Here is a 68990-nt window from a genome sequence, read left to right on the forward strand (position 1 = left end):
CTTTTCTAAAGTGGCTCCTGCTTGCATTTTGGTTCCAGAGTCCACCACATCTTCCTTGTTCAACCGTCAGGTAGACCCAGAGCCTAAGCCTCAGAATGTGTGAAACCTGGGGTAAAAGCACAAAGGATAAGTCGCTGCTTACCCTTCAAGGAGAAAGAAATGGCAGCTGAGTTCTGATGGCTGCATTTCAAGCCAGTTCCTCACGGCCTTCTTCTTCCGGAGTACACAGCGCTGAAGAATCACAGCTAGAGTTTAAAGGAGCAGAACTAAATGCCACACTAAAACAGATGGACAGCAGGTCTGTAAAATTCAGAATTACAGTATATCACCACTTGACAAACAAAATATGAAGGACCAGCTTCTCTCCCATCCTGAGATTGTACTGGTCCCTCTTTTAAAGTTATGTTTCTCGAAAACCATACTACGCTTCTTCATGTCAGAGGTTTCTGAGGCCCACTATGAAGAGATCTACTTTCTTTTCCTTCCAAAGAAGGCGATACTGATCTAGGAAGTTAAGAGATGGCACGGGTGCTCACTAGAGAAGCAGAAAGTGGACCACCCTCACAGTCAGGCAAAATGAAAGAAAAGGAAACGAAACTGTTTCATTCCGGCCACAAAGCTGCAGCCCGTTCAGAAGATCCTTCGTGGAGCTGAATAGGAGCAGCCCAGTGTAGGCTTCCACCGTGTGAGAAGCAGGCAGCCCCACAAAACAAAGACAGCCAAGCTGACCCAACTTTCCTCGTGGCAGGCCACGCTCAAGGGTTCATCAAGGCCCTTGGTAAGAAGTGGCCACATATTACAATCTGGCTAGAAATACCAGAGAGCTGCCAGAGCGCCACCACACACCTGCACATCAGACACTGGCCCATGAACCTCAGGCCCTGTCCCCAGCTCAGGCCAGCCAACAGGTAGGGCAGACGGGGGGGGGGGGGGGAGGGAAGAGAAGACGACTTGCCCACCTCACCAGCAGCAGATAAACCACACCAAGGTAGGAAGGCAAACAAGCTCTATGTAACCACCTCACAATAGTAATGCTTGGCCCAAGGGCAAAGAGCAGCCCCCCACTTTGGCTGTGGATGGCAACCTCTGGCTGCTGACCAGGCAAAACCAGCCCCTTGCCCCCCCACCCAGCACAATCTGCAGCATGTTTTGGCCTTCCCAGGTGTGGGCACGGCAGGTGCCGCTTCACCAGCTCTTGGGAAGAAATCTTGGCAACCTGGCCACCCCCCCTCGCCCAGCCATGCAGTACAAGATGCTCCAACAAGCTGTTCCCAGCCACCCTGGGGGGCACAGCCTACCCTCATGTCCCCCCCCCACCCCACCGGGCCGTTCCTTCCAGCAGATCTAGAACCCTCTGTGACAAGAGGGGGGGGCCCTGCCTCCGGGGAGCCCGGAACCTGCAGCGGCCCCTTTCCAATCCACACTGACCAATCCCAGCTCACCTGCCCGACTCAAAGCAGGCCCACCAAACTCAAGTGGGCGTGCCCCCCCAAGGCTGCAGCCTCCACCCCGGCGGAGCCGAGGACCCCAAGGCGCCCTTGCCCTGCGCAGCCCCCTCCCCGCGCTCCCGGCAGGTGCCAGCCCCCTTCCCGGCATGGCGGCCCGCCGCTTCTTGTTGTGAAACAAGATCCCCCCCTCCCGTCCACTCCCCTCCCCGCGCACACGCGTGCTCGGCCCTCCCCACGGAAACAAAAAGAGGGAGAAGCCCCCCCCCCGCTCAGCACACTCGCAGAGAGAGAGAGAGAGAGAGAGAGAGAGAGAGAACCGGTGGGGGGGGGCGCGCCTCCCGGTCCGGCCTCCGCCAGGCAGCGCATCCCTCGCTGCGGGAGGGGGAGCCGCCGAGGGCCCCCCCCTGCCTGCCTGCCGTCCCCCTCCCCCCCCCGCCCCAGTCCGTGCGGCGGGCGGGCTGCCCGGGCAAGGAAGGATACTGCTGGGGCGGCTGCGGCGGGAGGGCCCGCAGGCCCGGGTGAGGCGGCGCGGGCGGCGGCGGCGCCGTGGCTGCTGCTGCTGCTGCTGCTGCTGCTGCGGCCGTCGGGGGCGGCGGGGCGGGCGGCGGGGGCGGCCCGGCCGGCGGGGGCGCGGCGGCGGCGGCGGGGCCGGCGGGGGGCTGCTGCTGCGGCGGCGACGCTGCTGCTGCTGCTGCCGCTGCTGCCCCCGCGCCGCCGCCGCCGCCCGCGGGCCCTGCCCCCGCCCCGCCCGCCCCGGAGGGAGCCGCCCCCCCCGCCGCCGCCGCCGCCGCCCCCCCCGCCGCCGCGCCCCCGGGCTTGAGGGCCGCCGCCTTGTGCGGGAGGCTCATGGCCAAGCGGAGCCACCACCAGGCCGGCGGCGGGGCGGCGGCGGGCGGCGGGGAGCGGCGCGGCGGCGGCGGGGGCAGCCCGGCGGGCCAGCACCCCCGGCCGGTCTCCGTGACAACGCGGCCGGCCTCCGCTCCGCCGCCCTCCTGCGCTGCGGGCCGGCGGGGGCCGCTCAGGCCGCGCCGCCGCTCATCAGGCCGCCGGCGGCGGCGGCTCTCGGCGCCCCTGAGCCGGGCGAGGCGCCTCGCGGGCGAGTGGCGGCGGCCGGGCGGGCGATGCCGGCGGATTCTCCTCACGGACGGAGCGGAGCATCCAACATGGCGCTGGCGGCCGTCTCTAGCCGTCCGGCAGGACGACGGACGCTCGGGCGTTCGGCCACTCGGCTCTTCGGAGCCGCTCGGAACGCTCCGGAAGCGCTCGCTCCCCTCCCCCCCCCCGCCCGCGACGCGGTGACGCGCAAACGCCGCGCTCCTTCCCTTCGGTGCCCGCTCGGGCCTCTCCCCCCGCCCCCGCCCCTTCGGGCCCTTTCGCCTCGGTTCGGCTCTACTCGGAGGGCGGCGTCGGAATCACCCGAGCGGCTTCGTGCCAAACGAAGGGGAGGGGACCTCGACTCTGGCCCGCTCTTCGGAAGTCCCCGAGGTCTTTCGCGTACATTCAGCCCTTTCCCTGGGAACGAGAGGCTGCGCGTTCGAGACCAGCGGGATCTCAGCCGCCCCGACAATGAGTGGTAAGGGAGAGGGGGGCGAGAAAATACGGCTGCCTCTGAACATGGGCAGAGCGCATTCCCTTCCTCTCACCCACAGGGCGCAATAATACTACAACTAATGTAACAGCTACGGCAATTTTCCAGCGAGGTCCACCCCTGAGCTCAGCGCCCGGAGCCTTTACAAGGAGAGCAAGCTCCGCCAGCTGGAATGCTGGAAGCACTTCTATAGGCCCAGCCGCCTCGACTTATCCCCCCCACCCCCTGAGGTGCAAGAGGTTGCCCAGAGCGGACGGCGCTTGCTTGCTTGGCATCGGTGGCTCCCGGGTACAGGCCACTGCGATCCCTCCCTGCCCTTCCTCATCGGCCGCAGGCTGGCCCTGGCCCTGGCCGTCTGCATCGGGACCAGTAAGCGTGGGCATCTGCAGCATCCCTTTGCACTTTTTGCACCAGAATGGAATCAAGCCCCAGCCCGCCCGGGTAGGGACCCTGACAGCTTTCCCGCGTGGGTGTTAAGCAGGGTTGCCAACCTCCAGGTGCTAGCTGGAGATCTCCTGCTATTACAACTGATCTCCAGTCGATAGAGATCAGTTCCCATGGAGAAAATGGCTGCTTTGGCCATTGGATTCTATGGCATTGAAGCCCCTCCCCTCTCCAAACCTCCTCAGGCTCCGCCCAAAAAACCTCCCGCCGGTGGCTAAGAGGGACCTGGCAACCTTAGCATTAAGGCTGGCCTTCCTTTGCAACAGATCCTGGGAAGGATTCTGACCCGTGTTGAAGGCAGCTTCTGACGGTGGGGAGGGCAGCGATTCTAGGTGAAGCGTAGAAGGTGGGGCCGGATCCTGTTTGCACGGCCTCCGGTGAGGAGTCACAAAAGGCCCCACTGGGCTCCCGGGGGCCTACAAGCCGGCTCTGGCAGGAGGCAGCCTGGCCCACCCCAACCTCCAGAGGCTGGCCGAGAGAATCCTCTGCAAGGAGCCACAGTCCCCCCTCCCCACCACCGCCGCAGGCAACAAGCAGGCATGTGCTGGAGGCCAGAGGCCTACGCCACAGCAAACCTCAGCATGGCCAGGAGAGAGCAGGCGGGCAGCACTAAGCAGCACCCCCTTCCCAGCTCTCCTGGGAACCGGCTCCTTCGGTGGCTGCCCCATCCACGGGCAAGGCCGTCAGGCAGGAGTGGCCCAGCCACTGTGGTTAGCAGGGCAGCACTGCAGCCACATACACAAAGCTTGCCAATAATAAGGACCGCCGAGGCAAAGCATACTGAGGAGGGCACACGTTGCTGCAGGATGCACAGGGACCCATGGCCTAGAGGGGGGGCTGGGGACTCCGAATCCAGGCCCCACACCTGCTCCCTGTCCCAAACCCCCACTCAGGTAGGGGGGGGTAGAAGAGCTAGACTGGCAATAGATCTGTCAGGAGGTGGGGCAGGTGTCAGGAGAAAGGGCTGAGAGGCATTTGTGAATGTGCGCACACTCCCCTTGGCCCCGCACTCAAGGGGTGTTCCGTTGGGGGCACCAGTTCAGAACCCGCCGCCGGAGCCCCTCCCCTCTGGAGAAGTTCTGAAGAGGCAGGGGCGAGAGAGAGAGAGACTGAAAAGGGCAGAAGGCCAGAGGGCAGCCCCTCCCTCACTACAGCCACGACTCACAAAACATATGGACCAATTCTTTCACTATATATATATATATATATTATATATATAAAAAAACCACTTTAATAGATTTTCCCTGAAAGTTCCAGTGTTCCACAAAAAAATTTTTTTAAAAAAAAAACCAGTTTCTAAAAAGTACATCTTACAACAGGTTTTCGGTGTGAGTTTATCCATCCGCGTATGTTTTTGTGTTGTTTGAAATGGGAGCGGTTCAATTCACTGCCTTAAAAAATAAAAAAGCAACTCTCCCTTTATAAAATGGCTGGACAAATGGCGTTCACAGCACGTACTGCACAGCGCCTGTTTCCCTGCATTACGACAGCGTGTACGGCCGGCACCTGCGCATGGTGCTCCGGGAGGCGGGCCGGAAAGCCGTTCCTCTCTGCCCACGAAGTGCGGGATCCGCTTTGCCTCCTGGAAGTCGCAAGGCCGAGCTGGCGCTGGTGCAGATTCTCCTCCGCCAGGCGCTCTGCCTCCCTGGACACGGAAGTCACCAGACTTCGCACTTCCGTCGGGGGTTCATGGGGGAGCCCACAGGGCAGCCGAAGTGCTCAGAGAACGCCCTCGAGTTGGAGACGGTGCCGATGACTCGGAAGCGGGAGGGGCTGTGAGGATCGGTGACGAGCCCTTCGTGGGCGCTCTCGGGGGTCCGCACAGAACACCAGACCTGGGGGAGGGGGGAGAGAGGCATAAGAAGAACCATCTCAAGCTGTGGGCTGGTATCTTCAAGCAGGTGGGTTTCTTGGTCCTACCCCCACCCCTCGCCTACCAACTGGTTCTCTGACCTCCCAGCAGCACAGGAACTGCAGCTCCGCAGGGGGGCACAGGCTGCCTCCGATTCAACTGCCGGCATCCTTGTGGGGCAGCGACAGTTGCCAGTGACCCCCAACTCCTGAGTCCAGGACAGCCTTCCCGGTCAGAGCCCGCAAGAGTCCCGGTCTGAGGCTGCTTAAGTCCGCTTCCGCTCCCCCAGGTGAGATGAAGAGGCAGAAGCCACCTACCTGGGCAAAGCCCACGAAGAACAGCTGGGGGCTGGTGAGGCCGAGGGCCGGCAGAGTCGCCTCCTCCCCATTCTTTTTCACCCAGTTTTGATAGGCCTGGAGGGATGGAGAAGAAGCAGAAGAGTTGGTTTTTATACCCCACTTTTTCTCTACCTTTACAGAGTCTCAAAGCTACTCACAATCACCTTCCCTTCCACTCCCCACAACAGACACCCCTGCTGAGAGAGTTCTGAGAGAACTGTGACTAGCCCAAGGTCACCCAGCAGGCTTCATGTGTAGGAGTGGGGAATCAAACTGGGTTCTCCAGATTCGAGTCCGCCACACCATGCAACAGCAGGGAACCACTATACATCCTCCAGTATTTTGCAAGTGAAAATAGGGACATACGTTTGTGTGTACTTACAATATTCCTGGTTTTTTTTAATCGATAAGCTACATATACAGAGGGCAGAGACTGTAGCCACGGTTGGGCCAGGGCCACGGCTCAGTGGAAGAGCCTCTGCTTGGCACGTAGGAGGTCCCAGGCAGGAGGTGATGTGAAAAACGTCCCCCTGAGACGCTGGAGAGCAGCTGCCAGTCTGAGCAGACAATACTGATTTCAATGGACCAATGGTCTGAATCAATACAGAGCGGCTTCATGGGGTCGATTTTCCCCCAACACACACACTGGGAATGAGGGGAAGGGCTTCATGGCAGTCTTAGACCCTCAAGAGACATGGGGCTGCTTCTCTGCTAACAAGGGGATATGATAACCATCTTCAAGTACTTGAAGGGCTGTCCTACAGAGGATGGTGCCGAGTTGTTTTCTGTTGCCCCAGAAGGTCAGACCAGAACCAACAGGTTGAAATTAAAAGAGTTTCTGTCTAGAAATTAGGAAGAATTTTCTAACAGAGCGGTTCCTCAGTGGAACAGGCTTCCTCAGGAGGTGGTAAGCTCTCCTTCCCTGGAGGTTTTTAAGAAGAGGTTAGATGGCCATCTGTCAGCAATGCTGGTTCTATAACCTTAAGCAGATGATGAGAAAGAGGGCATCACCTAGGCATGGAGTAGGGGTCACGGGGTGTGGGGGGGGGAGGTAGTTGTGAATTTCCTGTGTTGTGCAGGGGGTTGGACTAGATGACCCTGGTGGTCCCTTCCAACTCTGATTCTAAGATCCGCAGTGGGGGGAGGATCTTGGTAGCGCCCCACCCGCTTATCTTGCAGCAGATACCAGCTCCTGAAAGAGAGCGCGACAGACAAATCCAGCAGATGCCCGGCCTCTCACCCGATAGGCAGCCTTGAGCCCCCCGTTGTCGGCGATGTTTTCCCCGAGAGTGTGCCTGCCGTTGACGGCCTCCTCGTTGATGGAGTAGTTGCCGTACTGGGCCACCATGCACGCCGTCTGCTGCTTGAAAGCCTCCACCGAGGAGTTCTTCCACCACGAGCGGAGGTTGCCGCCCTTATCGTACTCACGGCCTGGAAGGACCAAGGAGGGGAACAAGCAAGGCAGGTCAGCCACCCCCTGCCAGGGCTTTTTTGGCAACAGAAACGGTGCAAGTGGCAAGCGAACCGCCTAGGAGGAGAGAAGCAGCACCGTTGGCCCAAACCACGCAGGTGGAAGCACCACGCCCATGCCAGGAAGCCAGCACAGTGGCTTCACAATCCCACCTGGCTGCCTCACCCAGCATTCTCGGGGATACAAGGGGAGGAACCTCCCCCCCCCCAAAAAAAAGTCCAGCCAGGCCCAGGAACCAGCAGAGGCACCTGAAATGCCAGAGCTCCCAAAGAGAGAACCGAGTCAAGGCTCAGGGACTGCCACGGAGCCTTTCTACGCTATCCTGGCACAGGCAGCTGGCTGGCAGAGAGGCCTGGGCCCCCGAAAGCCGGGCTAGGGTAGCTTCAGCTCTCCCTTGCAAAAAAGGAAAGAAGGGGGGGAGAGCAGGAAAGAATGCCCACCTTGATCGTCAAAGGCATGAGTCAATTCATGGCCCACCACAACACCAATGCCACCAAAGTTGAGTGCCCTGCGAAAAGAAAGCAGGAACCCTCGGCCCTCTGCTCTGCTCCGGAGTTAAGAGATATAGAGGCCCATCCACTCCCCCTCCGCCCGCCCCCCGCAGGCTGCAGAATCCACCCCAGGAACAGTTGACTTCAGAAGGCAGAAGGAGCAGGGGCTGGGGGCCACTGCAGCAGCTCAAAGAACCGGCTGCGGGGAAATCCTCACCCGGGGGGGGGGGCGCCACCAGAAAGATGTCGCTGCAAGCTGTTCTCTGGGAGCTCAATCCGGCAAGGGCTTGGGGGCGGGGTGGTGGAGGGTCTCTTTGGGCCCCTGGCTCTTGGCTCCTCTGGCTGCTCCCCAACGCCAAGAGATGCCACAACAGGAGAGGCAGGAAGCTCTATCCCACCTCCCCTCTGCCCTGGCTCTGGAGGCGCTCACCCTCTGTGCCAAGGGCCTGCATGTCCCTACTCTCCACCCCTCCTCACCACAGAAGACCTGATGCCAGGGAAGGGGAAGAGGCATTCACGTACTTGGGGGAGCTGTGGGTGTAGAAGGGAGCCTGCAGGATTCCTGCTGGGAAGACAATCTCGTTCTTGGTAGGGGAGTAGTAGGCGTTGACGGTTGGGGGCGTCATGCTCCACCTGCAAGAAAGCCACCAGCATGAGAAGAGAAGCAATGCCACCCTCCCAGGGACTAGCCATACACACAGGCCTGCTGACACACCGCACGGACATCGGTGGCCTGGGCAGGGCTGCCGCTCTACCGTGGCAGAAGAGAGAGGCATGGGGAGGAAGGCAGCAGCGGACCGGAAGCGGGGAGACCCTACCTGAGTGTGGCACCTGGAAGAAATCCAAGGCCCACCCAAAAGACGTAATTTCAAAAAGGGGACAGCCAGCCTTCCTAGAAATGTGACGCTTTAAAAAACGGAATGTTCATATTTTTTAATTACCGAAAACATAAAACAGTAGCAATTTTTCATTGCAGCTGAGATCAAATCACCAAGAGGGGCCTGAAAGCCAGCGCAGCCCCATGGTGAAAAGAGCAGTGGACTCCAATCTGGAGAGCCGGGTTCGATTCCCTGCCATTCCTCCACACACAGCCTGCTGGGTGACCCTGGGCCAGTCACGGTTCTCTCAGAACTTTCTCAGCCCCACCAACCTCACAAGGTGCATTTAGGAGGGGGGGAGGCGATCGTACGCTGCTTTGAGACACCATACAGTAGAGAAAAGTGGAGTATAAAAACCAGCTCTTCTTCTTCCAATGGATCCCACCCCACACAGCCCCACTTCATAAGGCACAGTTTTCCTTAAGGGAGACACCATCGGCCAAATTCACTTCGTTCAACCTCCTCCCCCAAGAAACAAAAAACAAACCAACCCCCCATCAAGTCCTTTTGAGGGAAATCCATGTTTCCTGCTATGCTCAATTTCTGGGGCATCCTGGTCCAGATGGCCCTCAATAGCTCCTGGAGACAATCCTCCCACCCACAGGCCACCGTCCATTGCCTGGAACCCAGACCAGGTGTCTTCAGGGCATACCGCGGGCATCGCCCCCAGCCCTGCCCAGGTGCTTCTCCCCCCAACCTAACGGAGCTCTCCTGCTGGTCCTTGAAGTCCTGCACCAAGTCCGCTGTCCTCCAGGGGGTAGCAGAGAGCAGGAATGTCACGGGGGGGGGGGGGGGTTGCCTTTGCTATTGCCCCTGCCCCAGCTGGCTGTCCCTGGGGAGGGAAATCCTCACACAAGAGGGGCCTGGCCTGAAGGACCGGCCTTTTCTCCTCTATGAAGAAGAAGAAGAAGAGTTGGTTTTTATATGCCGACTTTTTCTACCACTCAAGGGAGACTCAAACCGGCTTCCCTTCCCCTCCCCACAACAGACACCGTGTGAGGTAGGTGGGGCTGAGAGAGTGTGACTAGCCCAAGGTCACCCAGCTGGCTTCATGTGTAGGAGTGGGGAAACCAACCCGGTTCACCAAATTAGCCTCTGCCACTCATGTGGAGGAGTGGGGAATCAAACCCAGTTCGCCAGATCAGAGTCCAGCGCTCCAAACCACCGCTCTTAACCATGACACCACGCTGGCTCTACACCACGAAGGGTCTCCCTTCACCACAAAAAGTATGGAGAAGGAAAAAAAACACTCAGAAAAGGGCAATCCCAAGGACCGTGGACTAAGGCCTCCCAGTTCAGAACAGGCAACAAAAGCCAAGGGTGGGGGGAGCGTGCGTGGAGAGAAAATCAGACAGGCCCCCCTGAAAGTACGAGTGGGGTGGGGGGAGTTTTCCCTTCCATCCCTCAATTTGTGGGATTGCCCCATGAAGGGGAAGGCTGGGAGATTCGGATCAGACAGAAACAAAACCTCTTTTTCACAGCACCACACAATCTAAGGAATTTACGGCCACGGGTTGCCACTGGTGGCTTCGGTGGTTTTAAAAAAGCTGGCGGGTTCATGGAGCTTTGGCCTCTCCACCGCTGTTAGCCATGAAAGCTCGATGGACCCTCCATCTCCAGAGGCAGTGTACCTCCCAGTAGCAGATGCAGGAGACACAGAGAAGGTGGCCAATGCCTTCAATCCTTGTTTGCGGGCACCTGGCCGTCTCTTAAAAGACCGGACACAGCCTTGATTTGATCAAGCACGGCTACTCTTCTTACGACTTACTGGTCACGATTCGGGGGCTTCCGGAGCTGGTCAGCTGCCACGCGAGCGGAGAAGTTGAAGAACTGCATGACATTCTCAAAGTAGAGGTCAGGCACAGCGTTGTACTGCCAAGAAGCAAACTGTATCAGGATACGGTGGACGAGGAGGGAGAAGCCGAAATAGCCCCCCCCCCCCCGTATGTCTTCCGATTGACACCCCACACCCATACTGGAAGGCCAACTCACATCTGCAAAGACTTTGTCCAGCTCTTTGGGGTCCAGGATGAACTTGGGGTAGCCAATCATGTCGTAGATGGCGTCCGCCTTCTCCTTGGCTGCTCTCCTGGTCTCTTCGTCCATCCACTGCAGGCTCAACAGGCTCTCCTCAAAGGCCGCCTTGATCTCTGTAATCATTTCCTGTGCCTGGGGGGAGGGAAAGCTGGCCGGGTCAGGAGGCAACCCCAGACCCCTGTGCCCGTTTGCAGCCACGGGTTCGGCCAGGGCATCCCTGCCAGGGAAGAGCTCCGCCTTGGCCACAGACAGCCAGGCTCCTCCAGAGGAAGGGATGCCGCTGCTGGCACATGGGTGGAGCTCAGCCCATCCCCGCCTGCGCCACTCACTTCCCCCTGCCCGGCTGTTAATGCACAGGAGGCACTGGGAAGTCCTGGCGGGGGCGAGAGGCCAGTCACCTGGAAGCAACACCCAAGCACCTGTGTGTTTTTGGATGGGGTGGGGGCCAGGGGTGGTCAAACAGCAGAGAGACTCAGCTTCCCAGGAAAGTGGTCCAAAGGAAGCCAAAGACCCCCTTGGGGCTGGGCCGGGAGGGGCTGCTGACCAGAACAGGCGAGGTCTTGAATGCCAGAGAGTTCTTCAGCAGGCCACGTGAAAACGCAGCAGATGTTTCAGGGTGCTGCAGTGAGGGACAGCCCCCCACACCCCAAAATGACCAAGATGTGGGGCTGGGGGGAGGAGGAGGAGGAGAAGAAACCTACTACAGCCTTGCTGTCCTCGGCAAAGGTGGCCTTCACAAACATGGCTCCCAGCGCGAAGCCCAGGTTGTTGTCCGTGTCGCTGATGCAGAACTTCCAGCGCGGCAGGCACACCTGCAGAGACGGGACAGCCCCCCCCCTCTGTGAGCCCCCACTGCCGCAGCAGCAGGGCCAGGGCACAGCAGCCCCAGGTCCGAGTCCCGGCTCAGCCACCTCGCTCCCTAGGTAGCCGTCTCTCCACTCCTCCGACCTCACTGGCCTCCCATGAGGATGTGAACGGGCAGCTTAAAGTGACCGCTGGCCTACACGAGACAGCTCTGGCCAATGGACCACCTACGGGGGGGTGCGCGGCATTTGGATTTATCGGAGCTGAAATCAAACCTGAAATCTGCCGTTCTGGGTCATCTCAGATGTCCCAAGTGACCCAGAACAAACCACTCTTGAAACGTGGGGAGTGTTTCAGATTTGGGGCGGCTCAGGCATGGGGAGGGATGGGGAGGGAGGCAGCTGGCCTGCCCAAGAGCGGCTCCTTGGCACCTCCATCCTCTGCACATTTCAAAGGGGTCAGAAGCCTGCCTTATCAGCTGATGCCAACCGCTGGGCAGACCGGGGGGGGGCCCTGCTGAGGCCCCTGGCCAGCGCCCCTCTGCCTCTACCCACCTTCTTGGTCCCATACACAGTCTCCATGAGCTTCTCCTCCGCGTCTTGGAAGCGCCGGTCCAGGAAGCTGCCCGTCTTCCTCGCCAGGTTCCAAATCATATAGTTGTGCAGGAGGCTGGAAGAGAAGCAGGGAGGGGAACAACCTGCTCACCAGATCCTGGGACCCGCTGAGAAGGCCCCGCCCTGCAGAAAACCCACCGCCTGCCAACCCCGCTTCCGTAGGGCCGGCAGCACCAGCAAACCCCACCCCCCACCCCTACCCCAGACTCGGCATACAAATAATTTATTTTTATTTATACCCCACTCTTCCCCAACTAAGCTGGACTTAGGGCAGCTTCCACCAGGTAATATATTATACAATTTGATATAAATCAAAACATAAAATTAAAACATTGAATTAAAACATTTTACAAATCAGTTAAAGACAGCAACTAATTACACTCCTACTACAAATACTAATTTTTTCCTGACGGTGTGGTGGGTTTATAACAGTTGTTAAGGCAGAGGACCAGCAGCGACCTACCTGGAGGCAGAGGACGGCACCCAGACGTCCCCTCCAGCCTCCCGTTCCAGCTCCCAACCAAAGCAGACGAAAGGTGCCGAGCTGGCATCGGCGTGATGCCCCCACCCACCCCATCTCTGCCCTGGCTCACCACTTATCCGTGGTGAGGATGAGGTGGGAGACTTGCTCGAGGTATTCTTTGGCGTAGACCACCACCGGCTCCGACTCGTTGATCTCCACCGGGTAGAAGACGCCATTGAGGAGGGGCAGCCAGTCGACAGCGGGAGCCAGACTCTGGGGGGGGGGGTGTCGTCAAGAGGCAGAGTCAGTGGCTATTCCCAGAACCGCACCAGCCAGCAGCGGGCAGAGCTGGCCCCCAGCGCTCTAAGCCTCGTGGAAAGCGTGCCCAGGGGCCGACTGGCACCCAAAGTGAGTGGAAGGATCCTGCCTGCCCCTAGCAAATGTACAGGCTGCTTCCACTTGTGTGCGTGCAACCCCCGCCCCCGGGCCGGCCATTTCGTTCCCACTTCACATTTCTCACCCTACAGCACACCCGCTTCTAAATACGGAATTGTATTTCTAAATTCTTTGAAGTGTGATCAACCAATAGAGGAGCAGGCGTGGCGCGCACATGTGGGAACGCCCACGGAGCAGGCAGCTAGACCCCCGGGGGGGGGCAAGAAAGAAGCTGGGGCAGAACTCCCAGGCCTGACCACCCTCCTGCCCCCAAAGGGGCTGGGTCTGAGGAAGGAAGGTCCCGGGGCGCCTCACCTTCAGGTCTCCAGCAGTCATTTTGTGGTAGATGGCCTCCTCGTCCCGACGCTTCTCCTGGGGGGTGGTGATGTTGGCCAAGGTGGTCTCAAAATCCAGGATCTGCTGCATCTGCTGCTGAACAGCGGCCTCATCCTGACCCCCCAGCAGCATGCCCAGCTGCACCATGAAGTTCAGGTAGCCAGCCAGCACCTGGATCACGGCCGGGCGGAGTGGGGGGGAGGAAGAAGAAGAAGAGTTGGTTTTTATTTTATTTTCTCTACCTTTAAGGAGTCTCAAGGCAGCTTACAATCCCCTTCCCTTCCTCTTCCCACAACAGACACCTTGTGCGGTAGGTGGGGCTGAGAGAGTTCGGAGAGAGAACCGTGACTAAGCCAAGGTCCCCCAGCTGGCTTTTTATGTGGAAGAGTGGGGAATCAAACCCGGTTCTCCAGATTAGAGTCCATGCTCTTAACCACTACACCATGCTTAACCACTACATCACGCGACACGGATGCCCGTTGGCCAACTAATCACACAAACGTTAGAACTGGGGCAGTGCTGGGGGAGAGGGAGCCGGAGGCAGGAGCTGCCAATGCCGGAGCTCTTGAGAACTCAGCCCCCCCCCCCACTTCCATTCTGGGCCACCCTGAGGCCAGCTGCAGAGTCCTTTGTGGCACAGAACTGTCGGTGGAAAGGAAGGCTGCAGAGTTCCACAGGGGCATTTGCCATCAAGTCCAGGCAAGGCAGGGGAGCTTCTCACGTATGCCACTCAATGTGCTGGCAAGGGAAGGTGTGAACCGCCCACTAGCCAGCACTGTGCCTTGGGCAAGGAGTGGCAGAGACCCATGTACAGATTCACACATCCTCCGCTCTCAAGGGGGCAGCCACTGATGAACGCACCCCCCCCACACACACACACACACATGCACCAGAGGCGACAGGCTTGCAGGGAGGACGGCACCTACCTTCTCATTCTGGGTTTTATTCAGATAGTAATCCCTGGAAGGCAAACCCAGGCCCGACTGGTCAACCTGGGGAGGAGAGGCACGGTGGTCACCCAGGAGGGACCCCGCAGGAAAAACCACAAAAGCTCCACAAGCCACAAAGCCAAACTCCCCTTCCCTCCATCTCTTCGGCCTTTCCTCGTAGGGAAGGTGCTGCCACCCCTGAATCCTCTGGGTTGCCCCTCTGCTGTACTCTTCCCAGCTCTGCGGTGTCCTTTTTGAGATACAGCAACCAAAACGCAGGATTCCCAGTGAGAATGGGCTACGTCTCTCTGCAGGGGCCGTACATTATTGGCTGATCTATGGTCAGTCCCTTTCCTGATCATCCCCAGCACGAAGTTTGCCTTTCTCGCCACTGCCCCATACTGGAAAAACAGGACACGCATCCTTAAAATACAAGCAACTCGACTGAGCAAGAGGGGCCGGCTTCGGATCCTTTAGCCTTGTTTAGCCCAGCCTTCAGAATCCCACTTCTGAACTCCGGCCTTTATACTGCCTGCATTCTGGTCTAGAGCCTCTTGGTTGAACACACGCGTGAGCCGGGCATAATTCCGCAGCCCACCCCCCACCGCAGCCTTGTGCCCCAAGAGGCCCAAGCCCCTTTTCCCCAGCTTGGGACCTGCCAGGGAGCCCCGTGGATCCTTGCAGAGAAAAGCCCCCCCCCCACCTGAATGATGTTGCTGCTGGAGTTCTTGGAGTCGGCGCTGACGTAGAGGGAGAAGAAGGGGGAGATGTGGTGGTGGGCGGCCAGCGACAGCAGGGTCTGGTTGAAGCTGTCCTCCTCCCAGGGGCCAGTGACGTTCCAGCCTCCCAGCTACAGAGGCGAGACAGCAAGACACACACACACATGCACCCAGTAAGCACAGAGAGCAGCCCCCTTTGCAGCTTACAGACAGACCAATAAGCTTAGCAACATGAGAGTATCAGCCCCCAACCCCAGCCATGTTTCCAAAAGCATCCCCCCCCCGCCCTCCAAGTTTTCATGCTCAACTGCCTCAGGAGGCAAACTCCCTTTTCTCCTGCTGAGGGAACTGTGTTCAAGTCCTCCCTCCCACCATGGCTAACAATCCAGGCCCCAAGGGGTTGCATGGGCACGCAACAAGTGCCCCCCCCCCCAGGCCAGCCAGTAGCCCCAACACAACAAGAGCTTTTTCCCTCCTGTAGACCAGAGTCATACCTTCCGGATCAGGTCCATCAGGGGTTCCGCCTTCAGCTCCTCGATCTTGGTCTCATTCATGCAGGACTGGTAGTAATGCTGCGCTTTGTGTTCTGCCCCGTCCAGCATGCTGCCCGTGGTGTTCTCTGCAGAGAAGCACAAAGTCAGGCGCCCAATCGCCCCCCCCATCAACAAATTAACACCTGCCCCCCCAGTCACCCACACACCCCACACACTTTATAGCACAGACCGAGGATGGGGAAACCACGGAGGAGACCCTTCCCGGCCCCCTTTCTGCCCACCTGAGGAACAGAGCTGCAGTTCTACCCTCTGGAAGCGCAGCTGAATCCCACCCCTTGCCCACACCGTCTGGGACTTCACGAGGGGCCCCCTCCCCGGCCGTCTGATTTCACCAAGTGACGTTGCAGACAGGAGGAGCCAGAAACCACCATTGCCGTACAAAAATGGAAGGGGCGGGCCTTCCCACAGAGGTGAGAAGGAGCAAGAGCAGGCCGGTCTGAAGGGATGCGCTCAGCCAAGGAGCCCCCTGCACTGAACCCTGGAAAAGGCCTGACAATCCCCAGAGAGCACCAGGTATTGCCCAGGCAGTGCCCATCAGAGGGGTGCCACGCAGCCATGCCAGCTGTGCTCGAGGAACGCCAAGAACAGGAAGGCATATCTACCATGAGGGGAGAGCAGCCAGAGGCACACCCAACACCCCTGCAAGGGGTGTCGCCTTACTCCCAGGACGAGGCCCAAAGCTCTCCAGAGGCAAAAATGGAAGGAGCCCGTTTTCTGCTCATGTGGGAGGCACATGTCGTGGCCCATGGGGGAGTGACCTTGGGGGAAGCCCCAGAGGCTGTGGGCACCCCCCCACACACACACACACTGCGGCTTTCTCTGGGGGACCAGTGTCCACAGGGTGAAAGGACTGTCCTGGGACGCTCCCAGCCCCACGGTCACATGCCCCCCTGCTCACCCAGAAGATGCTTCATGACCGCTTGGTTGTGCTCCCAGAGCTTATTGAAGGTGCCCCAGCGGGAGTGGCCATCAGGCAGTGGGTTGCTCTTGATCCAGCCGCCACAAGCGTAGCGGAAGAAGTCCTCACAAGGGTCCACCGTCTGGTCAAGAGAGCTCAGGATGGCGCTGGTCACCGAGATGCAGGACTCAGTCAGACACGGCCCTGGGAGGGGGAGGGCTCAGCTTAGGGGGGGCAAAGGGCCGAGGGCAGGGGTCGGGGGGGGGGCTGCGAGGACTCACGGCTTTGGTACTGGAACAGCAGGATGGAGATGCAGAGCAGGAGGCTTAGTGCCAGAGCCCCCGCCAGGGCCAGCAGGCACCTCTCCAGGCGAGTCCGCTCCACCCAGCAGCTCTTCCTGCCACCCGCACCATGGAAATTTACCTGGGGAGGGGAGAAGAGGGAAACTGAGGCCTCTCCAGTCCAGTCCAGGAGCCACTGAGGCAGGGTAACATCCTGGAGGAAGGGAACTCGGCGGACAGCTCAGTGGGCTGGCAAAGAGTTCCCCGGAGAAGGAATCTGAACGAGAGGGAAGGAGGAAGGGGCAGCAGAACGCGAGAAACAGAGGCAGGCAGGCAAGAGGGGCCGGAAGATGCCATGCAGCCAGACCTCCCCTGCAGTGGGCAGGGTCTGCAGAAAAGACAGGTCAACTCTTAGCAACGCTGCCCAGAACAGGTTGCCCACAGGCCTCCACTTCACCCAGGTGAGCCTGCCCTTTTGTGGCATTCACACCACCCGTGACAGACTTTGGAGTCCCTGGGGAGGGGGCGACAAGAGCCATGCTCTGCCCCACATGCACTTTAAGACAGCCACTGTGGGGGGGAGGCCATCCCCCGGATTCTCAGCCTGCACTCTGTGCTGCAGCTTGAAGAGAGAAGCCCCTCTGACTCCCCTCGTGCCAGGCAAGGGGCTTCAGCCAGCAAGCGCCGGAGTTGGGCCCGGCTCCAGAAGGGCCGGCTTCCCCTTGGCCAGCTTCGTTTTGGCCGTGCCCCATTTATTTCCTTTGCCTCTCGCCCACCTTTCCTGCTGAAACTTGAGACAGATTACACAATTAAACACGATGCACCAAGAACAGTATGTGATCAAACAGGATGACACAAGCAGAGAGCGGCAGGCTAAAGACCCCGCTGCCAGGCAGCCAAGCCAGGCCCGGCCCCTCAGGGGCAGAGAACAATGCCGGAAAGGCCGTACAATCGGCACACCGAGGGCACCAATGAGAACCGTCCGGAGCGGGCACACATTCAGCAGGGCCCCTCCCTTCTGGTTGGAAGGGAAGGACCAACTGCAGAGACTTCCAGTGGGGGAGGGTTGATATGAGAAGGGGGGCCCCGGCTGCTGACCCTGGCGGTGTGTCTGGCGCTCCCACCTCTCCGGGGCCCCCTAGCCCGTCCAAGATCACCCCAACACAGCCCTTTTGAGAAAGGGGAGCAGAGCATAGTGCTGCGTGGGTTCTGCTGGTGCGCGCACAGGGTGGCCTCCTTGCACACATCTTCAGGGGGTCCCAAGGGGAGGGGCAGAGGCGCAGAAAGGGGGCGCCGGCTGCAGCCTCCTGTGCCTGCCAAAATTCCGTGAACAACAGCCAGCCAGTGGGGCTGCCCCCTGAGTCACCCTGGCAGGAAGCAGGAGACAATCAGAGGAAGCAGAGCAGGAGTCAGGGCCGGAAGAGCCCCCCCCCCGGCACTCACCCCCACCCTGGTCAACTAGATTCCAGGCATCAAATTCCAGGCTCCCCCCCACACACACACACACCAGACTGGCCATGCCTCTGCTGCTGCCGCCCTCCAAAGGGGGTACCCTGCCACCTCTCAACAAAGGGGCAGCCCAACTCCCAGTCCCTGAAGGCCCCCTCCCCGGTGAAGCTGTGGAAAGGCAGCAGCAGCAAGGGATGGGCCAGGCAGACGGCAGGCAGCTTTGGGGCAGGGGCCCGCCCGGAGATGGGAGCAACCTACCCCGGGGGCACACCTGCCGGGTTCCTGTCCAGGTCTGTCAGTCTGGGCCTATTGCAAGAGAAAGCCCTGCAGCAGGCATTCCCCTGGGGAGGCACTCCCACACCCCGCCAGCATACACCCCCCCAAGACACCTGCTGTGGCGGATCTGGACCACAAAACACCCCGTTCTGAGCTGCAACTGATGCTGCCAGGGGGCGGAGGCAGAGGGGAGGACGGTGCGCGTGTGCACACGCACACACCCTGCTCTTGCCCTCACCTTGACCAGAGAAGGCGGGGTGGGGGCCAGGCAGTGGCTCTGTCACCAAGCCCAACAGGAGCAGCAGGGTGGGGAAGGAGGTCTGTGTCCCTTATGGATTAAGAGGGAGACAGGAGGAGGCGAGCCAAAGGCTTGAAAGGAAACTTAATCACTGTGCTTACACAACTCAGGAAAAGGCACACACAAAAACCCTCCACAGCTTAGGAACAATTGTAATAAAAACTGGTGGCTAAGTCACAGAATGTTCAGCAACATCTGGACTCCTCAAGGGGGAAGGGGTCAGTCACAGAACACCGAAGAGTCCCCCTGCAGCACCGACGCGGGAAGCAAAAGCTGCCAGGTGACCCCGAAGTGGGAGAAGCCCATGCTGTTGGCAGGGGAAGAAGGGCAGGTTGCAGACCAGTCCGAGGAGAAGCCGAGGCCCAGGAGGAGGCCAACAGGCAGGACACTCTGGGTCGGTGGCATGTCACCCCTTCACCGGCAGAAGGGCCCCTGGGTCAGTCCCCAGCAACTCTGCTTAAAGCCCCCAGCAGCTCTGCTTTCTTGGCTCTTATATAACGGGTCAATTTTGCCCATAATGTGCCCAGCCATGCCCAACTGGACCAGAATGTCCCCTATCTCCACTCTCTGCCTGATGTAACCCTGGAGAAGACCAGCTCTCGGTCTTTGGGACCTTTTCTGCCCTTAGAATGAGTCCACAGGCTCAACAAGGGCCTGGCCTGAGTTCATCACCCAGGATTTCCCCCATCCATCTCTGTCGGTGACCACAAAATCTCTGGGCCCAAAGAAGGAAACGTCTCCTCAGCTGATCAGAGCCGGCCTCGCCGTCCCTAATATAGGCTGGGCACACCTGACCGAGAGTAACAGTGGGATTGCACCTTCGATTAATATCTCTTAAACTTGATACTAACACTAGGGTCTGGGTGTAACAACGCGTATTTCTGACAAACAATCTGCTGCTTAACTGAAAGCTTATTAGTACTGATAACAAGCGGATGTTCCACGTTTCGTTATTAATATTGTTCTACTGGTCATATTTATCTTTCAGACTTGGATGTAATGTAACAAGATGATTACTAATATTTGATTTTTAGACTTTCAACATTTATTAACTTAGGACTTTGAAAGGTTTGTTCTTCGAAAAACAAGCAGCAAGTTGATGTTCTGTCTTTTCAGTGCAGGTATTGTTCTAATTATAGTTTCTGCCCGGTGAGAGGCGGGGGGGGGGGAGCTGAAAATATGCCCCCCACCTTATAAGGAAGGCACAAGGGGCCAGGCGGCATAAGAGAGCAGCCGTTGGCACCTCTGGGCGTATCTGCAATTTTGCCGTTCTGGAGAGGCAAATCACCCCCATAAATCCTCCCAGCTTCATGCTGACCCCCTAAGTCATCTGATAGGAAAGGGGCCTTTGGTGTCCCCCGCCCCTAGAGCAATTATTCCCAGGCAGCATAACAAGACTGCATCTGTTGTTCCAAAGGGGGGGGGAGATTTATCATCCTGTTCCCACGCGATGAGCGGGGAGGCTGTGTTCGCCCAGATCCGGCCTGCCTGCACGCATGGCTGCCTTGGACTCGGGGGGGGGGCAGGTCCCCCCTTGGGCCAGCTGCCAGCCTCTTTCTTCTTGCAGAGCCAGGTGGGGCAACTGACCTCAAAAGTTGGCTCCCCCCCCCGCCCTCTGCCCAGCTGCTGTGCCCCTCTGCAAGGCCACGGGCGACCCGGAGCCAGCAGACAGTGAGCAGCCAAGGCCCTCCCCCCTGCCAATGTGCTGCCCAAGGGCTTGCTGGGGGCCCACAGAACCGAGAAGAGCAGGGCTGGACTGCAAGGCAGGCTTACCTGGATCCCGTTGGGGTAGCCCCCCGCCCCCGCCGCCTCCTCGTCCTCCTCGAGGGTGTCCACCAGCCCCTCCTCGTCCAGCGTCGCTCGCTTGTAGGTCGACATCTGCAAGGCCAAGTGCCGGAGGGACGCCCTGAGCACCTCCATGCCGCCCACAGGGGCATCGCCCACCGCCAGCCGTCAGCGGGGCCCGCCGCTCCCTCCTGCCCGCTGCAGCGCCGCAGCCCGGCCCGGCCCGGCCCGGCCCACCTGCGGGAGAGGAATGCCCGCCGCCCCCCACCCCGTCTCCGCCCCGGGGCGGGCGGGCAGGGCATCCGCTCCCGGCCAGGCGGCCCCTTCCTCCCCCAGACCCCCCTCCCCGGAGGGCTGGCCTGGGCCGCAGTGGGCGAACGGGCGGGGGTGGGGGAGCAGCAGCCCCGGGAGGCCAGGTCTTCTCCCCCCTCCCGGCACCTACCCCCCAGCTCCTGGAGGCTCCCCCAGGCGGGCAGAAGCGCCTCGCCGGGCGTCGCTCGCCGGGCGCCCCGCTTCCGACGCCGCCGGGCGGGGCCGGCCCTGGACGGGGGTGGGGGGTAGGGGGTGGGGGCGCGTCCGGCCAGCACAGCCCCAGACCGGCAGGCGAGCCGCGCTGCTGGCCGCCTCGACGGCAGGGCCCCGCGCAAGGCCTGCAGGTGCGCCGCGCCGTCCGCCAGACCCGCCGCCCCGGGAAAAGGAGGGAGCGCGGCGAGACGACGGCGAGAGGAGGGCCGGAGCCCCCCTGCTGAACCACCCGGAAGAGCCCCCCCCCATGCATCCCGGCAGCAGGGAGCACCCCTTCGGCCCTCCCCCCCGCAGGGTCCTCAGGGCCCACCCCACAGCAGCACTCTTCTGCAACAACCCCCAAAAGCACAGAGGCTGCCCACCGCGGGTGCCTCAGGAAGGGGGTCCGCACCAGAAGCCCCCTTCCCTTCTCCTCTACCCGCCAGCACCACCAAGGCAGGACATTCACAACTACCCCAGTGCCCCCTACTCCATGCCCAGAAGATGGGGGGAAACCCTCCAGGACCAGTCTGGCCTGGAGGAAAACTGCTTCCTGACCCCAAAGTGGCGATTGGCATTACCTTGTGCATGTAAGATAGGGCCAGGAGAGCCACACACCGACACAACCCTCCCTCTCGTGATCTGCCTAAGGTCACAGAGTCAGCATTGCTGACAGATGGCCATCTAGCCTCTGCTTAAATGCCTCCAGGGAAGGAGAGCCCACCACCTCCGGAGGACCGCTCTGTCAGGAAGTTCTTCCTAACGTTTAGCAGAGAAAGAAGACTAAAAAGAGAACGGGTCACAGAATGAAAGAGAATGAGATCCAAGAGGGAGAGTCATGCTGGAGGCATGGCCAAATTGGTGGGCGGGCGGGCGGCAGGCAAATCTGCACAGGGGCCTCGGAAGAGACAGGAACCAGTTAGAGTGCCAGAGCAATGGGGGGGGGGGGGCTGCATCAGAGAAAGCGTAAGACAAAGGGGGAAATCAAATCATAGCTACCAGTCTTGAAGAGCACATCTTGTCTCCTTAGTGGTGGAGGTAGGGTTAGATGGGGAAACCTGGCTAAATCCCAGACCTTATATACTTAGCTTTGTATCTTGAGGGGTGGGGGAGGGTGTCTTATGACACCCGAGTCAAATTACAAGGAGTCAGATTGAATTATCTTATTTGCTCGTTTCAGAATTCAAGAAACCCCGTTCCTTTGCTAACACTTGTTTATGGCCAAAGCTCACCATTGGCAGGACATGGTCTCGATGGTGCGATTAACAAAAACATAAAGACGGAATATTTGCTTACATTCATTCATGCAGGAGACGAGTTTCTGCCCTTAGAATAATTCAGGAAGGAGATCCGATTGCCCTTTTGAATGCATCAGATGCCGTCTTAAGATCCCCTTCCACTCTTCTGCAATATTTGTCCTTTGACCATCTTGAGGGGAGGGGGGGCTGGAATCTGAAATGATCTCGGCTAATCAAGGCATTTGCTTTTCACATGAACCCTCTGGCAAACGGGCCTCTCCCTTTACATTTTAACTAATTTTGGCAATTTCTTTCCTCTGAGTCCGGTCGAGCCAGACTTCCCTTGGCCTTTTGGCAACTGTTCTCTGGGCCTGAAAGCCAGGGGGAGGCCTGCAGCTGATCCTTGGGGGGGGGGAGGCCCTAGATGACAATCTGGATGCTGGCATAACCGCCCCCCCAAGACACTTCATCATTTTGGGTAACCAGAACTGTACCCAGCATTCCTCTCGCAGCCACACCATGGATCAATACACAGGCATGGTGATATTTCCTGTATTCCTTTATACCCTGTCTCTTTCAGAGTGGGGATTCGAACCCAGGCCTCCCAGATCCTACTAAACTACACAGCACACTGGCTGCCTTGTTTGCAATCCCTTGCCCCCGCCCCTGCTGCTGCACACCAGGCCCCGCAGCAAGAAGCTTCACCTGATGCCCCCTGCCTTGGGACGCTGGTTCCAGCCCATTAAGACCTTTGCTTCTGGCGGCATGCTGTTATCTTCTGGGCTGAGCTCACAAGTGGCCCGGCCCAGACCCCGCACCCCACCTCTGAGAAGGGAGCCTTCCTGCCCCAGCTTGGCTGTGGGCATGCCCCGCCAGGGGAGGCGCATCAATATTACGTTACCTGGCTCCTCTGAGGAACTTGGATTTTGCAGAATTCCCATATTAAGTTCCCAGAATGAACTTAATACAGAAGCTGCAACTTGAAATTGATTCCCAGATGTGTGTGCCCAGCCCATCTGCACGGCCCTTTGGCCAGAGACTTGGGGCCCAACAGCTTGGCAGCCAGCGTGGTGTAGTGGTTAAGAGTGGTGGTTTGGAGTGGTGGACTCTGATTGGGAGCACCGGGTTTGATTCCCCACTCCTCCACGTGAGCGGTGGATGCTAATCTGGTGAACTGGGTTGGTTTCCCCACTGCTATACATAAAGCCAGCTGAGTGACCTTGGGCTAGTCACAGCTCTCTTAGAGCTCTCTCAGCCCCACATACCTCTCAGGGTGTCTGTTGTGGGAGGGGAAGGGAAGGAGATTGTAAGCCGGTTTGATTCTTCCTTAAGTGGTAGAGAAAGTCAGAATACAAAAACCAACCCTTCTTCTTCTTCAGCTGCCCAGTCACCAGTGCTCCTAGGAAGGGTGCCCAAGACCGGCACCTGGGCACCCCGCTTACACCCAGCCCCGCACCCATCCAGGAGGAGGCATCCCCTTTCCCTGCCCCCAGCACAGCAGGAAGCCCTTGCCAGAGGTCCTGTTTCCATGGCCAAGCAGCCGAGATGGAATCTGATCATCGCAAGCAGGGACCAGCGGCAGAAGGGGGGCTGCCAGGGAAGCCAGCTTCTCATGGCCCCCACCCCAGGCTGCCCTCGCCCAAAACACAGCCCCCTCGCCCGCTCCATCGCCTCCTCCTTTGCCCTTGGAATCCTCCAGAGCCACGCAGCAGCTTCTTACCCTCTGGAGGCCCTCCGAGGATCAGTGCCGCCAGCGGCATAAACAAGGTCAGGCCAAGGAATGCGGAGGTCAGGCTGCCTCCCCCATACACGCGGGCACACACACACACACACACACACACACACACACACACAGAGGCTCTCCTGGAGAAAGGAGCTGTGAGCAGCCACTTTGGCCCCAAAGTCAAAGCCGGGACAGCAGAACGCAGCCCACAGCACGCCTTTTATTCAGGCCGGCCAAGGGCCAAGTTGTTGCAGGGAAAGCACAGGCCGAGTTCACTGATCTCAAGTTCCCTCCCAGAGAACAAGACAGGCCCACTTTCCAAGAGGCAGCTGCAAACCTCCTAACGGGGCCATCTGGAATGGCGGCGTCCTGCTTCCACCAGCGGCCAGCCAGAGGCCTCTGAGAAGCCCACCAGAGGGGCAGGCGGGCAGCAGCCCTCCCCTCGCTCCTCAGCCACTGGCTCTCAGAGAAGGAACCTCCAGATTTCAAGGCAGTTTATTTCACCATCACAGCCCCCAGGCTTTTGAAGGGCCTCTCTTTCCCCGTGAGCGAGTCTCAGCCCCTCTGGAAGCCCTCTAGGCCACCGGCTGGGAGCAAGACGCGCTTCTCTGCTTATGCGCAGAGATCCAAGAACTCTAGTCCCTCCGCACTGCTCTGTGTGTGTGGGGGGGGGGAAGGAGCACTCAGCCTTGCAAACACAAGCCCCAGAGATACTCGCCTGCCCTCATTCTTTGAGGATAGAACCAACTTCGAACAAGCTTTCCTTCAGGGTTGTCTGAAGGCCTCCCTCACTCGCCACAGGCGACCAGGCAGGCACCAATTTCCAACCCTTAAAATAAGGGAGCATGACCCACATTTTATTACTGGGCTCTGCCAGATCCACTGCTCTCTCTCCTGCTTCCCCTCTTCCACTCCTTCGTGCCTCGGGCAAGATCCACACCACAAATTTAAGCCAGCTGCCAATAAGAATACTTCCTGCAACTCCAGACATGGGGATGCCTGGGAGCTTGGCTTGTTCCCCAGAAATAACAGGGGGGGTCGCCACAAAGCCCCCCTGGCAGAGCAGCCGCTTTCAAGGGCAAAAGCCCCCTGCAGCTGCCTGCAGATTCCTTCTCCCACAGACCAGGAGAAACTGGATCTGAGCGCCCAGCCCAGGGAAACTGCTGCCAGGGAAGCCAGGCAGCAAACCCAAACCTGCTTTCCACTAAGAGCTCAGGAGGACCACAGGCCAGGGGGCCCAGCGACGCTGGAAAACAGGAGCCAGGCAAGTTCCTGCAGCAGCATGTGCAGAGGGGCCCCACCCCTCCCCAAACCCTCCTGTGAAGCCTGATGCCTTCTAAGCTGGCCCCGTGGCCTAGCAGCTTGGCAGCCACCCAAAATGTGGCCAACCACTTCCTGACCCGAGGGGCTCAAAGGCCACCTGTACCATTCCAAGAGGTAAAAGCTCTGCCAGGAAGATGCCAGAAAGGTGTGCCAGACTGGAATTCCAGCAAGGAGGTAAAAGGGGCTGTGGCTCAGCGGTAGAGCCTCTGCTTGGCATGCAGAAGGTCCCAGGTTCAATCCCTGGCATCTCCAGTTAAAAGGGACTAGGCAAGTAGGTGATGTGAAAGACCTCTGCCTGAAACCCTGGAGAGCCGCTGCTGGTCTGAGTGGACAATACTGACTCTGATGGACCGAGGGTCTGATTCAGTATAAGGCAGCTTCATGTGTCAAGCGGCCCCCATTGCCTCAGTCGGAGCCAGCTCCATCCCCCCACGATCCAGAGGCCCGGCCTTGGCCCCACCTGGGAAGACCCTTTAAGTGCCGCCTCCCCTCCAGTAGGCCCTGCACAACTCAGAGAGGCCAGAGTGTTCACACCTCCTCCAGAAAGAGCAGCATGCGCTGCAAATCAAAGGCAGAGCAATCCAGAAGTGCCCTCCCAGAGGTGCATCAGGCAGCAGGTAGCAAGTTCAGACAGGATCTCCGTTCCTGACAACATCGTTGGCCAGCTGGACTCCCCGCGCCTGCTTCAAGAAGTGCTCGCCTTCCCCGAACACGCACCACTTCCGCCTCCCCGCCACAAAAAGGGACCCCTTCAACTAATACAGGAACGCCACTAACCTCCTTCCCAGCCCAGCAGGCAGGAAATGGCTGCAGGAGCAAAGAGGTCCCGGGGACTGGAGAGGAGCTCAAGCTCCGCCTTCCGCTCACTCACGAGGGCTTGGGGGACGCGCCCCCCCACACACACACTCGCTCACTCACTCCCTGCTCCTCCAAGCAGAAGCAGCTGAGAAGCACTCATCCCGGAGGACTGAATCACTTCCCTTCCTGGAATATCTTGACATTTGCTGGGCTGGGCACTTTTCAGCCAGGACATTGTGGCCGAATGGCTGGCTGGGGGGGATACACTTCTCTGAGAACACCAGATCCATGCTCAGGCTCCTCCACCGCCAGCCGGAACTGCCAGCACACCGTCCAACGGTCCACAGGCAATCAGGCGCAGCTTCCCCCGGCCAAAGCACCACTGCCATCCCAAGCTCAGACAAGAAGGGCAAATTCATTTGTGTCCAGAAGCCATGGATGCCAAGCAGGAAGCCAAGCAGACACCTCCTCGGAGGACCCCTGCGAATCTTTTAGGCCAGTGCTTCCAGCCCTGTGGGTTGGGACCCAAAAGCAGGTTGCGAAGACTCCAAAAGTGGATCGCCTGCCAGCCCTCCCTAAGGCCCCCCACGGCCCTTTCTGTTGCTCTCTTTTGTATTTTATAAGCCAAGATCTGACCCTGGAAATGGGGTCTTCCATGCCAGACATCAGGTGGTATTTTTTCTTCTGTGCATATACATGTTGATCAAGTAAAATGTGTCCTGGTGGTTACTAGAGTGGGTTGCTTAGAATCTTTGGGGGGGTAAGAGGGAGTTCTGGAGGAGGAGGAGGAGGTGGTGGTCAAAGGCCGGAATCTCACCTCCCCATGCTAAGGCTGTGCTTGTCAGAATGCCCCTTGCATGGGGTTTGTAGTAGGGGCGGTGGAGGCACCCTCTGTGCGATTTTAGTGGTTAATCAAAAAACTGTGGTCAGCCACAGTCAAAAATGGAATGCTTGGTGGGTGCCCAAAGGTCATCATCTGCCTCGGATGCCAACAACCTTGTGCCATCCCCGGACAGTGGATACATTTGGACTGGTGGGTCACTGTATCACTGTATCAAAAAGGCTGGGCGCCGCTGTCTCAGGCTACACAGGGAGAGAAAGGAATGTACATGGTGGGGGAGGGCTTGAGGCACCTGGAGGCCCCTCCCAGCACGGGAGCAGGTTCCACCACACACACACACACACACACACGAATGTGCAACTGTCTGCAGTCAAACCAGACCAGACTCGTTGAGCGTGGCAGCGCCACAAAGAAAGGCAGAAAAAGCTCTTCTGAGTGCTTAACCACCCCCCACTCCACCCCCTGCCAGGAAGGTGTGCCGGACTGGAATTCCAGCAAGGAGGCCGACATCAGGTGGAGCGGCTGCTGGCGTCCCATGGGGCGGGCTCCTACCGGGGCCACCCCTCCTTCATCCCGGGCCACAAGGCTACACTGGCCCCCTGTGGGCACTGAGAGCTGGCAGCGGGCCACATCAACAACACCGCTCCCACATTCAGGGGTGGAAGGGCTGCAAGAGAGCCAGGGGGCTGGCAATGGCAGGCGTTCCCACCGCAGGGCTGCAGTCTGTGGAGGACGAGAAAAGCCATGCTGCTTTGAAGGAGAGGAATCCCCCCCACCCCCAGCATTCAAAGCCAAATCCACACCCACTCACACCCCGTTCTCAGAGTTGAGGCCTCCGGCCCGCCCTGGGGCAAAGCTGCGGGCCACTCAGGATGGAGAGGCTTCCCCTCTGCGGAGCACATCGCTGGACTCGGCCTCAGGGCTTGTGTACGAGGCCACCACAGAGGAGCCACGGCCCTCCCGCAACCCCCTGCCCCACTCGCCTTTGGCTTCGCAGGAAAGCGGCCCCCCCAACGTGCTCAGAAGAGGGGCTGCCAGCTAGCGTGCCAAGAGGGGCCTTGCACCCCACCCCTGCAGTGCAGGACAGCCGCCCCAAACACACGTGCAACTTGCCTGCCCGGCCACTTCCTGCTCCTCTGCGGAGGATGGAGCCTGCAGGCGTTTGCCGACCTTCTGAGCAGCGCCCGGCCAACCACAGCCAGCTGTCTGGAGGCAGCGTGCCCGCCACCGCCTCCGCCGCGATCGGGGCCCACCCTCTGGGCGCTGAGCACCAGGCCTCTGGTTGCCACCGGCCAGGCTCGTGGCATGTGCTGACATGCCGGGCGGGCGAGGCACGAGTCCCAAGCGCAAGAGGGCCGGAGCCGGACCCTGCCAGCCGCCACGGCCGGGGGCCCCGCACCCAAACGCGGCGTCTCCGAGCCCGCCCACATCCGGCCCGGGGCAGGAGGCAGCCGGGCCGACGGAGGGCCGCCACTCCCTGGCCCGACAGGCAGCCGCAGCCCCCGCCGCCCTCCCCCGGCCGAGGCCCCGACAAGCGCGGGGGCCGCAAGGCAAAGGGGGCTGCGGCTGCCACGCAGGGCAAGCCCGGGGGGCCGGCGAGCACACACGCCAGCCCCCGCCCCGCCGCCCGCGCTGCCCCAAGCCCCACCATGCCAACCCCCCCCCCCGACATAAAGCAGCCGCCGCCGCCGCCCCCGCCCCGGGAAGTCGCCCCCCGGAAGAGACACCAGGGCCCCCTCCGCGGGGCTGCCCAGCCCAGCCGGGACGCAGGGCGAGGGGCCGCCTCGCCCCCCCCCAGCCGGAGCGGGGGGACGCGCGCCCCGCGCAGGGGCTCGGCAGCGCCCCCCCCCCGCCCCGCGGAGGCTGGCGGCCCAACCGGCGCCGCGGCTTGGCGGGGAAGGACTGGCGGGACCCGCCCGGACGCCCGACGCCCCCCCACCGAGCAGCGCCCCGGGCGGCGGCGGCGGCGGCGGCTGGACTCACCATGGCGGCGCGGCTGCTCCCTCCGTGCGCCGGAGCCGCGGGCCGGGCGCAGGGCCGTCCCTGCCCCCCAGCGGCCAATGCGGCGCCCGGGAGGCGGCCCTTCCTGCTCGGCCCTCCGCCCGCCCGCCCGCCCGCGTGGCCTCTGAGGGCGTGCAGAGCGCCAGGCCGGCAGGCTCGCGGACCTCAGGCGCTGGCCCCCGCGGCGCCGGCCAGCGCCCAAGGGAGCCCGTCTCCTAGCAGCTGGGCCCCCGGGCCAAAGGCCGCGGGGGAGCTCCCAACCTGCCCTCCGGCCCCGATCCCCACTGGCCAGGGAACGCCGCTCACTCGGCCAGCCTGGCCCACCTCCCAGGGCTGTGGGGAGGGGGAGGGGGAAGGGGAGGGGGAAGGGGAGGCGGGCCGGGACGGCGGCCCTGAGCTGGGCAGGCGGGCAGGGGCCCAACGGGGGCAGGCGGGCAGGGCGCTGGGAAGGGGCCCCAGCCCTTCCTCCCTGCAATCCAGCCTGCCTTCTGCCCTCCTTTGGGGGGGGGGGCACCCGCCCTGTCCTCCCCAGGACCCAGAGAGAGCCCTCTCGGGGGGGGTGGGGGGGGCAGCAGGACCTCCGGCCTGGCCTTGACCTTTCCCTGCAGGCTGAAACAGAGAGGGGCCCCTCTGCTCGGGTGGGCAGGGCTCCCGGAAGCCAGAGGGCGGCCCAGGGGCTGGGGGAGATGAGGGCAGCGGGGCTGGCACGGCTCAGTTCGTGGCCGTCGTGCCTGCAGCTGGGAAGCCCTGGGTCCGGGCCAGAGTTTTGCACACTCGCACGCGCACACACACGCTGTGTGGCTTGTCCATGTAAACACTGCTAGAAAAGCCCGATGGGCCGTGATGGAAGTGGGGAAGGTCCCTTGGAGGGTGCCAGGCAGACATTTCAGGAGGCACCCCAGGGGCTCAGGTGGGAGGGGAGCCAGAGGCACAACTGCTGTCTCCAGAACTACCCTGTGTGTCGGGGGGGGAGGGGGGCTCCTGAATTCTGCCCCCGATGGAAGCCATGTGGGTGTGTGGAGGGGGGGCTAAATGCTTGCAAGGTCTGTGGGGGTGGGGGCTGTGCAGAGGGCAATGAGCATCATGCCAGCGCATCTTGCGGGCAGCGAGATTAGGCAGAACTTTCTGACAGAGCGGTCCCTCACCTCCAACCGGGCCGGCCTCGGCCCTTTCTGCATTCCAGAACAGAAACACTCTGCGGCCGTTTCCGGGGGGGGGGGAGATGGGGGAGCCCCACCTCTAGTTGCCCCAGGCCTTGTCCTCCTGCCGTACAGTGGGGCTTTTCCTCCCCACAACCAGAGCCAAGCCCTCTTGCGCAGGGTGGCCAGCGGCTCTTTTCCTCCTGCTGTTTTCGTTCCCAGGAGGTCAATGATTAATCCGCTGAGGAGGTGCAACCCAGCGGAGGCCCCCTGCCTTGTTCAGCACCTGCTCCCCTCCACCAGCTGTGCTGTCTTTTGCTTTATCAGTGCCCCAGAGCTGAACTTATCCACGTGCACTTGGCATGGACTAGGAGCCTCCCCCCCAAAAAAAAGAAATCCCTCGGGGCTAGCAGTGTGCCTGCTGAAGGGGCTGCAGGTGCCAAGGTTCCCGGAGGGTGGTGCTGATTTCTTCAATGATGGCAGAAGAAGAGGAGCTGTTTTTGCACCCCACTTTTCTCTACCTTTAAGGAGTCTCAGACCGTCTCACAGTCTCCTTCCCCTCCTTTCCCCACAACAGACACCTTGTGAGGTAGGTGGGGCTGAGAGAGTTCAGAGAGAGCTGTGACTGGCCCAAGGTCACCCAGCAGGCTACATGTGAAGGAGTGGGGAATCGAACCCAGAGCTCCAGATTAGAGTCTGCCACTCTTAACCACTATACCACGCTGGATCACTGGTGTGCGTGTGTGGGGGGGGGGGAATGCTGGTAGCAAGGGAGGAAACGGCTCAGGTTGCCAATTTCAGATTGGGAAAATCCTCCAGATTTGAGGGGGGAGGGTCTGGGACCACAGCAGGGCATAAAGGCAGAGAGCCCCACCCTCCAAAGCAGCCACTTTCTCCTGGAGAACTGATCGTCTGCAGTCTGGAGATCCGTTGTAATTCTGGGAAGTCTCCAGGCCCCACCTGGAGGTTGGCAACCTCTGAACAGCCTGTCCTGGGCCAGCCCTGCTGTCCCCGGAACTCTTGGCCACCGGCTGAGCATTTGCTGGCAAACGCTGCTCCCTGCCGGCCCCCTGCTGGAACTGCAAGAGATCCGGTCGCCTCTTGCGGAGGAGGAGGAGGAGGACGAGGAGGCTGAAGCGCCCCCAGCGAAGCACAATCCCGCAGCCGCCAGGACCTGGTGAGGCAGGCCTGCAGGCACAGGCAGAGAGAGAGAGAGGCGTCTGTGGAGGGCCCCCCGCTGGGGGCAGGAGTGCCAGCTGAGAACGGGGTGGGAGGGGGCCCTGGGCAGTGGCGCGACTGCCTGGCCCAGAAGCAGGCCAGCGGGGAACTGGGGGGGGGGGGCATTGTCCCAGCACAGGCTGAAAACTGGCTGAGAGGCGGAAGCTGTCCAGCTCAGCCTCAGAGGCAGGGGGGCGCCAGTGGCCCAGGGGTGCTTCTAGGGCTTGTGGACAAGATCTCTCTGGGCCCTGTCAAAAGCCACCATCAAAGCATTTGATGGGAAGGGAGGGCCCGGTTGTCAATGCCTTGCCAGTCAAATAGCCGATCTATTTGTATAGTGGAGGTACCTGCGTCAGTCTGCAGAAAACCCCCCCTCAAAAAAAACCCTAATGTTATGCTTTCTCCTAGGCCCAATTAAAACAGAACAGCGTGGAAGTTTGGGAGTCCTCCAGATGTTCAGCGCCCCCCCCCCAAAAAAAACACAAAACCGGATGGGAGAAAAGTTATTATTTCAGGGCATGGTGGGAAACCTTGGCCGTCGCCAACAGAGGGACTGGAGGATGCTGGGAGGGGGGCAAAGCAGGTTTTCAAGTTGCACACATTATTTTGGGAGGCAGGACGGGGTGGGTGGGTGAACGTAAACAGCGGCTGCTAGTCAAAGGTCTCCAGCACTAACAGAACGCCAGGCCCTTGAATGACGGAAAACACCAGAAACCAGGGGAGTCTCCCCATCGTCAGAGCCGCTGATTCATTTCAGGTTCTGCTGTAGCTACAGAGTCATTAGAAACCAAACTGGATCATATTTGCTAGTGACGGGAGGTCATGCAGCCCCAACCACCCAACCAAAGTCCCAATGACTATCCTAAAAAATCTCAATGAATATTTAGTATTTTAGTCAACCACAAGTATGATTAGACACCACAGACAACTGTCATTAGGCACAATATTAGGAAAGAAAAACAAACCCGCGTTTCCCCAAATGTACCCTTGAAGACCACCCTGGGTTTTTGCAGTAATCTTGTCTCTAATAAGCAAAGGCCATTTTAGTCCCATTATGAGACGACAAGAGTCACTGGAAAAGATAGTCATGCTAGGAAAAGTTGAGGGCAGCAGGAAAAGAGGAAGACCCGACAAGAGATGGATTGACTCAATAAAGGAAGCCACGGCTCTCATTTTGCAGGATCTGTGCAAGGCTGTTAAGGATAGGACACTTTGGAGTACTTTGATTCATAGGGTCGCCATGAGTCGGAAGCGACTTGACGGCACTTAACACACACACAACAGGCAAATCTGTACAACAGGGCCAGAGATGAATGCCAAACTGGGGTTTGTAAGCCTGGGGAAATCTTCTGGTTGGCAGGAAAATGTGCACTTAAATGCGATTCCCATTCTTGTAGTCCAAAATGCTCAATGGACATCTTTCTTGGGAGGCCAGCCTGCTAGCTCATATTGAAACGTTTCACTTCCTAACATCAGTTATGAAAAGCGGATCTAGACACTGGGCCCCCCAGAAAGCAGCCAATGTGCACGCACCCCGTCTTTTTCCTTGACGCAAGCCATGCGGACTGACCCCACCACATAATAACAGTGACAATGGAAAGTGGCATGGGGGCTTCCGTCCATCACGCCCCTTCATGCAACCTGCGCCCCTCTTGTGCATCTCAATGAGCACCAGTTAATCTTTGCTGGACATGCTTCGGAAGACCTTAAGAAGGCTCATTTGGATCAGGGGGATGGAGGGGGAGCTGGCACAAGGTTTGTGTCCATTTGGTCCTGATAAAAGGCACTACTCTGATTTTGTTCTTGTCGGGGTTTTGCAGGGACCAATATGGCTGTTTGCAACTTTCCTCTACTTATTTCTGCCAAGAAAGCAAGGGAATTGTCAGCAGAATGGAAGGAACTCCAGGAAGACAAAATGACAGAACATAATAGAAAACCACCAGGTGAACCCCACCCCCACCCCCAGTTTGGCTTCAGTTGACTCTGGACCTTGAGTATCTCCTGAAATTGATCTTAACCATTGTTAATATACTACAAAGACCTGCCTTCCAGGGGCTCCCTTTTGCTCACAGCTTGCAAAAGGGTTCATGTATCACATCTGGTGGGACTATTTATTGCTGGGTTTTGTATCCCCAGTGAGTGGCCAGAGAGTGGCCTGCCATCCAAGGCCGCCTCTTCCCAGAGCAGATGCTGGAGTGTAACTGAATCCCAGCCACAAAGGCAGGCTACCTTGGATGCCCAGAATGCTTGCAAGATCAGGTCCTAACGCCAGGACCTGAGAACTCAGCTTCCCGCCCCTCTCACGTTTCAAATTTTGTACATCTGGCCTTATGAATGAGTTTTGGTGAGTCTGAAAGCTTTGCAGAATGTCTTGTGACAATTTGGTTAGTCCTAATCAAAGGCCCAGGGGGGGACGTCAGCATGGGAAAGCCCTCCCTCACCAGATCCCAGAAGCTCAGATCTGCAGAGGAAGGCCCTGGCAAACCACCTCCCCCTCTCCCTTGCCTTGAAGACCTTTGCTGGGGGCGGGGGTGGGTGGGACCGCTATAAATCAGTTGCATCTTGATGGCATGGGCATACACAATCCAAGGCATTGCCCAGGTTTCGTTCCTGTTGCAGGCAGCCATGCTGAACACCAGGGGGCAGCCCTTTGCCATCAAAGGGAAAGAGGGAGGCTTTGGGGTTTTTCATTTCCAACATCTGGTTGCCCCCCTATCAACCACATCCTGCCTAGTGAGTCTTCTGGGGCAAATTACAAGCTGCGTTGCGCCCCCCACAGTGACACCTGTGTGCAATGCTGGTTCTCCATCTGGGAGACTAATGCCATGCCCCACCCCCCCAGGAACCACCACCAACCTACATTTTCTGGTGAAGGTACTAAAATGTCTTGGGCTGCCTCTGCTTTGGTTCTCCCCCCCTTCAAGATGGACATGAAAGTAGTCTTCATGTTGGAACCCTGAACCAGTTCTGAACTGGCCAAGACTGACAGCAGAAAATGCAATGAAAATGTCAACTCTGAGTGCGGCAGCGGCGAAAAAGGCAAACTCCGTGCTGGGGATGATCAGGAAAGGGACTGACCATAGATCAGCCAATACTGTACGGCCCCTGCAGAGAGCCGCGACCCACCCTCATTGGCAATCCTGCTGGGAAGAGTACGGAAGAGGGGCAACCCAGAGGATTCAGAGGAAAGGCTGAAGAATCTGGGACTTTCCAGTTTAGAAGGAAAACTACTGTGGGGAGGGGGACATGATAAGAGGGCTATAAAACTGCAGGGGGTGGTGAGAGTACTACAACTCGAGGGCATCCCATGAAGCTGATGGGCAGTAGATTGAGGAGGGACAGAAGGAAACACTTCTATGCACAGTGAGTGATTAAAATGGGCAACTTGCTGCCAGAGGATGTGGCGATGGCCAGCAGCACCGATTGCTTGACAAGGGGATCAGACCGGTCCATGGCTGCTGGTCAACATGGATACTGGTCATGATGCATGCCTGCCGTTCTACTATATCAGAGAGGAGCAGGCCTTTTCTGTTGTCGCCCCACTCTGAGGATGGGGAGGGGCTGCCTACAAATGTCTAGAGAGGGAGGGGCTGTGAGGGCATCCGACTGGCTGGGGTTTAAATGGGTTGTTTGGAGTTTCATGTTATTCTCTGTGTTTTAAACTTGAATTTGTAAGCCCCTCTGAGCCACAAGGAAAGACAAGATATAAATATTTACATAGTTGGGTGGATGAGCTAGGCCTTTCCCCTGGTGGAGCCCAGATAATGGAAAACCTTTTCTGGGCATCTCAGGTTGCCCCCACCCCCGGCTGCTTTGAGCTCCCCTCTCCTCAAGCTTTTGGTAACCAAATCGGTCCAGAGAGACACTTCCTAACCCTGAGAGCAGTTTGGTAAGAGGACCACCTGTGGTGGTAGGGGGACCTTTCCCTCTTCTGGGGTCTTCAGGCAAAGGCTGCTGGGGGTGCCACAGCTATGGATCTTCATAAAAACATAAGAAAGACCATGCTAAGGATCAGACCAAGGTGCATCAAGCCCAGCAGTTTGTTCACACAGTGGCCAACCAGGGGCCTCTAGGAAGCCTACAAACAAGAGGACTGCAACAGCAGCAGCAGCAGCAGCAGCATCCTGCCTGTGTTCCACAGCACTTAAGATATTAGACATACTCCTCTGATCCTGGAGAGAATAGGGATGCATCAATCATGACTACTATCCATTTTGACTAGTAGCCGTGGATAGCCCTATCTATCCTCCATGAACATGTCTGCTCCCCTCTTCAAGCCTTCCAAGTTGGCAGCCATCAGCACATCCTGGACAGGGAGTTCCACCATTGAACGATGCGTTGTGCGAAGAAATGCTTCCTTTTCTCCGTTTTGCATCTCTCCCCCTCCAGCTTCAGCAGATGACCTCGCCTTCGGGTAGGATGAGAGAGGGACATCTTCTGGACAGATGGGGGAGGGGGCTAGAAAGCCCCTTCCAACGGAGGACACCTCAGGGGAGAGCTGGACTCTTTTGCCTCCGGGGCTTCTTGCGACCCTGCTTTGGGGCCCGGGCGTGCAACCGGCGGGCAAGCAGGGGGGAGATCTGGGGGGGGGAGGGCGGCTGCCCGTGCCTTCCTGCCCGGGGCCCCGGCGCGGCTTTCCCTGCCCAGCAGCTCAGCCAGCAGCCCGACGGGGCGGGGGGCGGCCAGGGGCCCGAGCGGGAGCCTTCCCGACCTGCGGGGGCACGCAAGGCGTGCGGCGGGGCGGGGGGTCCCGCTCCTGCTCCGGCCCCGCCCCGCGGGCCCGGGCAGCCGGCAGGGGGCGTCCGCGGGCGCTGGCGGAGGGGTCCCCTTAAAGAGGCCCGCCGGCCGGCCGGCCGCGCGGCGCAGCGCAGCGCACCAGGGACGGCGGCGGCGGCAGCAGGCGGCCTCGGCGCATCTTCGCTCCGCTCGGGCGGGCGGGCGCAGGTGAGGCTCCGGAGCCCCGCTGGCCCGCCAGGGGCGGGGGCGGGGGCTGCCTCGGGCGCCTCTCGGGTCCCGGCTGCCCGCTCCCAAACTCCCGCAGCGGCCCGACGGGCGCGCTGCCCCAGAGGCTCCTGGCCACGTGCAAAGCGCCTCCGCCCAACCGGCCAGGGGCTTCCTTCGGGGGACGGGCCGCGCAGCCGGCGGCGGGGAGCGCGCGCGGGTCTGGCGGCGGGGCGCGGATCTGGCGCGGATCCTGGGCGCCTGCCTGCGCCGGGGAGTCGAAGGCATCCCTGCAGGTGTTGAGCAGCACTCCGCTGCCCCCCCCCCCGCCTCCGTGCACCTGCCTGGCAGGAGGCGACCCCTTCCCTGGCCGGCCGGCCGGGGGCCACCAGCGTCGCTGCCAGCGGGGGCTTCCCCGGAGGGGCTCCCCGAGGCCCCTCGCTCCGGCACACCCACCCAAGCGCGGCGGGGGGCTCCCCCGGGAGGCGGGCGGCCGCCCCCCCCCGGAGGGCCGCGTGGAAAAGAGCCCCGGGAAGAAGAGCCCCACGGCTGGCCGGCTGGGCGCTTTGGCGAGCCGCAGCGGGCGTCGTCTTCAGGTGGGGGGGGGATGCCCCTGGGGGCTCCGGCCGGGCCATGGAGGGGCTGCCCAGTTAGAATCAGACCCCCCCCAGCTCCTTGTGGTGCTTGGAAAGAGCAGGGCCCGGCCCCCCACACGCTCAGCCACTGGGGGGGGGGGAGTCGAGCAGCCTGGCAGGGTCCTCCGGCCCCCCTCCTGTGGCGGGGGTGGGGGAAGCAGAAGGGCCGAGCAGAGCTTTCCGGGCAGAGGGGCGCTTCCACCGTGGCGCCTACCTGGCCGCCCCCCCCTCTTCACCTGCCCACCGTTTGGGGGCTGCCAGCCTTTGCAGCCCGTCTCTCCAAAGGAGGGCAGGCTGGGCGGCAGGAGAGCCCCCCCCCACTGCCCCCACCAAGCAGGCTCTGCTCTTGTGCCCCCCCCTTGAGATTCCAGAAGCCCAGGGAGCCATTGCAGTGTTGGGAATGCCAGGACTGGACTGGAGAGACACCAGTTCAGATGCCACCCAAGCAGTGCCTTTGGCTCCATCTCTTTCTCTCTGCTGAAGGGCAGGATTATAAAGGAAAGGTGAGGGACAGTCGACAGAAGACATAATTCGAGCTAATCTCTCCCCAAAGCAGAGGCTCTGCTTCCTTCCTGACCGTCACTTCCAGAGTCGGTAAATCATGCCAGTTTGCCAGGCGGTGACAGGAGCACTCATCTTCCTCACACCCTCCTGGCAGGGGAGGGTGGACTACTTTTGTTTGTGGGAAGCTTGGCGTGAGGGGTCTCTTTTGTTCACCCATAGCTGCCGGAGGCAATCCCTGCAGATGGCCACAAAGCCAGCCGGAAGCACACCGAGGGGGCATCCCCAGGCCCAGGAGTCCTTCTCTTCCTGCTGTGGGGCAGCACCTAGGCGTGCAGAAGGAAGGGATACGAAGCTAAGCTCTCCCCTCCAGGCCACAGCCAAGTGATGTGGAGCACAACTTTGGCCTCCTGGGTGCTTCCAATGGCACACCCTGGGCAGGTCTCTCAGGGCAGGCCTGACCCACCCCAGATGGGCTCCTCCCCACACCCTTGGTGAAGGTGCTGCAAATTCTTTGGCAGGAGCTCCTGGGAAATCCATCCTTCCGAACAAGCGCAGCCCACCGTGCCTTGGCTGACAGCCTTGACCCAGCAGACCCCAGAGGGAGGTGGTGGGCATGGAAGGGGGCTGCTCAGACCAGCTGCGGAGCAGGCAAAGGAGGAGGAGGAGGCCCTTCTGGCATTGCCTCCTGCCGCTGCAGATCCCGCGCCTGTGCTGTGGCCATGCCTCCCAGCCAGCCGCCATTCACCATTCGTGGCCATCTAGCCTGGGACAGGGGGGAGGGGTTCTTGCTGCAGTTGCTTTGGGAGACCACCCCAAGCCAGCCCCTCCCCCCCTGATGCGCCCAGGATTTCTGTGTCTGTCTTTTTGGCCTGAACAAAAGTCTTGGGGGAGGGAGAGGCGACATTCAGAAGCACCCGAGCGAGGGAGTCGCCTTTCAGATTAGGATGCTTCTGAGAACAGCCCCCATCTCGCAGGCGGGGGTCGGCAAAGGGCCCCGCTTGCCAGTCTCAGCTCCTCCTTCCCTTGGGGAGCCCCTGAGGGGGCTGAGCCAGGCCAGTCATGTGGGGCGGGCCGACTGGCCCTTTGGGACTCGCCTTGAAGTGGCAAAGGCAAACAGCTCGGATGCAGGCCAGCCACAGACCCCATTCTCTCAAAGCCTGGCCTACATTGCAGGTTTGGTATGAAAATAAAACAGGAGACGATCCTTGCAAACAAGGCTGATGAAACTTTTCGCCCTGGTTCCAACATGCTCTGTTGACCAAGCAAAAGATGTTAAGCCAATGGGTGAGGCAGAAGAGCGGCAGCCAGACCTGAAGGAAAGAAGCCCCCTGGAGAACCTCTCCTTCTTCTCGGGTCCCGGATTCACCTGGCCTGGGAGCGCACGCCGGCTGAGGGTGCGGAGAAGGAAGCTCTTGTGCAATTGCTAGTTCCCGACTGCTGTCTTCGTTTGCACACTGAACTGTGAAATGGAGGCTCAAACATTTCCTCTGGGAAGCTGCGCAAGGAACACTCGAAGAGATGTCCTTGGAAGAAGCCACACCACAGTGCCTGTGTCCAAGAGTGTCAGATTACGCATTAAAATCTCACCCCCCTCCTGTCTTTGTGACTCTGCCTGTGGCCACCTGAGATGCGGTTGGGGCTTCTTTCGAGATCCTCACATTCAGCAAAAGCTGACGTCAGTCACAGCCTCCGCCCCCCCCTTCTTCCTGGAGGCTTGCTAGGCTGGAGTTGATCTGTTGTCTGCAAGCAGACTGCTCCCCACTCGGCCCCCGCCCCCCAGTTTTGCACACACAACAGTGTTTGATCAAGTGTCCTTTCAGAGGCCGGGTTTACTGGCACACCTAAAAGAAGGAGCTTTCTATTGCGCAGCCAAACCAAGACGCTCACTTGAGCATTCAGTCCCAGCACTTGGGATGGGAAAGGCTGCATTCTGCATTTTAAACAAAGACGATCCAAAGAAAGGTAGATCCTTGCCCCGTGTCTCTTGTTCTGTAAAGCCAAGGAGCTAAAAACAACCCCAAACCCCAGCACCTGTGCTTGAAGTCATGAGTTGCTTTCTAAAGATCGTTGAGCGCCCGAACGGCTGACATGGCTCTGCTCTCCAAGAACGATGCTGGTCCCGGAGCAGTTCTGCTGTCTGCTGTGGGGAGTTTGGGCAGCCGCCTCTGTGAGGCCCTGCTGCACCCCCTTCCTTCGCTGTGAATGAATGCAGCCCCCTTTCCCAGCACACCAGCAGCTGCAGCAGGTGCATTTTGCTGCAGAGGGTGTTTGAGCCAAAGGCTGGCCTGGGAAAATCCTTCCTTGAGCCCTTCCGTTCCTCCCAGTGGGCTGGGATCCTGGCTTGCTGGGCCCCCGCCAAGGCGCTGTGTGCCTCTAAGAACATTTTCTGGTATCGCTAGCACTCGGCGGGAATAATCCACGGGAATTAGCCCCGGCACAGAGAGGCTTATTCTCAAAGAGGAGGCGGCTTTGGGAGGAGGCCAGGAGGCGGCTTCGGGAAGTGAACCGGCTGCAGGAGAGAGCCCTCCTAACCGGGCAGGCCAGGCGTCTCTGGCCATTGACCCCCCCACCCACCCAACACCAAGCCCGTCCGTGAGGTGCTATGAAGAGGCAGCCAAAGGGGGCCTGCCCTGCCCAGGCAGCAGCATTTGCGATTCCCCCGTGCCAGGATGAGACAAGAGGAAGCCCTAAAAAGCCACAAGCCACCCCGGAGTACAGAGGAAAGAACTGCTGCAGGCCCACTCTGGGCGGCTCGTGCTTGGAGTTCACACCGGAAGGATGGGTGGGTGGGTTGCTTGGGTGTTTACCAAGCCCAAAGCCACCAGCCAGAGACTCTCCGCTTTCACAGCACTAGGAAACATGCCTTGTGAAATCTCAGGTGCTGAGGGGAGGCTCTTGAGGACGCCGGGGGGGAGGGGGGGGTCAGGGCCTCAGCGGCTCCTCTTTATTTCCAGGACTGAAGAATCACTTTCCCAGATCCAGACACTCTTTTTAAAAGTGCGGAGTAGACATGGCCCAGGTGTATCACTGAACACTGGAGAGTAAGAGCCAGGGAAAGGGGTGTAGTGGTTAAGAGCGGCAGGCTCTAATCTGGTGACCCGGGTTCGATTCCCCACTCTTCCACATGAAGTGTGCTGGGTGACCATGAGCCAGTCACAGCTCTCTCAGAACTCTCTCAGCCTCACCTGCCTCACAAGGTGTCTGTTGGGGGGGGAAGGCAATTGTAAGCCACTTTGAGACTCCCTTAAAGGTAGAGAAAAGGCGGGGTATAAAAACTAACTTTTCCTCTCCTTCTCCTTCTCCGTGTTGGGGCAGCCGACATGCTTTGCTCTCTTTTGCAGGGCTGAAAGTTTCTGAAGGCGGACTTGTTCTTTGTCCCGTCACAGCCTTTGCTGACCACCCCCCCCCCCCGCTTCCTGGAGGCATCACTATGAAAACGCTGCTCTTTGCCGTTCTGGCTGACGTTTGCCTGTCCTCCTTGGTGCCAGGTAAGTGACTTTGGACAAACATACGTTGGCTGGAGAAACAGGCTGTACGCAGGCCGGTGCGGGTGCCAGAGGGAGTCCTGGCCTGCTGGCTCCCACTGCAGTCATTGGCTATGTAGCCGTGACATCACAGAAGGTCAGCAGGACGTCCTTGTTGGGAGGGAAGGGCCACAGCTCAGTGGCAGAGGATCTGCTTGGCATGCCAAGAGTCTCAGCCTCAAGCCTGGCGGCATCTCAAGAGAAGGCAGTCAGTGGGCACTGGGCAAAGACCTTCCTCTAGCCTGGAGAGCTACCAGCAGAACTGGGCCAGATCTGACTGAGAGACGGCAGGACTCGGCAGAAGCTCTCACAAAGAGCAGCTCCTTTCTTGAGGATTCCCCCCCCCCAGAGGGTGCTCGTGAAGCCAGTGGGAGGGGGCTGGGTCTTCTCCGTCTTCCTCCTTCTGTTGTCCCCATTCTAGAAAAGGAGAAGAACCCCCAGTTCTGGAGGCAGCAGGCCCAAGAAACGCTGCAGAGGGCCCTGGGGCTGCAGCAACTCAACACCAACGTGGCCAAGAATGTCATCCTCTTCCTCGGTGACGGTGAGGGCCGGGCGGGGCTCCGTCCTGCAAACAGCCAGGGGGTGCCCTGTGCAGGGGGGCGGGCCCAGGGGCCGCGGCGGCCAGACTACAGAGAGGGGTCTCCGTGGAGACCACAGATGCTCTGGAGGGCGGGCTCTGTGGCACCGTCCCCCACTGAGGTCCCTGCCCTCCCCAGGCTCCACCCCCAAATCTCCAGGAGTTTCCCAACCTGGATCTGCCCCCCTTCCCCTGCTGGTGGCCAGGGGGGACCTGGCAGCTCTGGGCGGGGCTTCTGCCCTCCTCCCTGATCAGTTCCATGCAAATAGCAGAGGAGAAGAGGGAGTGGGAAGGGTTGGCTCCTGTCTGCCCCCCATCTCCTCAGGCCTCTTCCTGCTTCATCCAACCAAGGAGTGAGTAGCTGGAGAAGCAGCCCCCCCCCTCGGGTCCGGGGCTTGTGGGTCACCTCTTGCCCCCTGTGGGGGACTGTGTGGCTCCTCGGTGGGGCAGGTCAGTCTGCGGGGCAGGTCCCCTGGCGAGGGCAGGGCCAAACTCCTGGCGTGTTCTCTTCGGCCTGGGTGCGAGTAGTGTCTGTGGGTGCCCTCTTGCCCCAAGGGAGGTGCCTAGCTCCCCCCAGGCACTGAGGGGGGGATCTCTCCCTGCTGCAGGCATGGGGGTCTCCACGGTGACTGCGGCGCGTATCCTGAAGGGGCAGCTGCAGCGCATGAAGGGGGAAGAGATGGTGCTGGAGATGGACCGCTTCCCCTTCGTCGCCTTGTCCAAGGTAAGGAGGCGTTTCTGGGGTGTTTGCTGGGGGATGGTGGCTTTCCCTCCACAGGTGGCTGTGAACCACAGGACAGCCAGGTCAGGATTGGAACCCAGCACCCTCTGTTTACCACATGATGAAAAGAACCCAAGAGCAGCTATTCTTCATCAGACCAAGGAGGGCCCGTTTAGGATATTCTACCAGGTGCTGTGGGACTCAGGCAGGATGCTGCTGCTGCTGCTGCCGTCTTGTTTGTGGGCTTCCTGGAGGCACCTGGTGGGCCACTGTGTGAACAGACTGTTGGGCCTGATGGGCCTTTGAGCCAAGAAAAAAGGCGGAGTGTGAAGCAGGGGGAGGCCCTGGACAGCTCTTGGCAAGGGAGCCACAGGCCGGCCAGCTCCGGATCATGGCCCACCGGCAAGAAAGCCGACAGGGGAGAGACCTGCAGGCTCCGCTCCATTCCCACAGTCCCCAGCCTGGTGGCAACGGCCTAGGAAGGCTGTGCCGCCATCCATTCCCTTCCACGTGGAGTGCCACGCCCCCCCCCCAATGCCCTGGGCTTACTCAGACCCGGCGCACCAACTCCCTTGGGCGGCTCTGGGATAACAGGTCTGTCCAAGCATGTCATTTCTGGCACGGCAACCCCTCCCTTTGGAACCAGTTACAGGGAATCCTCCTCCGTTGTGCGGAGCAAAGCTCTGCTGGCGTTCTTCTTAAGCTCTTGTGGAGTATTTATACAACCCCCCCCCTCCGCGATAACCAGGGAAAGAAGCCCACCAGGCTGCTCGTAAACGGAGATGGTTTCTGGGAGCAAATGGATGAACTTGGCCCCAAGCAGTGGAAACTGGGAGAGGAGGAAATGCACCGCCTTTGCCCCGGTTCCTGCCATTGCAGAGCAGCCACTGCCCAGCGTGACGGGGAGGGGTGGGGGACAGCCGTCCCAGGGAGCCTGGCCTTACTCCAGCAGGGGACACTCAACGGCTAACTGCCTCTAGGCCTGGAAACTCCCCCAAGCTCTCGATGCTGGCAGCGCGAGAAGGGCCTCTCCTCCAGCCCTCTGTCTTATCACACAGCCCTGATGCCACTGGCCACCGCGGCACCCCGTGGCAATGAATTCCACAGGCCTCAGAGGAGAAAACATTTGTTTTGTTTCCTCATGACCCGGGTCTCCTGTGCTGAACCTTCCATCCCGGCATGCCAAGAGACCAGATATCACTCCTCAGTGCCCATTCTTTTTACTCACCACTGCTTTATTAGCTTCCAGCATGTCAGGTTATCTTTTTGGGAAGATTACTAAGCTCCATCTAATTAAGCCCTTTTGGTCAGGGCACTCTTCTGTTCAGTGAGGTGTGGTGGTTAGTGCCTCTCTAGGACTTGGGGGTCTTGGGCCACTCTCTCCCCCTCTCTCTCAGCCTAGCAAACCTTTACAGGGTAGTTGTGAGGATAAAATGGAGGAGGGGAAACCAAAGTAGGCCGCTGTAAGGTCTGTAAGGGTGGAGTAAAAATGCATCCGACTGAGTTATCCACAGCCTGCTTTGCACAGGGAGAAATGTCTAAATCTTGTCTCAGGGCAACAAAATTCCCTTTGCAGCTCTTGGCCTTCTTATGGAGACCCCTGAGGTTCTTGGCAGATGGGGAGCCAGGAGTGGCCGGTTCAGTGTGCTCACCTGCCAGGACTTTGCTACCACAGCCTGGGCTGTTCAACTGGCCGAGTATTTTTAATTTGTCTGGGGACATTTCCAACTGGGTTGGGCCAGGGTGCGGATTAACAATCACTGGATGACACTCTTGACAGCTTTCTTTTCTTTTTCCTCCTACCAAACAGTCTTGTCTCATGTTGTGGTTGTGCTAGTTACTTATGCAAGCTCCAGGAAGGAAAAATAGGGCTTCGTTTTGGGGCAGGGAGAGGTCGGCCCAGGTGCTGCCTTGCGGGCACCCAGGGCCAGGAGCCATGTGGGGGCACCTCTCTGCCACTCTCCTTTCCTGAGGAAAGGCCTTAAACCAAGATGGAAGAAAATGCCAGAGACTAGCAAGGGCAGGTAGGATTATCTTCCTGGAGTCTCTCTCTCTCTCTTTTAAAAAAGACAGCAGCCTATAAATGCTGTAAATAAAATAAATGCATAAAGATGGTGGGTCTGGAAGGAACGTACGAGCCCCCCACTTTGACAGCTCCTTGCCTGACCTTCCCCCTTCAGTTCTGCCTGCTCTGACTTCAGGGTCTTTGTGGTTGACCGCTCAGGCAGAAGTCTCTGCGGGTGGAGACAGATCCTCGCTGATGTCTTCCGAGCAGGCCTTGATCCATGTGAATCAATTGCTCCAGCTCAGCAAACGGTCTTCAGATGGTCCGAGGAGCATTCACAGACGGGTTCATGCTTCTAGTCACAGCTGAGATCTCCTTTGGCACCACCACGCTGAGCGCTGCAAATGGGGGTCTGCGCTCAGGATCTTCCTCCTGCCTCTTTCCCATCGTGGAAGTGAAGGCGGGGTCCGTGGCAGGGGGCCTCCCAGCCAGGCCCTGACCAGCCACCGAGCAGCCAGGCTCTCTTTCCCGTGGGACCCCTCCAGAACAGCGTTTGCTCTTGAGGGAGGGCAGGGAGGAGTCCAAACCGCCTCCTGTCGCATCGCCGCCTGCTGCTGTCTGTCCTGGGGGTTCTGCCCCATCACAGCTGAAAGTCCGAACAGGGGAACGTTCTAGATGGGGGCAGATTCGGCCCAGGCTGCACGTCGGCCATCTCGATTCCTCGGCCTGTTCCCAGGAAGCCCCACAACTTCGCACAAGAACATCTTGGCATTCTCTCCCACAGACATACAATACCAACGCGCAAGTCCCCGACAGCGCTGGCACTGCCACGGCTTACCTGTGTGGGGTGAAGGCCAATGAGGGGACCGTGGGAGTCAGCGCAGCCGTGACCCGATCCCAGTGCAACACCACGGCAGGCAACGAAGTGACCTCCATCCTCAAGTGGGCGAAGGAAGCAGGTGGGTGGGCGCTGGGGCACTGCCGCAGGGCCTGGCCCAGCTCCCGCTCTCATTCCCGACTGGGTGCCCAGCGGGAGGTTTGTACAAATGGCAGCTACGATGCAGGGCTTCCCGTGTTTCTCTTGTTCATTCTTTGTCACCTGGACCTGCCTGCTCCTCCTTATGGGGCCCAGAAGGCATCACCAAAGCTCAGCAGTTCACAGAAGATCCCGAGGCAAAGACCTGCTGACCTGAGTCTGCCTTCCTGCGGTGCTTCCTGATTGGTTGGCTGGCTCTGGAGCTGACAATTAAATCTTGTCTTTTGGGATTTGTTAAGTGATGGGTCCCTGCAAACTGTCAGGGAAGAAGTGCCTGGGAATTTGTGATGCCCCCACCCCCCCAGCAAGTTTCCATCTAGACATTAGGAAGAATTTTCTAACAGTTAGAGCGGTTCCTCAGTGGGGCAGGCTTACTCGGGAGGTGGTGAGCTCTCCTTCCCTGGAGGTTGTCAAGCAGAGTCTAGATGGCCATCTGTCAGCAATGCTGATTCTATGACCTTAGGCAGATCACGAGAGGGAGGGCATCTCGGCCATCTTCTGGGCATGGAGTAGGGCTCACTGGGTGTGTGAGTGGGGGAGGTCGTTGTGAGTTTCCTGCATTGTGCAGGGGGTTGGACTAGATGACCCTGATGATCCCTTCCAACTCTGATTCTATGATCCTAAGTTCCATGTCAGAGGGCCGGGCAGAAGAGAATGGGAGCGCATTCTTTCGATGTGTGGAGAAACTGGGCCTCCAGCAGCCATGTCTTATGTGCGCATCTTTCCCTTCGGGGAAGCATGTCAGGAAGCACAGCCTGTGCGGCCCGCCCATTCTGCTGGGCCCACCTGCTCCCTAGAAAGCAGAGGGGAAGCGAGTGAAAGGGGTGGGGCCGGAGGTTGTGCTTCTGCCCAGCGAGGGTCATTTCATGAGCCGCAATGTGGCAGGTGGAGCCTGTCCCTCAGTAATGCACAGTGTGCTCAGTGCCGGTGGTTACAAGATGAAATTGCGGGATGCAATTCAGAGATCGGGGCATTCCCCAGAATGTGAATGCTGAGCGATAAAAGCGTGTTTGCTTGGCAAAGACCTGTGTGGCTTCTCCTGAGCCATCGGTGATCATGGCCCAGACATGCTGGGGTGGGGGGGCCCCTCCTGGCCTCCCCTCCTTGGGCTTTTAAACACTGGGCAGAAACCTCTTCTGCTCTTGGAGCACAGGAGCTTGGGGTGGGGGAAGGGCACAGTTGCTCCTGGCTCCTATCCTGATTATCAGATGGCCTGAGAGGAAAGGTGGTTTGTTCTCATTGTACTAGGAAAACAGGAGAGATTCTGGGCCCCCGGCAAGTATAATCATTAAGAGGCAGATAACAGATTCTGCCTGAAGTGACCCCCCCCCCAAGAAAAAAAATGCAGAGGCGACTCAGAGAGCAGAAGTGCTTAACCAGCGAGGCCGTTTGCCAAATGTCCTCTTAAAACTTCACTTAGTAACTGATCACAGGAACCTGGAAGCCTGCACACAAAAAGAGCCGTGTATTGTAACCACCCGACCAGGGGTCAGGACCCATTTGGACTTGAGAACAGTTGGTGTGGTGTGTCCAGGCAAGAGACTCTTAACGTGGCCCATATTTTGCAGTGCATTATGAGACAAGTTACTCTGTATAAAGGCTGAGGACAAGTGTGTGGGTTGGCTTGGGGAGAGAGAGCAAAGAGACACGGGGACATCTGGGCATGTAATGCAAAGGTCCTTGAGATGTATTTCCCTTTTGCAGGCAACCCACAAACCCCTACTCCTGGGGTATTTATTTCTCAAATAATCTGAAAAAAATATTGCCAAACTTTTGCTAATCGTTGTAAAGCTGGACTTCTCTTACAATAATTGTTTCCCTATGACCTGAAGAAGTTTCCTTTTTATTTAAAAGGATGCTGTGTTTGTCTGCAACCTCACTGTTGCCGTAAAATGGGAAGCCACGCATGGTATCAGTCTCTGAACTTGTCTGCTTCATTACTGTAGTGGAAATCACAACCTTGGATACTTCTGTTTATTTTAAAACAAATAAACCAGTGGAAAATGCCATGAAAATGGTGCTTTTTAAAGAGCATTCTGTGTAGGACCGATGTGGCAGAGCCCCTGGAGCCAGTCAAACCTGAGGATGGGAGGCGACGCGGAGGCAGACCTCCATCGCTGAGTCTCTGCCTTTCTAGCTGCTGCCCGGCTTTTGCCAGTGGTCTTGGTGGTGGTTCCGCACTCTGGAAGAGCTGGATAAATTCAGATCAAAGGGCGACATTTCCAGGTGCCCAAACTTGGAACGGCCTAGCCAGCCCGACAGCAGTTTCTTTCTATGGCTCAGTTGACCCAGGAATAAAAATAAACTCCTGGATTCCCCCTTGAAAAACCTGCCCCAGCTCCAGTTACAAAGACCTCTGTTTTACCCTCGGCACCCCACTGGGCCGATGCAGACAGAAAGGGAGAGGGAAAGGAAGTGTGGGGAGGGAAAGGGGGTCCCCTGCAGGGGTAGAACGCTTTTTGTTCTGGAGGGGTGGGGAGCAGCCCTCGGCCCAAACTGACGCACAGCAAAATGATTTTTCAGAGTAGGACAATATTTAACCTGCCAGGTCGGTGGCCTTTTGGAAAGGCACAGTAATGAGTGAGTAACCAGCCCCCCCCCCCACACAAACACAACGCACTGTGGTTGTCCAAGATATGAGAGGCCATTGTGCTGGGAAGCAAGAGGCTTGTGGTTGCTGGCCCAGAAGTGCTCCTCTCCTTTCAGAGACCGGGCCCAAATCCCCCCCCCCCGTCAGAGACCACCACTGACTCTCCCATCTGGAGCCAAGAAATCTCCCCCTTGCTTGCCCTGATGGCGCCGGCCCTTCCCCTCTCTGGTTTCAGGCAAATCTGTGGGCATTGTCACCACCACACGGGTCAACCACGCCACACCGAGTGCTGCCTACGCGCATTCTGCTGACCGGGACTGGTATTCTGATAACGAGATGCCCCTCGAAGCCATTCGGCAGGGCTGCAAAGACATCGCTCACCAGCTGTTTGAAAACATCCCAAACATTGAGGTAAGGGCCTGCAAGGGCAGCCAAGCAAGTGAGAGGTGGAATCGACGGAAGGCAGGTAGGCGGGTAGGTTACTCGTGTTGAGGTGTGCGCGGAGCAGTGCGTGCACACTGACATCTAAAGCTGCATTCTTCTGGGCCAGCTCCTGGGTCCATCTATGCTCTGTGCTTTCTTCTCTGAAAGGCAGTGGATCTCCAGGGCCTCAGGCAGAGAGGCGTCGTTTCCAGCCCTGGCGCCCAAGGTGCTTTTTAAGGGGTGGGGATTGAACTGGACCCTTCTGTGCATGTGAAGCGTGAGCGGTTGTTGCGATTCGGCTGTCAGAGCACCACTCAGGGGCGAGGGGCTGTGGTGTGGGGCGGAAGAGCTTCCTCCAGCTGCTAGTAAGAATTTGACTTGAGTCCATGAGCACCTCAGAGACCATCAAGATTTTCAAGGCACAAGCTTTCGGGAGCCAGAGTGCCCTTCGTCAGCTTTGACTGTGGGAAGCTCAGGCCCCCCCTCCTCCAAATTTTGTTGGTCTTTAAGATGCTACCAGACTCGAACCTGGCTCTATTGCTGCAAACCAACATGGCTGCCCGCCCTCTGAAACGGGAAGAATTCGTATTTCTCTATCCCTTGGGTTTTTGTTCCCCTTCAGCTGTTGAAGAGGCATCTGAGTGGGGCACAGGTGCTCACCGTCCTAGCCAGTCCTGGTTCTCCAGGGCCCTTTCATCCCACTCTTCCTAATCAGAGCAGAGCTTCTCGTTTCTGCCCACCACAAGTACTCAGTGAACCATGATGATGTTGTTCTGCCACCCTTCCTCCGGGAAGTTCAGGGTCTGCCGTTTCACCTCCCCGGGGTGTCCTCACCACAGCTTTGTAATGGGTTGTGCTAGAGAGTACAGCCAGCTCAAAGTCATGTAGTGAGCTTCATGGCCCACAACTCGCGCCACTAACCTCACCTGCTGGTATTATATTCTTTGTGCGTCACATGTATCCCCCCACCCACCCACAGATGCTCTTCCTCGGACTAGCTGAGCGCAGTGTACAGAGTGTTCTCCCCCCCCCCCCCCCGCCCAGCCCCGGCACCTTCCAGAGGGCCCAACTTCAGGAGCCAAAGTTTATTCCAGAAAGGAAAACGTAGCCTGGCAGAGTGAGGGTACTTTCAAGGGATGCGGGAGGAGCCCCTGGATTGGCTTTGGTGTATCTCAAGATGAGCAGGAGCATCAGGGGCCCTGAGCCGGCCACTCACGGCACAAGGCCTTAATCGCCTCTGGCGTTGAGGTTGAAGGGCAGGGCCTTTCTCTCAAGACAGCTGCCCTCGGCATTTGACCCGCCAGCAAGAAGCAGGGTGACATGAGTCCAGCTGATGGATCAGAACAAGCAGCAGGTCTCCTTCCCCACCCTCCAGGATACAGTTGTGCTTGCAAGTGACCGCAGAATTATTATTATTATTATTATTATTATTATTATTATTATTATTATTTCTCTAATTCCTGGGGACTTGGTAATGTGCAATTTCCACAGAGGAGAAGCGCCATCTATGCAGCAACATTAGGCTAACAGAGATGCCGGTCAGTGAGAGGGAGGCACCAGCCTCCCCCTAAGGCCGCGAAGAGCCCCTTTCTCAGAAGCATCGCTGGTTTCCTTGAGCCGGCCTGGGTGTTCCCTCATCTCTGACCCTGTCCGGGCTTGCGTTGCAATTTTGTTTTGTCCTAAGAGTTGCAAGTTTACTTAGCAAAACAAATAGTTTATGTTCTTGTGCCTTACAATGTTTCCAGAGTTGTACGTGAATCCTCTGTGAGTCACTCGTCCGCCCTCTTGACGCGCACTAAAACTTTCAGATGCACAGAGGAATTGGGTGCCCCCCCCCATTTTATTTTGAAAAAGAAAGCTGTTTAGCCCTTACGGCTGAAGAGCAGAAAAACCACAACACCCACATTGTTTTAAAACAATGCTGCTCTTTAATCCAGTCTTACAATTTTGGAGGATTCCCACGGCTGGCTTGGGTTGGTCCCATCAGTCTCTAGAACTACAGAAGGGCATTTGGTCAGTGAGAACCCGCTCTTCTGAGAACTACAGGAGGGGGTCAAGATGCCCCCCACCCCACCCCAGGTGGATTCTGGCCATGGCATCCCAAGAGCCAACCTGCCAGGGCCTTCCTATTCTCTAGGCGGGTACCTCACAGCTTCCCGAGCCATTTCCTCTTTGGAAATGTGGCCAGACTGCCACAGCCATTTTATCACCCCTCAGATTTCCTCTCATGGCTGTTTTTGACCGCAGTCATTAGACACTCTGAATAGGAGGCGAGGGCCCCATTGCGCAAATCTGGCAGGAGCAGACGCGCTCCAGCACCAGGCAGTCATGACTATGGTAGGAAGCGGGCATTCACAAAGGCCACGGGCAGGCTTTGCCCATTCTGGCAGATGCGTTCCAGGGACAGGATGAAGGGGGGTGGGACAAACACCGAGTGTGTGTGTGTGCACGCGCGCACATTAATCTTTTATCTGGGCCACTGGAACACAACACATCCTCTGCGTCTGCCCGCAGGGCATTGACATCAGCTAGCTCCAGTTTTCAAAAGGTACACTCCACGCCTTTTGTCTGGCGGTCATGCAGAGGAAACGGCACCCTCTGCTGACCCTTTGTGCCCGGCTGCTCAAGGACGTCTGCTGCATCGACCGGTGCTCCAGACTGACCCAGCCTTCCAAGTCAGGTGGGCCATTTTGAAAGAAAAAACGTGGCCAGTGGCCAGCCGTGGCCAGCGGCAACCATGTCCTTATGCGCAATTCTTCAAACAGCAGTTCTGCCCGCTTGGCATCCTGGTCCCCAGGAAAACTGTTCTGTGCTCCCATTGTTACTGCTGGTGGTGGAAATGATGTTTTTAATATGCCGTTGTTTTATGACCTTAAAACAGACGGTTCACTTTCAACTAAATGAACAAGCCATGTGCAAAATGGCTACATCAGGAGTGGAGGAAACCTTTGCATGGGTGAGCCAGAGGAGGCTCACGGGGCCTGGAACGGAGACCTCTCGGGATGGTTTTTATCCAGACTGCAAGAGCCGCTGTGCCAAGGCTCTTCGGCTCCTTTTGGCCTCGGAAAGGGCCCACACAAGCAGCAAGCTGACTCAGGCAGCTTCCGGTCAGGAAGCTGGTGGCATTTTCAGATTTCCCCCCTGCACTCCTAGGGGACTTTGGCCTAATGAATATGGGGGAAAAAATACACACACACACACACACACACCAGGTTGGAGAAAGCTGTGGCTCCCCCTGAGCTCAGCGGTGCACTCTGCCGTTTCTTTGTGCAAGAAGCTCAGACGAGGCCAGGAGCCGCTTCTCTCGCAAGCGAGGATGGAGCGACTTCCAGTGGCCACTGTGGTTTGGCCTCCCACCCCCCCATCCCACAGTCTTGTGACTGAATTAGAGTTTGAAGAGACCGCTCTTCCCCTGCAGGTTATAAAAGGGCCAGATTCCCTCAGGCTGGGAGCTGGGAGCTGGGGCGGGGCGGGGGAGCAAGAAATTAGAGCAAATGTGAGATTCCACAGTAGAGGCAGGGGATCAGGGCCAGAGAGGGAGCAAAAAGGGAAGGACGGCGGAGCCACAGATGCTCAGATCCCACCACCACGGTCTGGCAAAGCTGCGCGTGGCCTCAGAGTCCCGCGGCCTGTGGGTGCCGGCAGGAGCACGGCATGCTGCCCAAGCAGTGCCTGGAATGGGAGGGGCAGCTGATGCCGGGAGAGGGTGTGGCAGCAGCCACAGTGGGGTTTGAGGGCAGGGGGTCAGGGCCCCCAGCCCCTTTCATCACTGGCCTAAGCTGGCAGACGCGGGCACCATGCTTCCCCCGCTATAAATAAATAAATACACCTCTGGGTTTCAAAATAGCCCCGAAGCTAAAACGGCTGAATCTGCTATTTAAGCAGCTTAATAGGCCCATTTTTTTATAATTTTAACTTTGTTCCTGGGTTGGAGATAATTACATGCTGGGCAAGCCAATTCTATTTCACAGAGATTTGTTGGTATGTAATTATTATTTTTTCTCCTGCCACTGCATTTATGATTCACCTTCTAAGCAGACACGAAATCCATGAGCGGGACGGCAGAGCCAGCTAGAAGTAATTGTGGGCAAATAAATACGCTTTCTGTCTCAGGCTGTTTGAAGCGCAAGCCCAGAGGAATGCCAGTCCAAGCAGCCATCGCAGGAGGGGCTGCAAGACAGCGGGGGGGGGGGGGCTCGTCTGCAGCACTCCCCCTTCCTCCAGGGGGAGGCGGCTGCTGGGTACGCTGCGGCTGCCTCCAGACCTCTCGGCCCCCTCCTCTGCTCCAAGGAGGGTGTCTGGGGTGGGGGGTGGGGGGTGGGGGAGACTCAATTTCTACTAGGAATTTGAGTGGTTGGTGCAAGTACCAATCTGGGAGGATCACTGAATTGCAAACAGAGGCAAAATGAGAATGTCCCCCAAAATCTTGTCACAAAATTAATCAGTTCTATAGATTTATATATCACACACATGCGCACACACACACATACAATCTCTTCCCTGTCCTGACGAGAGTGCTGTCTAAGAGCTGACATGAGGAAATTATTGCAATGAGACTCCGGAGAGGAACGGCCTCAGAGGCAATCAGTGCCCTTTTAGTCTGGGATGCCCCACGTTCGAGGGAAATGGTTGCAAGACAAAGGCCAGCAGATCGGTGCTCAGAAACTCTTTGTTAAAGTGCCAACAGGGTTTAATAAGAGGTGGGGAGGTCTCCAGATGGGCCTGTTTGGGCCTGTTTTTTTAAATCCGTCGCTATAGAAAAGTCTTGTGTCTTCTCATAACGTAACCAAAGTACGATAGCCACAGTTTGGTCATTTTAGCTTGTAGGGAGAGTGCAGGCTTGATTTGTTCTAGAATCCACTTATTTATCTTTTTGGCAGCCCATGGTATCTGTAAAACTCTCCTCCAACAGCACATTTCAAAGGAGTCCGCTTTCTTCCTGTCAGCTTTCTTTCATTGGCCAACTTTCACACTGATACATAGTGATGGGGAATGCCATAGTATTAATTATTTTGATCTTGGTTGTTAGCAACACATCCATACACTTAAGGATCTTTTCTATGTCCTTCATGGCTGCCCTTCCCAGTCTCAATCTCCTTCTGGTTTCTAAGCTGCAGTCAAGGAACAGAAAATCTTTTAACAATTTCAGTTTCTTCATTGTTAGCCTTAAAGTTGTGTAACTCCTCAGTAATCATTACTTTTGTCTTCTTGATGTTCAGCTTTGGCACTTTCTGCTTTAATCTTCAGCAGTAGCCATTCCAAATCTTCACTATTTTCTGCCGCTAATGTGGTGCCATCCGCCTATCTCAAATTGTTAATGCTCCTTGCATCAATTTTCACTCCCCTTTCATCTAAATCTAATCCAGCTTTCCCTATGATATGTTCTGCATTTAGATTGAAGAGATAGGGAGATAAAGTACATCCTTGTCTGACACCTTTGTCAATTGGAAACTTGTCCAGAGTACAATAACACACAGTGGCACACCTCCTGACATAAAATATCACAACAATAAGATGTAGTTGGCAATAAATGGTGGGGGTAATGCACACAGCAGCTAAAAGAAGCTCAATAAAGAAAACTGCACCCAAAGCGCACAGTTAATACATACTGTAGAGGCAGCCAGATCACACAAAAAGAGTTCTGTAGCCTCAGCCCTTCCCATCTTGGCAACCCTTTATTTGGCACAGAGTGGCCCAAACTGCCCACAATAAACAGAAATGTTAGGCTGTGTTCCACACCGTTCTGTCTCAGGCTTCCCCAAACATCTCCAACATCTGGGCTTCTGTAATGTCCAGCGGTTGGTGTTCCATGCCTTTTCCTCTGTGTTCTGCTCAGGTGATTATGGGTGGAGGACGGAAGTACATGTTTCCCAAGAACACCAGTGATGTGGAGTATCCAAATGAGGACAAGTATCGGGGGACTCGGCTGGACAACAGAAACCTTATTGATGTCTGGAAGGAGCAGAAGCCTAAAGACAAGGTACGCGTGGTACTGGGTTATTAAGAGGAAGGCGGCTTGTCCTTATTGCTGGGGACCCAGCTCAGCGTTAGACCACAAGCTCACCACATGTATGCAAGGCCTCAGGTCAGACCCCCAGAGTCCACAGAACTCTTCCATGGAATTGAAGCCATTCCGTACAATGGTGTGCACTCACAATAGATCTTGATTGTAGTATTTCACTAGAGGAAGTTGACACTACCAGGTTCCCAGCCGATGCCGTGTTGTGTTAATTGTGCTTCTGTGTGGCGTTTTTGCTCCCATTAGGGGGCTGAGCCCTTCGCATCTCTTCAGGGGGGCTTTGCCTTGGCATGAGAACACGAATCATGCGAATCCCTGGAGGCATCTATCCAGGAATGTGGAGGTGGGGGTTGTACACCAGCGCGGTGTAGTGGTTAAGAGCGGTGGTTTGGAGCGGTGGACTCTGATCTGGAGAACCGGGTTTGATTCCCCCACTCCTCCACATGAGTGGCAGAGGCTAATCTGGTGAACTGGATTTGTTTCCCTGCTCCTACACACGAAGCCAGTTGGGTGACCTTGGGCTAGTCACAGCTCTCTTAGAGCTCTCTCAGCCCCACCTACCTCACAGGGTGTCTGTTGTGGGGAGGGAACGGAAGGTGATTGTAAGCCGGTTTGAGTCTTCCTTAAGTGGTAGAGGAAGTCGGCATATAAAAACCAACTCTTCTTCTTCTTCCTCTTCCTCCTCCTCCTCTCCACTATGGGATGGAAGAGGGGCAGATGCTTAATGATCCACAGAGACATTCTTCCTCCCTCTCCATGCGCTTTGCTGCCAAACCCTTTAGCTGCTGGGCTGACCGAAGACGTACAACCTTTGAGCAGAGCCACCCAGCAAAAGCACTGGCTTGAAACATGCTCTCTGGCAACGAGAAGCCTGTCTTTTGCTTTCCATCACCTATCTGTCTGCTCAGTTTTAAAAGGCCCACCCACTCCAACGCCCCCAACAGGCTCCATTCCATTTCCACCAGAGTTTGACTGTTGGTTGGAGAAGGGTAATGGAGATGGGGCAAGGGGGTTGGGGAAGGGCTTCCAGGGTGCTTCCTGTCTCTTGGCTCTGGAGTTAAGTTTGTAATTGACTGCAGAAGAAAAGCCGTATGTGGACCCCCAGGCAGAGTTACTAAAGGAATTACTGAGCTTTGGATATGTCCTGTAGGAGGCATCCTATGGAGACCATCTGGATGCAGAAGCTGTTTTCATTAGAGGCTCATGATTTTGGAACTTTCAGAGTGCCCCAAAATCTCTGACCATAGGTTTCTTGAATGCTCTCCCGTGAAGAGCAGGAAAGGAGGCCCATTACCCAGGATACAGTAGGAAGGGGCCCTTATGCAAGAGTTTTCTCATCCTTATCTCTTTTAATAATTGCTGTGGAATATTTTAGCACTCTGGATCACTTATTCTCCAAAAAGCACTGCAAGATACTGTTGCTGATATCCAGGTTTTGCAGCAGAGGAAGTGAAGCTCAAAGAGGACGCACCTGTCATTCCAAAGTGCTGAGCAGAGATTTGAGCACCCAGGTCTACCCAGTTGAAGCCAAACGCTGCAGAATCGCAAGGAGAATCCCAGGGAATGCTGACAAACCTAGCCTTCATTCACTTCCCGTGTAGACCCATCTGTCAGAACAGCTAACACAACTCTTGTTACAAGCAGGGGAGAGAACCCACACCTTGGATCAAAAGATCATCCACCCTGTGTTCAGGATTTACCACCACAGGACAGTTAATCCCCCTATTGATTGATCACTGTTCATAGGAAAGGCAGTTCTGAAACACGCAGCTCCCCCTGGTATGGCCCCCAAATTCCCCCTCTTCGGGACAGAGAGAATGGCTGAAGTGAGGATTCGGTACCAGTGGAAACTTCTCTCAGATTCCATTGGTTATGACAACCTGCAGGGGCACACACCACAGGAAATGTCTGAGGTTAAACTAGAATAACCTCTGACATGTGTAATAAACTGTGTCTGTACGTTCAGTGCATGTGGTTAACTGAGGCCGCTGACAAATATGCAGAGCCTCCCGTTTCCTCCGCTATGGTGAGATGCTGTCCCTTTCTCTGCAGAATGCCCATTATGTGTGGAACCGGACAGAGCTGAGGGCCCTGGATCTGAACAAGGTCGACTATTTATTGGGTGAGTCTCCAACCAGAGGTGGAGGTTGGGAGTTTGGCAGTTCCTGCTACATATTCTGGGGGGGTAACAAGACATTTAGCTTTCTCAGAATCTCTTAGAAACCCCACCAGCACACTGTGACTCCCCAATGGTTCTGAGACCATTTGATGCTCTTCTCTGTATTGGCATCAGGGTTTTTTTGTGCTTTGAGAGGAGTCAGACTGGGAATCCTTGTTATGGAACAACTCCTGGAAAGAAGGGGCAGAGGATGGCCGGAGAGAGAGAAAACAAACAAACATGGAGCTGAAGGATGGTGAAGGACAGCCCAGTCCTCATGGGTACTGGGTATCATGGTGGTTCAAGAGGAAGGGCAGGGGGAAACCAAAGATGGAGCCCCCTGCTTCCACAGCCTCCCTGAAGCCCCTTGGCCATCCCTGAAATTGTAAGGTAGAATTTGGGACTTGAATGGCCCCATGAACGGTAACTCACTTGTAGCTTTCCTTCCTGGTTTTCCTCCGTAGGCCTGTTTGAGCCAATGGATCTGATGTATGAACTGAACAGGAACAATGAGACGGACCCTTCCCTGACGGAAATGGTGGAGGTGGCCCTCAGAATTCTCCGGAAGAACCCCCAAGGTTTCTTCCTGCTGGTGGAAGGTGAGAGATGGGGGAGGAGAGTGTGCCGAGAGAGTCCGGAGAACCAGAGGGGAGCGGGCATCCCCACACCACCAGTGAGGCCGAGGCCAGCAGCTACTCTAGCGAGGGCAGCGCCCCTCTCAGCAGGCGGCCCCCTCCGGAAAGGGGTCACAGGAGAGGGAGGCAGAATGAAGGAGGGGCGTGGCCTGTGGTGGGCTGGCCTGGAGTCTCTGGGGTGACCTTCTGCTGCCCCTTTTGCAGGGGGCAGGATTGACCATGGCCACCATGAAGGGAAAGCCAAACAGGCGCTGCACGAAGCCGTGGAGATGGACCGAGCTATCGGCCTGGCGGATGTCATGACCTCTTCACAGAAAACCCTGACCGTGGTTACTGCTGACCATTCCCACGTCTTCACTTTTGGGGGCTACACGCCCCGTGGCAATTCGATTTTTGGTATGTTTCACCCACCCAGGCTACCTTGAAGGTGATACGCTGCAGTCGCCAGAAGGCCACTTGAACACTGATAGCTTTTTTGGGTGCTCAGTTTTGTAAAAACTTCTATGGAAACCAGGAGGCCCCCATTCCATCAGCAGTCTTGTGGGCATCTCCAGCCTCTTGGGATCCCCTGAGAAAGAACGTGGGAGGATAGGGTTGCCAGCTCCGGGTTTGCGAAAGGGCGGGGTATGGGGAGGGACTTCAATGCCATAAAGGCCAATTGCCAAAGCGGACATTTTCTCCAGGGGAACTGAAACCTATCGTCTGGAGATCAGTTGTAATAGCAGGAGGTTGGCAACCCTATGGGAGGAGCTGGCCAGCAGGCTGGATAAGCGTTCACTGGGAGCTTCTTGGTTGTGCTGTGTTCTTCGCCATATAGCCCAGAACCTGTTGGCTTCCTTCCATTGGTTCCTCTCTCCATTGCCCAGTCCCTTCTGTTTGCCCGTTCCCTGCCCTGGATCCTGTCCCCTTCTCTCAGTTTCCTTCTTCCCTGTTGGTCCACCTAGTCTTGATTTCATCCTAGTCTGTTTAGCTCCCAGACGACACTGCTGATGTCTCAGGGATCCCATGGTGTGGAGTCACCCAACCACTGTGACACATTGCTGGTGTGTGTGTGTGTGTGTGTGTTGGTTCTGTGAGGCCTTGACCTGTGCATGTGCTCTTTCCTTGGCCTAGGACTGGCCCCAATGCAAAGCGATGTTGACAAGAAGCCGTTCACCTCCATCCTTTACGGAAACGGGCCTGGGTACAAAACAGTCGCTGGAGAGAGAGAGAATGTGTCCTTGGTGGACTATGGTGAGTCCCAGGCCAGCAGAGGTGATCTCTGTCTGTGGCATCATTTCACTTGGTGTGGAATTAGGAGGCTGGTTTTTAAACCTGGAGCTGAGAGGGTCGCCAACTTCTGCTTGAGAAATACCTGGAAATTTGGGGGTAGATCCTGAGGAGGGTGAGAGACAAGGCCTCAGAGCCCACCTTCCAAAGTAGGGGCCATGTGGTCTGGAGGAGGTCAACTGGGAGATCTCCAGCCCCCACCTGGAGGTTGGCCTCCCTACTGGAGCCAGATATTTCACGGCCACTGTGTGCTGCCCGCCTGTTTAGTGGCGCAAGTAAGTGGGCTTGGGGCTCCGGTCCTGCAGTGGGGGCTCCCCTCACTTGCCCCCCTCCCTCCCTCCTCTCCCTCTCTCTCTTCCTGTGCAGCTCATGCCAACTATCAGGCGCAGTCCGCTGTCCCCTTGCGGCAGGAAACCCACGGTGGCGAGGATGTTGCTGTCTTTGCCAAAGGCCCCATGGCCCACCTCCTCCATGGCGTCCATGAGCAGAACTACATCCCCCACGTGATGGCGTACGCAGCCTGCATCGGCGAAAACAAAGACCACTGCCAATCCGGTGCCCCCCACAGCCTGTCAACACCGCTCACCGTGACCTCCACTCTCTTCTCCTTCCTCCTGCTCAGCCTTGTCTTCTGAGAGGGGTCCTCAGAGTTTAGTTCCTCCTTGGTTGACCCAGGTGCCCCGACGGCCACAGATCCAGGCTTCCGCTCCACTCTGAGACTTCCTGCATCAGCCCACCACCGCTATTGATTTTGGTGAGCCCCCCCGGAACAGTCTGCTGAGCACTCCAAAGCAACTATTTACTCCATGCCGGAGCAGCCGGGAATTTCTGCGCTAGACCGCACGGTCTGGGGGTCTGAGTGATGGAGGTCCCTGGGACTGGAGGGGCCAGGATCTGCGCTGGCCGCCAACAGCTGCTGACGCAGGGATGTTTTTGAATATAATTTCCTGCGTGAAGATAAGAAGCACAAGGGCTCCATTGAAAGGGTGGGGGAGGCCTGGCCTGTCTTTCTCTCTGCTTTTCCGGAGTGTTTCTTACTTCAAGAAATGTCCCATCTGTTGTCTTAAAAACCTAACCTTGACTCCAAGCACTTCTGAAACTCAGGCAGTCCAAAAGATAACGTGTTATCTGTCAACTGTACACTTAATCCAATCTACGTTTCCTTGCTGAGTCCATTGTTGCTGATTTATATTGCAAATTAGAAGCATCTCATTCAGGCAACCAGCTCAAAACCCGCACCTGAACTTTGGCCCAAAATAGCAGAGGAATTTGCAACATGACTCCCAAGTTTTGCCTTCTTGGGTTGGTTGTTTTTGCTCACAATGCCAATGGGAGCTCACTTGATTTAATGACTACCATGAGGACAAAACGAACCTAAAGCTGCATACAGACATACATAGAACCAGGAATTGCTGCATTCTGGGAACAAACTCACCACATTCATTCATTCCTGACACTCCTTACATTGTAAGACCGAATCCTCTGCAGGACCAAGCTCAGGGAAAATCAATTTCTGCTTGTGCACATTTCTGACTGGCTAGTTCATGTACTACCACGAATCCTATATCCTAGAGCAATTTTGCAGCATTTCGAGAAATTCCCCCTTTGTTAAAATAAGGAAAGACATGAACATTTGATGGCTTTAATGTATAACTGGCACTTGGAAGAAATAAAAAGGCAAGTTGTCCTGAATTTTGGGGGGAGAAACATGATGGACAGCAGAACTAGCCTAAGGAACTGCTGGTGCGTATATCTGTCAAATGAGTTGTGAAGGAGACGGGAAAATAGGCCCCGTCCATAGGAGGGGGAAAAACCACAAAGTGGCCTGTATGTCTGTATGCACCCTCTGTCAGCCAGCTAATCTATGCAATCTCTTTTGAAAATGTTTGTTTCTTGATTCACCTAGAACACCTACTTAAATTTAGACTTTGTACAAGTTATCCATTCATCTCCATATTCTTCTCTGATGCAATAAGAAGTTGCTCAAATGACAAAACTGAAAAAGACCTAGAGGTTTAAACTAGCCACGTGCACATTGGCAGAACTCTTCACATCTCCAGTTGACAACACATTGTTCCAATTGTAATGTGCCTTAAGAGGGAACGAAGAGTAGACAAAAGGGTGTCACACTGGAGCGGAAGGAAGACCAGCAAAAGAGTCTCCCGGGGGGCTCAGACAAGCCAGTCGACCAGCTCAGAACCACGGGAGAGGACCACGTCACCAGCAACCTTCAACACCATTCCAGTCTCCCTGACCAGCCCACTGTGAGCTGTGGCCTCTGTTGACACCTCAGGGAGATTAAAAAGCAACAACACAACGTCACACCCTCACAGAAGCACAGGGCCCTCTTTTGCTCACGGAAGCTGGAGGCTGAGGGGCCCACGTGGGGTAGGGAAGGACCCCTCCCCACCCTGAAGTCCCCAGCCCCTTCTGCAGGCCGAGGCCTTGAGGGGAGGCAGAGGGCCTGAGGGCCTCTGCCCACTGCAGCCTTTGGGCCCCTGGCCCTCTGGGCAGAGAAGAGCCACGCCAGCCCAGGAGTGCGAGCCTGATGCCAAGCAGAGGATGTGCCGATTGAGATGAGAGGATGGCATTGCACGGTGGCTGCTGCTGCTGTTGCTGAAAGAGTCCCTGAATTGATTGATTTTATGTTGTCTGTTCACATATTTTTAGAAAAGGTGTTAAAAATAAAAACTATTTTGGAACACTTGGCGCTGTAACTGCCGGTCCTGGAGAAAACAGGAACATCCTGGGGCCTGCAGAGTTCCAGAACCACAGGCATTACTTAATGAAGAGGACGGAATGAGACAGCGCTTGTCTCTCTCCTCCGCTGGGAAGTGCAGGCCTGGGTTTCCATACAAGAGGGTTCCTGCACTGAAAAGCTGCATCCGGACATACAAAGTGGATCCTTTTCAAAGCACACCTCTCTTTTCTAGGCTGCAGCGTCCAGTGGCTGAGCGTGGATCTACGCTCATCCTTCTGGCTGGAGCACTTTGGATTTTAATTAGGAAAGTGGAAAGAAATGTTCCAGTAACTTGCTGGAGGGTGTTCCCAAATGTCTCTCCCCACCACCTCCCCCCACCACCAGATTCACTCACTTTCCCTGCTCGCCACGTGAGTCTATTAATTTCCTGCCCAGTCAATAAAATCAAGCTCGCCCATCAGTTCAGTGCCTCAGGGAGAAGTTAACATGCCGGATGACAGAGTCCGATGAGCACCTCTCAAAACACATCTCCAGCTTGGCTGAGGAAAGTCTCATTGATTGGGATGGACATTTGGTGAACTCTAAGAATAGTTTTTGTGTGTGGACATGTGTGCATGTGTGCAGTAGGGAGGTACACAATACCACGCAAACATCTGACAGAAGCAGAAATGGCCACGGGGAACACGGAGGATGTTTCAACGGCTGGCTGCCTTCAGACAAAGTGGTAAACCTCACAACGGCCGTTTGTCTGAATGCTCTTTCTCATCACAGGCAACCGTGCTGCAGCAGTGCAAAAGATAGGAAGCAAAAGGGCCTCCTGGGGATTCCGAGGCCCCTGCCGGGTTTCCTCTTCAGCCCCCGTCCTGCGTGGGGAGGAAATCCAAATGGAGCGAGCAGCTGATTGATGGCCGCCGCTCGGTTTGCACAGGGCCGGGGTGTACAAAGCAGCCCTTCTGAGCGCCACCTGCTCCCACAAACAGGTCTGGCGGCTGTCGCAGTCTCTGCCTGGCTCTGTGGAAGCCGTCCAGGCCAGGTGAAAGGCCTCGCTATGCAGCAGAGGCTCTGGGGCCCTTTGGGATAATAGGAGGGTCAGGTGTGAGGCAGGGGAGATGGGGACACGTCCGAGCAGACTCCTATCGCTTCCTTGTGTGTCGGTTTGCTTAGGCCCCCGGCCAGGAGGCATATCTGGGCAGCAGCAGCCGCGTCCTGGCAGACCCCTGTGGAAAGCCGAGTCGCTCCGGAACACGGTCCGCGCTGACTCAGCAGCCTCCCGGTGCCTCTGCCAAGCCTCCCGAGCAGGAGGTGTCCCGGGGGCGGCCTCGGGTGAGGGTCCACCGTAGGGCTGCCAGCCACAGGTATCCTTAGTTGCTTCTTCGGGAAAGATTGCTCGAAGGAGGGATCCAAAATACTGTAGTAAAGCCATCCACGAGCAACGCCCAGCCAATGCGTGGACTTAAAGACATGGGTTTAAACAAAAGGAACCCAAAGTGCATTTGGGGCGTCTTGCTCTGTGGGGCCATTGTGAGGGCTCGTTGGGGGCTCAGGCCACTTTCAACAAGGACGCTGCTCAACCCGCCTCTTTCTCCTGATGGTGTGTCGATCACCCGTCTAGAGGACGTCACACAAAAGCAAAAGAGCCTCCGTGCTGGAGCAACCGCAGGGCATCCGTGAAGAAGTCGCGCAAATGGGTGAGAGGGAGTGGGCCGCGCATCAGTGTGGGCTGGCTCCCAGCCTCTGAACGGAAGCCTCCTTCTGAATGTGATGCAGGAGTGTGAGGAGGGGGTGGGGGCGGCGGCGGGGGGGGGCTCATACCCTGTAAAGTTTCACCGGCTGAGCCATCAAAAGGGTTCTCAGGCAACCTTGCAAAGATGCCTACGTGGTGAACGACAGAATTAAAAAACCACAACAAGCTTCCCTCCCATGGCCAGTTTAAAGTGTTTTGTTGAACCGAGGTAGGTAAATCCAAGCTAAGGTTGGCCCTGGAGGGCAGTGGTGTGGGCACAGGGGGGTGAAGCCCAATGGCAGCCCATGCCACTGAGAAGTGGCAGCGTGTGGGGCTGAGGGGCCGCCCCCTTACTGGCTTGGCCAGAAAACCAGCCCAGTCTCCTCTTTTGCCCTCCCTTACAATGGGAAGGGGCAAGAGTGGGCAAGGCAGGGAGGGGCAGCTGGGGGCTCCAGAGCTGGTCTGAAACTGGCTGCAGCCTCTGCTCAGGCCAGGCTGCCTCCCCCTCGAGGCCAGCTTGGCTCATCTCAACTTGGCTCATCGCATCCCCCCACAACCATGGCATCAGTGTGATGGCTGGCAAATTCCCGCTGCTTAGGAAGGGAGACCGCGGATGGTGCCGGCTAAGCCTTTGCTTCTCATATTCTTGGCCACCTTTGTTAGCAACTCAGCTTACTGAGGAGAGACCTCCTAAGTCAAGTTGGCATTCCCCCCCATTCTTTTGGTGATGCAAAACACAAAGCAATCACCATATCACGAACTCTCCCTCCACAAACCCACCCAAGCGGAAGCTGTTAGTGTCAACCGGGCCTCTTTCCACTTCCCCAGATTCAGAAGTAACATCCAGAGGGCCGAGGAGGCAGCCGGCCCCCCTGTTCAGCGTGGCTCAAGGCAGCCTCTGGGGGACGTTGCCGTGCTTGCTAGGAAGCCCCCGGCTGCTTGGCGGTGGAGTCCGCCCTGGCTTGCGTGGCCCCTCCCCCTGAAACAGGCCACCCCTGACGGCCGACGGATGGGTCTTCCCAGTGGCAGGGCTATCTTGGAAACTGCTTGGCCCCTGGAATGCCTTGTGGTCTTGTGGTTTCTCCATGAGGGCTCCAGACCAGCCTTGGAGGCTGCGCAGCATGAAGCAGCTTTCTGTTATTTGGGGGGGGGGGGATAATTCTGGAATACATTGGGAATCAACAGGGAAGCCGCAGAGGGACAAGCCAAGTGCCAAGGGAGCCAGAGGAGGTGGAGACCAGGGCGCACTTTCAGCCTATTTATTTATGCAGTCCAACTTTTAAAAATATCAGACTCTACTGACATGAACCCACCTGAAATATCCTTTCAGCAAACATCCTACACCCAGTCTCATTAGCCAGGGTTCAGACTTGGAGCGGCTCTGCGCCTCTTTTTTTCCTTATGAGTTCCCTGACCCGCGCATAAAAGCTCAGCTTGAGGTTAAGGTCAAGAGGACTAAAACTTCCAGATGGTACGGAGTGGAGAGCAAGAGGAGTCGGCTGCCTACAGCTGCCCATCACCGTCGCCTGGGCTCAGGGCCACCCATGGGCTCACCCAGCTGCAGGAGCACCCAGGAGAGGGCCTCTAGTTGCCGGGCAGCCCCTAGGAGAGTGCAGGAGCCAGTCGGCAGGGCAGCTGCGGGGAGCCTAGGGCAGGAAGCAGCTACCAGACCCCCCTGGGGAGGGGGCAGGGACAAAGAGCAGCCCCAGCCCTCTGCCTCTGTGGCTGTGAAGCAAGGCTGGTGGAGAGGAGAGGAGGAGGAACCAGGAGCTGCTAACCCTTCTGATCTGAGGCCCAGCAGGCCCCTTTCCAGGGGGTGATGGAAGGGCAGGGCTCAGACACACACCCCTCGCCCTGTGAGGAGGGCAGGGACGGGAGACCACCCAGGAAGCCCCAGGTCGCAATGCAGAGGCAGGCAAGAGCAAACCACCGCTGAATCTCCCCGGCCTCAATAACCCTACAGGGCCACCATTCGTTGTCTGTGACTCGATGGCCCACCCTCACCCAAAAAGTAAATTCATAAGGCTCCTGGGATCTCTAGAGCCCCCGTTTGTGTTCTTGTCCATCCTGGTTGCTGAAAGCATGTATGAGTCCTTGATTCATGAGTCCTTGATGTCCATCATATCAGTCACTCTCAGGGTGCCTTCCTTACAGAAACATGGTGGCCCAGTCTCTAATCTGTCCTTTCTGGCCAAGGAAATGGAGCAGGCCGTGTGAGACCCACCCCAGATCTCCTCGGATAACTCAGCTGCTCGGGCTTCTTTCCAGTCTGGGCTGGTGGCTTGAGTGGACGATCTTTCCCTGCAGGTAGACAAAGCCCACACCCCTTTGACACTCCTACTGGCTTGATGTGCGGCCTTTGATACGGTGAACCACGCCTTCCTGTTGAGATGCTCAGAGGCAGAGGCAGCAAGGGATGTGCATTGGACCGGGTCAAATAATCCCTCATGGACTGGACTCAAAGGGTTGCCATCAGGGGCCAGTTGTCATCAGCATGGGTCCTGTCTTGTGGGGTCCCATTGAGCATAATCCTATCCCCCATGCTATTTGACCTCTATGCACACTGCTTCCTTTTTTTCTAGACTGGGAGCAAGTGGAAGCCCCATCCACAAAACGCCCGAAGAGGACAGCCCCCCCCTGCAGCAAATACATTGCCCCCCCTCCTCATAATCCTTCGCAGCAGCTGCATCCATTTTCTTGGAGGATAAACACTTTTTGGACATTGCTGGGTGTCCTGAAGCAGAAGAGCATGGCCGGGTCTTTGCATGGCCATGACAAAGGTCAGCAGGGCTCAGATGCAGCCACCTGTGAGGCTACCCTGGCCCTTGACTGGCCCCAGACAATGCAGACGAGTCAGTGCCTACCCCATTGCACAGGACAAAACAGTTAAGCCGGGAGGGCCTTGAGCCACATTCCTTTGCAGGCACAGTGAGATAGCTGTCCATAAAGTCCCAGGAGTGGAGGGAGGGAGGAGGGCCGGAAGCAGGGATTTCAGCAGTCAGGGGAGAGGGTCTCCCGTTGATTTGCCTGTTTCACCAAGGCTGGCAGAAGCAGAATGAACTATGTCGACTAAGAAAAGACAAGAAAACTTTCTTGGCTGGCATTTCATTTAGGTGGTAGAATGTAGCATTCTTGTTGGGCACATACAGCCCATGATTATGGCCTGGAGGAGGAGATGTCATACATTCTTATCTGGCTGGGGTTGGGAGGGGGAGGCTAGGAGGGAAAGGCGCTCCTTCCAAAACATCTGCATAGAGCAGGGCTTGTCTGGAGCACCTTCCCGTGCCATTCTGGGGCCTTGGCACAGTCTGCCAGGAAGGATCTGTGAGGTGGATGTCTTCCCCTGAGCAGTGGAGCTGAGACCGCTCTGTGTGCTAATAATAGCAACAGGGGACAGGAGACAGGAAAGATGCTAAAAACACCTTCATGCCACTTGCACATTGCTGGGCCAAAGGCAGCCCTCCTTTAAGAAAAAAAATTGCCATGGAGAGTGGAACACACCAGGCCTCGCTGGTTCTGAAGGTGGTGGTTCTGCTTTCACCTTGGTGACAGCAAGAACGATGACCTCAACTTGGCCATTTATGCACGGGAGGTTTTGCCTTGGATTTGCCGCTCTCTAGATGCTCCTCTTTCCCCCATCTGAATTCTCAAAACTCTACATGGGGCTTATTTTTGAGTCTTGAGAATTCGGATGGGGGAAAGGTGCATCTAGAGAGCGGTGAATCCAAGGCAAAACCTCCTGTGCACAAATGGACCTTGTCTCAGGGACATATAAAACAGGGCCTGGCAACAGAGCTCGTTTTCTTTCTTCCAATGACAACCAGACAAAGAGCTAATGCTGCTCACGAGATCTCTGCCCATAACAAAGAGGTGGCGAACTAGTTAGGTGGGATGGGGGGGGGGGGGGACAGCAGCCATCCGAAGAATTTCACAGTGATCACAACACAATTTCCTTTCTCTCATTGGTATATGGTATAAGTTAGGGAATTCTGACACCTTCCTGGGTGGGTAACAGACCTCCCAGCCTCGGTAGTGATTCATATGCTTGGAGTTGAGCTCAAGACATTTCCCAGAATCTGATTATTATAAAAGAAAACAAACCAGAAATTAGTAGAAGTAAAATCAGGATTTCCAACCAGTGCTGACATATTCCAGAAGTGCTCCCACAGAAGTGAAAACCTTCCCAGTGTCTGGCTGCATGGACTTTCTGAAATGTCCAGCCAAAATGTACAATAGACTACACTCAGCGGAGATGCGGTAGAGTTCAATATGCGATAAAGCGGGGACAACCAAAGCCACAAGATTGCATGGGCACCAGCCACGGAGCAGGCCACGGTCCCATTTCCTTCCACACATCTGAAACCACTTTCCTAAGAACCAAAGGAAAATATTGTTTTTCTAAACTCTGGCCATTTTACAGCCCAACTTTATGCCTTGCTGTACATACACAAAAGCGGACAGGATCAGGGTGTTGCAGGCCCTGCATCTGTGTAACACCAGGACTGTAAGACACTGCATGTTTCCTGTTTGTTGCCAAACAAGGACCAAATGGCAAATTAGAAGAAGAAAAAGAAGAGTTGGTTTTTATATGCCAACTTTCTCTACCTCTTAAGGAAGAATCAAACCAGCTTACAATCTCCTTCCCTTCCCCTCCCCACAACAGACACCCTGTGAGGTAGGTGGGGCTGAGAGAGCTCTAAGAGAGCTGTGACTAGCCCAAGGTCACCCAGCAGGCTTCAAGTGGAGGAGTGGGGAAACCAACCTGGTTCACCAGATTAGCCTCCGCCACTCATGTGGAGGAGTGGGAAATCAAACCCAGTTCTCCAGATCAGTGGCCACCGCTCCAAACCACCGCTCTTAGCCACTACACCACGCTGGCTCTCTAAATTAGTTTGTTTCGCTATGCAAGGCCAAGCACGTGCCCCAAAAGTTCAAATATTTCCCAAGATCAAGGCCAGGCTGAAGCCGGTACCCAACGGAACAAAGTGTTACGTGGCCTTTCTAGTATGGTCTCCAGACATTAAAGTGAATACTACAAACAAATATCAAGGCCTCTCCCTATGCATTGCTCACCCCAGATTTTCCACATGGTCTAGATCTGTGAGGCTTTGAATTGTCCACATGCCTCCTTACGCAACATTGTTTTCTGTTTTCCTGTTCACTTTTAAATCAGTTTTATCCTGTCCGCACATTTCCCCCCAAAAGATGTTTTCTGGTGTTTGTGTGCGTGGGGTAACATCAGTCGTGACGACATGGATGATTGTGCTGGACACTCCCCCCACTTCTGCCTATTTTTGTGTGTGTTTCTACGCATGCACCCTAGTGCAACCTACCATTAGACAGGAAACACTATTGCGATCAGGGAACTGGAGCACATTTGTCTCATTTGCCATTATGGAGTGGGGAACGTTTGCACTCAGAATGGATGCCCCAAACCAAAGCATAATCCACCGTGAGGCCGTTCCACCCCCCAAAATAACAACTAGAGGCACCATTGAACTATCAAACTATTACAAAGTTTATAAAGCACTCCAATGTATTCATCCCCCCCAGCTCAATGGGTTTCACCAAGCAACATTACGAACTTCCCAGAATTAATAGTCTGACTCTCCTAGCATGTAACAAGAAGCTCAGAGTAGCAGAAATACAGCGGAAACCGGGATCCAGCAACATTGACAAAGGCCTGCATTGTATCCAGTCAGGCTGAAATTGATCAGGCTCGAAGAGCCCCTGGGCAGCGAAACTGACAAAAGTGTTCATTCCATCCAGCGATCCATCTTTATAGCGCTAATCTCCTGTCAAAAAATAAAATAAAAATTCAGGGGGAGGGAATGGGTGGAGGGAGGGGAGCAACACAGTGGGTGCGAAGGGAAGCTGGCTCAGAAATAGAAAAAAAAAACATTGAGGTAAAAGTGTTTGGGAAAACAATGGAGGGAAAATGATCAGAAAATGTTTGCCGACATCAAACAGAAGGGAAAACATGCAGAAATAATAAAAAAAAAAAACGCCACTTTTGACAGCATGAAACGCTGTCAACCATTTGTGTGGAAAAGCCCTAAGAGTTAAAAGTACCAAGTCACTTAGCCCAACCAGACCAGAGAATCATGTCAGAGACATGTTATTGTGGAAAACATTAAGAGAATCTGACATGCTTTGCCGAGGGGGGGGGGCTTGGCTGTCAGGCCTCTTTCTTCTCCTCAGTTGAGACACCCCCCGTTTTGATTCCCAGTCTTCCCAGTTGTTCCCTTTAGAGAACCTTTAGGTGCAATGGGGATTTTCTTGGCATAGGTGTCAGGGAGTGCATCTGGCCGCCACGTCCAGAGCACATTCCGGCGCAAAGGCAGGATGAGGCATTT

At 57.0% G+C, this 68990-nt stretch overlaps 2 protein-coding genes across 2 annotated transcripts; one reads left to right on the forward strand and one right to left on the reverse strand.

Moving 5' to 3' along the window:
• Positions 1-5104: 5104 nt before the first annotated feature.
• On the reverse strand, positions 5105-20523 carry ECE1 (endothelin converting enzyme 1). Its single transcript, XM_056865466.1, has 17 exons — positions 20377-20523; positions 16581-16722; positions 16300-16503; positions 15342-15466; positions 14832-14978; positions 14126-14191; positions 13179-13370; positions 12559-12701; positions 11906-12020; positions 11249-11359; positions 10503-10679; positions 10279-10382; positions 8155-8265; positions 7582-7649; positions 6911-7101; positions 5650-5745; positions 5105-5315 (listed from the first exon to the last, which is right to left on the reverse strand). The coding sequence occupies exons 1-17, from the start codon at positions 20521-20523 to the stop codon at positions 5139-5141; spliced, it is 2316 nt and encodes a 771-aa protein (XP_056721444.1). The 3' UTR covers positions 5105-5138.
• Positions 20524-40683: 20160 nt separating this feature from the next.
• On the forward strand, positions 40684-58845 carry ALPL (alkaline phosphatase, biomineralization associated). Its single transcript, XM_056865158.1, has 11 exons — positions 40684-40741; positions 41199-41318; positions 41963-42078; positions 44865-45039; positions 47942-48117; positions 53966-54109; positions 56201-56270; positions 56771-56905; positions 57146-57337; positions 58055-58174; positions 58577-58845. The coding sequence occupies exons 1-11, from the start codon at positions 40684-40686 to the stop codon at positions 58843-58845; spliced, it is 1575 nt and encodes a 524-aa protein (XP_056721136.1).
• Positions 58846-68990: the final 10145 nt, after the last annotated feature.

Source organism: Euleptes europaea, chromosome 19 (assembly GCF_029931775.1).
Source record: "Euleptes europaea isolate rEulEur1 chromosome 19, rEulEur1.hap1, whole genome shotgun sequence".
NCBI lineage: Eukaryota > Metazoa > Chordata > Lepidosauria > Squamata > Sphaerodactylidae > Euleptes > Euleptes europaea.

What these genes read in the sequence shown, in the direction of transcription:
- ALPL (XM_056865158.1), top strand. Translation starts at nt 40,684, where the DNA reads ATGAAAACGCTGCTCTTTGCCGTTCTGGCTGACGTTTGCCTGTCCTCC. An exon ending in AGCAGAAGCCTAAAGACAAG is followed by an intron (nt 54,110 to 56,200) that starts GTACGCGTGGTA and finishes CTTTCTCTGCAG; the next exon opens with AATGCCCATTATGTGTGGAA. An exon ending in TTTCTTCCTGCTGGTGGAAG is followed by an intron (nt 56,906 to 57,145) that starts GTGAGAGATGGG and finishes CCCCTTTTGCAG; the next exon opens with GGGGCAGGATTGACCATGGC.
- ECE1 (XM_056865466.1), bottom strand. Translation starts at nt 20,523, where the DNA reads ATGGAGGTGCTCAGGGCGTCCCTCCGGCACTTGGCCTTGCAGATGTCG. An exon ending in AAGCCCCCGAATCGTGACCA is followed by an intron (nt 8,266 to 10,278) that starts GTAAGTCGTAAG and finishes GCTTTCTTGCAG; the next exon opens with GTGGAGCATGACGCCCCCAA. An exon ending in TCTTCGTGGGCTTTGCCCAG is followed by an intron (nt 5,316 to 5,649) that starts GTAGGTGGCTTC and finishes CCCCTCCCCCAG; the next exon opens with GTCTGGTGTTCTGTGCGGAC.